Source organism: Microcebus murinus, chromosome 11 (genome assembly GCF_040939455.1).
Source record: "Microcebus murinus isolate Inina chromosome 11, M.murinus_Inina_mat1.0, whole genome shotgun sequence".
NCBI lineage: Eukaryota > Metazoa > Chordata > Mammalia > Primates > Cheirogaleidae > Microcebus > Microcebus murinus.
Genome location: NC_134114.1, coordinates 78,288,321 through 78,360,409, shown reverse-complemented (window position 1 = coordinate 78,360,409; position 72,089 = coordinate 78,288,321).

Genomic DNA, 72,089 nt, shown 5'->3' with positions numbered 1-72,089 from the left:
GTAGATTATTTTCTAATGACTCCTCTGCTCTCTTTCAGTCAAGAAGCAAGAAATTCAAATGAGCAGCACACAAAATTGGACAGGCTCTTGGGAACAAATTGGCCTATTTTGGAGTTACAGATCCTCTAACAGACAAAATAAACAAGAGACTAGCAAACATCCTCAGTTGTTTCCTTAGAATAACTAATGAAGGAATCTCCCTACCTTCCACTTCATACAAGAAGTAGACTAACCACTGACCCTGAAGACGGCAAAAAATAAAGATTTAAGTCAGATATAAAATTAGGTTTTCTCAATATTTTACCTTTGATGCTTCCATAATGGTGCCACAAGGATTATTGCTTGAACGTTATAGGTCATCATGACATTTCTAAATGCATCCAACCAATGTTTATTAAGTGCTTACTGTATACTATGATTTTAATTCTTCCTGGACTGTCTCAAGTCCAGATCCTGAACATTCACTCTTCCCTGCTGCATTTATTCCTTCTCTTGAATAATTTTTTTATCTGAAGTGGATTTTTTTTACCTGATTCTATGGTCATTCCCCAATTACATAAATTTAAGCTCCATTATCCAATGTCAAAGTGGGACCTATGCTTAATAGTCACCCTATTTTCATGATGGTATCAATTTCTTTTATCCTTGATGAGATATAAGTTCAAATTTCCTCAATCAACCTCACAGTTTTTGCTTTTTGTTAAGTTTTATAAATTGTTGGTTCTCAAATTTTTTGTTATAATTTGAGCAATATGCATACATTTTTTGTTACTTGTAGAGTAGAAATAATTACTAGAGCCTAATCCAAAACTATATTGAGCTTTTGTAACCTAAGCAACAGTCCCTCCCTTTGTCCCTGATTCTGTTTTGTCATCCATTGCTTTGCAGTTTCCAGTGATCAAAAAATACTCTTCCAGGATCTTGACTGCAACATAATGGAATAATCTCCTAAACTATTTAGCAAAGAACTCTGAAAAGTGTTTGCAAATAGAGAATTACTCTTTTGTAATGCTGAATCATCTGAAGGTAGAGACCATCCAAGCTAGACTGTGGTCTAAAGTTTATTATGTACTTAAGGTTTATTATGTACTTAAAGTTTAGACTAACAGTATGTTTCCCTAGCACTAACAGAAGCAAGTTGCTGGGTTTTGATTATTATACTATGGCTGTGTTACATTAAAAGAATGGATAGGATGGTTTAAAGGATGACAGAACACTACAATCTGCATTGAAATGAATTACATATTAATATTTACAATTAAAGTTCCATAAAAGCCATTTCATTTTGTCAATGTGGACCTCATGGCCATGGTAGCTAAGGTATTATATATTTGAATGTTTTAAATAGTTGGGAATTTAGAATACATACTCAGACCTCTGTACTCTGTGGGTTGTAAGCAGGTTCACTGTGCACTGCTTACTGACTTGCCTAAGTCCAGTAAGACAGAAGATCAAGGTACACAAGTTACATGAAGCAGGTTTATTATTTACAGATAGCAAGTGAAAACAGAAGCCTAGGATTCATTGCAAGTCAGTTTGCCAAGGTTTAGGAAAGATGCCCAGGATGGAAGGGGTCTTAACTAAGCATGCTTCACTTGCACTGCAGCTGAGGGACCCAGAAAGGCAGTCCACCCAGTTATATGTCTCAGTGGTTCTGTGACTTGCTAGGCTGCAGCACTGCAGGACATCTTATTTCTAGGGCATAGAGGAACAGAACCAGAGAAGTTCCAGCTAGTCTCTCTCCTATTCAGGATGTTACATTCCAGAATGTTCTATAGTTATTCCTGAAAACTACAAGCAGGAAAATGGGAAGAACTGGTCCATCCAAGGCCATTATTACTATGTTTTTCCAAGGTCACTGAGCCACTATAGTTTTATTACAGCACATTGTACCCTCAAACTTTCTCTTTAATTCATACCTGGGAACTGAAATTTCCACAGTGCATGCATTATGTCTTTAGAAAGACATATATTTACAATACTGTTGAAATATAAACATGTATTTCAGGTGGGAATTGAATTTATCTATAGTATCTTAAACACTAGAATATTATTAAGATGCTTTTTGTTACAGGTCAAATTGCAGAAATTTGCTCTTAAAATTTGAATAAAGAGTTGTGACATTCACACATATTGATAAAATAAAGAACTTGAGCTGGGAAAGTAGGAAGATTATGAGTTTGTGATTTTCCCAGGTTGCACCAGAGACACCTGTTCTGATCAGATTTTCTTGGTTTGGGAGCCTACCTCATGTATGCCCTATCTCTGTTATCCGAAGCCATGAAAAGTAGAGCTCTGATTTCTGACTTCTCCATGTTCTGTTGTCTCTCTTTTTGTTCTGTCTGTTGTTCCCTGTGTTTCCTTTGCATTCTCTCTCCCCCCACATACATAGACACACACACACACACAGGTGCAAAGTATAGATAAATTTCAATGGATAGAACAGTGTCTCAGGACTACTAAGAATGGGCACCTTTGCTATCTCAAGCCTGAATGGGGTTTGGGGAGGGCTACGGTCATTTGTACCCAGAGAGAGGACGCTGAGTCAGGGCCACCATTTAGATAAAAGCAGTCAATTGCAGCAACCCTTTACAGAATAAGTCAAGCAAATAATTACTTTGACCTTGTTTTTTCTATCTAGTTCTCATTTCTTGCCTATGCTCCTCACCCCCCAGAAGCCACCGTGCAACAGACCCCAGTGACAGTCCATTTAGTCACAGGACAGGTAGAGAATTTTGGAAGTAAATCAAGAGGGGCAAATGGAAGATACCTAGCACAGCACAAAGTTTTTCAAATGAATGAATGTTTCCAACAGTTATTTCACAGTATTAGACAATTTATTCAGCAAATTCAAAATAAGATCATAAGAGGTTTATCTTTTATTCTAGTTATCTGATGTACTTGTTCATAAAAGAAATATATATTATTGGTCAGTAATATTCAAAGTGCATATTCAGTGATGAACCTATAAAATTCACATAGTGGAGAAAAACAGTTCCATACAAAATATAGCTTTTTCATTGCTTCAAAGACATTGATAGTGGTCACCTACTTTTGTGAATTCATCAGGAGAAATTCTAAAAAGATATCTATTCCAAAAAAGTTAGGTGATTAAAATACTAGTAAAAAACTTAAATTAGCCTCTTGTTCATGAAGAGGACATTTTAATATGTGAAACATTTTAATAGTATGTTAAGATAAAAATTACTATGGTGTTAGAAATAAATGTTTAATATTAAATGCAAAATATTCATATTGTGTCCCCCATAAGGTCCTATGCTCTTAATAAATTTGTCGTAAGGCAAAGGTTAAAAGAAAAATACAACCAAATAAATGACGTTTAAACTGCATTACTTCTCTGGTATTATATATGATAAGGTCTAAGGTTTACTGTGTACTTAAAGTTTAGACTAACAGTACGTTTCCCTAGCACTAATAGAAGCAAGTTGCTGGGTTTTGATTATTATACTATGACTATATTACATTATTAACATTAGAAGCTGGATGAAGTTGTACTACAGGAGCTCTCTGTACAATTTTTGCAACTTTTCTCTAAATCTAAAATTATTTAATAATAGAAAGCTGAAAAAAATCTATCAAAACCAACTGTCTTTATGCTGAATTACTTTTGATGATATGTAAATTAAAAACACTTTGCAAAAATACAAACATGATTAAAATACATTCATATGTGGAAAGGGCAAACTGAAAAGCAGCAGTTAAGAACTATGAACAAAAATCTCACAAGATTATTTATTCTAGGAGTCTAGAAAAATGAGAACAAGAAATATTGAACTTATGACTTACAAATTTTAAAAATGTTGCTGCATATTTGAGGTTCTGAGGTTTGAGTTTTTAGTCTTTTGAGAAGAAAAATATGTTTGTGTCAGATTTGGAGATGGAATTTTTCTTGCATGAGACAAAAAAGCAGAATTATATTGAAAAACCTATTTTAGGAAACAATTTTAATCATAATTGCCCATGAAATATAATAAAGCAAAAACATCAACTTGGTTGACAGTAACCTAAATGACTGCCATCAAAAAAGTCATTTTTTGACAGCAGAGCGAAAATACAAATTGCATATTTATATCCACTATATTTATTTTTTAGAATAAAAGATCCTTCAGTTCATACCTTTCCTTAACCCAGAAAAATGAATCACTTAGAGAGCTATAGTAAAAAGACTATGGTGATTCCAATTCTTTTACTATTCATTTATTTTCTAAACTGAAGCATGTATTATAGTTTAACAATTAAGAGTCTCTGTGTTACCCTTTTAAGATTAAAATAATGAGGTTAAATTTCATTACAGGATTATCGAGTTCCTTGGAAAATACTTTATGTATGAACTACTTATAAACTGAAAAGAGCAACAGTAGTGTTAATTTTACTGCTTACACTTCTATAATGATTTATAAGAATAACAGTGATGACTTTTATTCTAAGTAACATGATTCAGAGTGGAAAAAAATGTATTGCTATTGGCACTTGACAAGTTTCAGGATCGGCATGGAGATGTGTAGCCAAGGAATTTCAGAGATGTTCACCTCAAAAATCCAGGTAACATTGACTTTAACTCATGACCTGAAGAAATTCAAAACTCTCTCTTTAAGGTTTGCAAATTCCCAAGGTCAAGTATTCAAGCTACTGGCTACTCCTGGGATCTGTATTCTTACAAGCTGACTATTTTTTCCTTCCTCAGTGTGGAAGCCAATTTACTCCTTTCATTGTTTGGTATGTGTGTGCACACACTCACATACACACATACACACAAAATTTCATCACACTAAGTATTCCGGAATAAAATAAAATGAATCTTTATGGGTCACACAGATGATTCATTTTGCACACAGCTGGTATCTTCCTCTCTTTTCCACTTCCTTATCTCCTTATTCTTCCCTTATTTTCTTTCTCTAAAGGTCCAATATTTTGTTGGTTAGAGTTTGATTCTTTGAAAACTTAGGGTCTCCATATTCAATATATAGTCATGTGTCTCTTAATGATAAGGAAATGTTCTAAGAAATGAATAGTTAGACATTTCACTGTTGTGCCCGTATCATAGAGTGTAGTTACACAAACCTACATGGTGTAGCCTACTACACACCTAGGCTATATGACATAATCTATTGCACCTAGGTTACAAACCTGCACAGCACGTTACTATACTGAATACTGTAGTCAATTGTAAGACAATGTTAAGTATTTGGGTATCTAAACATATTTAAACATAGAACATGCACAATAAAAATACAGTGTTATAAATGTAAGGGACCATCATCATATATGTGGTCCCACATTGGCCAAAATATCATTATGTGTCCCATGACTATAAGAATATGTATACATGTTGTATATGTGTAATTTATATATACAATTTATTACTCCTTAGATAAATTATAGTGCCAGTGCTTGAGATAAAATATCTTCTTGATATAATCACTTAAGTTCAGTGGCCACCTGATGAATATTTAGACTCATGGGAGAAGTCTGGACATCATCTTAAACATAATTCAGATAAGGATTCAGTTGAAAATATAGTATAGTTGTTGATATATTAATAATTGGATATATAAGAATATCTTTTCCAATTTCATCTTAGGTATCAATTTTCTGATTATCATAAAATAGTAAATGGGGAGAAATATTTAACAAAAAAGTTCTTTCTTAGGTGGGGGATGCTCTTTAGAGCTTATTTGACTTTAAAATGCCAGTTTCATCATTTAAGTTGCAGATGTCTGCAATCCATTATATTATAGCATTTTATATTCATATGTTTTATCCATATGCTCTGCATTGTACACAGTGGTTTTTCAGTGTGGATTTAGTCAGATAAACAAAAGCTATTTTAGTTATTTCAAAGAGGAAGGGTTTTTATTTAGGGAAATAAAGGCTTAAAACAGTTGGAAGGATTAGGAAAGTAGCTATCGGGAAACACACCGTTCAGTGTTCGAGAAATCAGGTAGTCCCAGAACCACAGGAACCAGTGTTTATATTGTCCACTGTCTGCAGCATCAAAGTGGGTGATCTGTCAAAGAACAGCCAGAATCTTCTGCTGATCACCTGCTAAAATGCAGGCATCTGGTCACCACTGATAAAAAAGTATTTCCTACTGAATCTCCCTAACCTATCACATCTCATTTAAAGAACTTGCATTGGTGAAATCTAACCTGGAAGTGAAGAAGAATTCTAGAAAATATGGTTTCCTGGCTTTTAGACCCTGCTATATAAAAAAAGATCATAGAAAGATAACAATGCCACCGAGCCACTAGCAGAAGATTAGGAAACAAAGTTACATAAATTTTATGCAGTAGAAAAAGACTACTAGGTCCCTATTAAGCAAACCATAAATATTATGGAAAAGAGTACATGGAAGCAGTAAAGAGTATTCTTAACATACAGTGATGAGTTTTGATGGAGCCCTGAAAAGTAGCCATTGGGCAATAGGGCTAAATATGTTTTTCTTCAGCAGTAGAGAGACATATGACTCAATAGTAAAAAGTCAAAAAGAAAGAAAAGGAGGGAGTCATTAAAAATACAATTGCTTTTAAGATAGGAATATAAACAAACATACATGGTTTAATGAACATCAAGCCTGTCATTGTCATTGTATAATATGAGATTGAAACTGCATGATGAATATATGATATATAGGTAACTCTACTGTAAGGTATTATAGACGAGTGTTTTTTAACAGCATACTTGCTTGTAGTAATGTTAAATTTCTAATTATTTTTAAGATCCTTGTTCTTCTTACCAAGAATATGACAAAATGTCTATATATGCTTTTTCTTGAATACTGACTATATTTCATTTTTGTCCCAAAAATGAATTATCAAAAATATTGAGTGTTTATGGGCCAAAATTTTATTTAACTTCAAATATATTCTTACTTAATTAATATTCACCAAAGATCATTTTCTTGACTTACAGATAACAAAATATATCCATTAAATACATATTGTTATACACTTTGTTTTAGGTAAATACTGCATGGTAGTAACAATAATAGCAGCAATAGATAATACTTACTGAATAGTTACTAAGGGCTAGGTAGTCTGTTAAATGTTTTATATGCATTACTTCATTTAATCTCCACAACAATGTTATTAAGACTGGTACTGTATGCATTCTCATATTACAATTTACAAAATTTTGCAAAGCTAATTTTCATGGAGCTGAGTTTCAAACCCAGGCAACCTGGATGCAGAACTCACACTTATTGATAGAAACTGTTCTCTCAAGTCATGTCTTAATGGTTTTACAACATATGATGCTTATAGAATAAAGACATTAATTAAATCCTAAGCCTCTATAGAAACATATAACTTAGGGACATGTCTTTTTCATTTACTCCCAAGGCAATGAAAAGACTATTTGAGCTGCAACTGTTCATGGACATGGTTATGTAGAATTTAGAATTTATCTGAGTCAGCTCCCAATATGATAACATACACTAATCTGCTCTAAAGAAGCACATTTCACAAACCATTCCAATGAGACAAACACTGCAGAGATATCAAGCTCTCCAAGAGATCCAAAAGGAGGATAGGAAATTCTTGGAATCATGGATGACTATGAGGTATGTTTGAGCCATTATGACCCAGGGTCCTGTGTGACTATACCCTTTTCCTAATGCAAGAGTCTATTTAAAATAAATAACAACTATAACTTTGATCATTACAAGTTATGCAATAAATATTAGGGAAAAAGAACCATTATTGAAGTGCTCAACAGATGAGTTGTAAAAAAAAGGCAAATAAACCACACATGTATTTTAAGAAGAGAAAAACAGTAGGTAAGACATCGGAGCTAGAGATAGATGCTGACTCTTAATGGCATATCATTCATTGATTGCTGGTTGCCATGGAGTAGGAAATATCAGACTCTGGAGAAAATACTGATGCTATGAAAAGATTTTGCTGTTATAAATTCAATTTCATAATCATGTTTTGCCTCTACTTTATTTTGGCCTCTATTTTATTTTGGCCATGTGGCCAATTAATGTTTTAAAAAAGAAAGTTATTGCCTTCTAATAGTAAAATAGATGCTTTAGCAGAGACATACTAAATATGTATTTTTAAAATGCTTATAAGTAAAAAAAGAACCATGTAATTCTCTGTTTCATTGTTTTTCATATATTTTATTATTCATACATTTTACAAGTTTAAAGAACTGCCTTTTTATAGTTTCTCTGGTTTTAAATTTCTACACATTAATGGAAATAATAAAAGAAAATATGATGATAAAAATGGTTCTTAAATAATGCCCAAGAGAGCTCCTATTCCGACTTTATCTATTCCTTGCAGGCACATCCTTAACATACCATAAGATGTGAACTCTATTTAGCTGACACTTCAGTGGTGTAAGTGTTTTTTACAACTAATCAGCACCTGAATAATCAAAGGTGTGTACCATCCGTCAGCTTTAATGAAGCATTAAAATACTTTAATGGAACTTAGGGTAATAAGAAAGTCTCTTATGCAGTTGATCTACTAACAAGAACATTTTCAGAATTAATAATAATAGAGTAAATTTTCCAACAAAGAATGGGCCCTTACTTTACCTCAGCAATCCCATTTATAAAATTAGAATTGTTTTATGTATTTCAAGCGGGTATTGGATCTAACTAATGATTAAATTGTCCTGAAGTATTAATAGCTTTTTGGTTGTAATTATATCTTTAGTTCTTTTAGTTTAAGGATCAGTCATAATAGAGAAAAGAAAAACTAAATAAAACAAGCGGTGATTTTCCAAAGATACAAAATTACACTTGAAAGCAACTGTGCCTCACAGAAAATATTTTACATTATAGATTAATATTTCTCTAATAATTCCTGTATGACTATTAGAACATGACAAAAAGTGACAATGTATTAACAGATAGGTTGCATATAATATTCAAACAAAATAAAGTTGGTATAATTGATATTTAACATTACTTTCATTACTGTTAGAAAATCATCCACTTCAACAATAGATATTAAGGCAGCTAATAAGCAGGAGCATTTTTAAATGATCTTACTCTTAGATCCTGTGTTGACAGTGTCTAAGCAATTAATTTGGTTACTTACACAAAAATCAAAATTTCCTAGCTTGATTTGTGGTAAATGAGATGACAAGGAAGTATGTGAAAAATTATTAGAACTATATTTTGCCTTCTACCCTTCCTTCTTTAGATACTTCACTTAGGATAATGCTGTCTATTTCCATGCAAATTGTTGCAAAATACATTAATTCTTCCTTTTCTTGGCTCAGTAGAATTCTATGGTATACATATATTAAATACCACATTTTATTAGTCCACTCATGAATTGATGGCTACTTGGGTTGATTCCAGATCTTTCCAATTGTGAATTGTTATGTAAGAAAATTTTGAGTGCAGGTGTCTTTTTGATAAAATGACTTAGTTTTCTTTGAGTAGATACCCAGTAGTGGGATTGCTGGATTGAATGATAGGTATACTTTTAGTTATTTGAGGAATCTCCATGCAGTTTTTCATAGAAGTTCTCCTAATATGCAGTCCCATCAACAGTGTATGTATAAGCATTCCTTTCTCCCTGCATCCATACCAGCATCAGTTGATTTTGGACTTTTTAATAAAAGCCATTTTAACTGGGGGTAAGGTGGTATCTCATTGTGGTTTTAATTTGCATTTTCCTGATAATTAGTGAAATTGAGCATTTTTCATACATTTATTGGCCATTTTTCTATCTTCTTTTGAAAAGCCTCTTTTGTTCATGTCTTTTACCCACTTTTTAATGGGGTTGTTTGATTTTTTTTCTTGCACCTTACCTGATGTCAAATTATATTACAAATCAATAGTAAAACAGACAGCATGGTACAGGTATAAATATTGTTTTATGCTTGACTTAAAAAATGGTAGGCAGAAAACATGTTGAGGTTGAAGTGTTTTCTAAAATAATAGATAATTTTTTTCTTATAGTCAATCATTAAGGGGATTATAAATATGTTTTTGTTAAAAAACATTAGTTTTTCTTTTTGTTCTAAAGCATTTTATTCTGGGATAGGGATATAGAAATAGTCCATGACAGGGTTTCACAGGGGAAGGTGGGGTCAAGCCTATGCAGGCTAATAAAACAAAGCCATTGATGAATTGTGAGGAAATAGATGATATGATTAGATTTTCATATATATGTATGTATGTATATATGTATATCTGCTGCTTGGGAAAGGCATTTCAGAAAGATAATAGTGCAAGAAGGCAGAGAGGTTAGGTGGCTATTTCAGAATTTCAGGAATGATACAATGTTATCTGACTTAACATGGTACAATGGAAATGGCAAGACCTGGAACGGTATGAGAATACATAGTCTGGGGTTAGAAGTAAGAACCTTTGCTAATGTGGATAATGGCACATCCAATAATCATGCAAGAAATTAAGAATTAAGTGTAGAAGGCATTTTGGATTCATCGACCCAAAGCTGAGATTTAATGCCACTGGAATGGGTGGAAGAGATTAGGAAAGGAGAATGATTTCAAAGCTTCCTAAGCCATCCCACAAACAGTGGTTGGGTTTATGTATGGAAAGCTGCTTAAAACAACCAATCACATGAGAAAGTATATTGTAAAGGAGTCAGTGAAGAGAAAATTTCAAAATCCAGTGGCCAGCTGGATCTGAGTCAAGCTTTGTTTCTTTCTCTTTTTCTTTCTTTCTCCATCTAACTAAACTGATAGATAGGAGGGGAGGCTCCAGTGGACTTGGGATATAAGATCTTTATGACCTTAACAAGAGCAATTTCATGGAAGTGCTGGAGAGGAAGCAGGTTAGGATGATGGAAGGTTTCAAGAACAAATGGGAAGTGAAGTGTGGATCCACAAAGTACAGACAACACCTTGAGCAGCTTTGCTATGCAAAGAGTGGCAGAGGATGTTCAGCAACAGTGCATTATAGTTTAAAATTATCAGTTAACAGGGCATATCATTATGCTGATCTGAATGAAAAGAGAGAAGGGCTTGAATAAGCAGAGAATAAGATATTAGAAGAATAGTGGAGTCAAAAATGTATTTCCTCTATACTTTGATGTGTAGAGAAAACAGTTCTCTAACTAATCTGATTTTTTTCTTAAATTTTTATCATCCTAAGTAACAGATACACTAAATTTTTCCAATTAAATTTTTTCCCTTCTTTTATATTTAAACAGCTTTTTTTTTTTTTTAATTTAAAACTTCCATCAATTCACCTTCAACTTCCTTTCAGAGTTGGTTTAGACTCCTTTGGGCAGCTTAGTATAGCAGATCTTGTACCCTTTATCTTTTTTCACTAATGTGATACCTGCATATGGGGAAAAGGGACAGGATTGTTTGTCTTTAAGAAAAGATGGGAGAGGGAACCATATCATTCCACACTGCATTGTGTTTTAGTCATCGTTGTTGATGGTGTCCACACAGGTGTGATTGGTCTCATTACCAGACCAAGTGTTCTGGATAATTTATCTGGTCTCAATATCTCTGCCCATGGCATTTGCTTTTTTTCTGTTAGCATACATTTTTACTAGCATGCTTGATATAATTGTTTTCCTTCTTGGGAGCATGTGACCATTCATTGTAACCTGAATAAGACACTGGAAGTCAGGAATATAGCATCAATCCCTTCTTTCTACCTGCCTTTTGCCATTGGTACTGTGTAATTTCTCTGATGCCACCTGGGAACTAGAGCCAAACCTATATGTCACTTTCTCCTAAGCTTGTGTCTCCCACACTAGTTTCAAGCAAGGAAGCCATTAGCTTAGTCATCAATTTCTCCATTATGTATCCAAGTATATCTAAAGTACTTTTCCCGCCTGTAGATATTGGACCCTGTTATCAGACTGCCTATTTTCTCTCCTGTCTTTTTTTCTTCATTCAGTCTCTCAAGAATAGCAATAACTGAACTGAAATGGTGTCCTTTATGTCATATGCACCTACTTCAAGGCTTCATACCTCATGATCTAGAACATATAAGGTTTTCTTCTTGTTTCCACCCCAGGAACCAGAAAAGTTAAATATTTGTTTCCTTAGCCACCTTCACTGCTAGTAGTATACATGCAACAGAATACTAATCAAAAGCATGGAAGTAGAAATTTGCTTGAGCCACATACTCATAAAAGAGAGAAAAGTGCATGGTGCTAACACTTTTCTTCCATCGGCCTGTTTTTATGCTTGGAATGTGGACAAGAATAGTGATCACAGTGAGGAAAAGAGAAAGAATCTTAGATATATAAATTCCACACAATTTTTGAATCTGTCTACGTGAAGAATTCATGCCAACAACTTTCTAAATACCCACAAACTATTTAGTATCTGAGAAAAAATAAACTTGCATTTGAATTATGAGTATTTGTTAACTATTTTAGTATTTATACCCAATATCAATGCTGACTGATATAATTCTGCTTTTCTATCTATTTAAAATGCTCTTTTTTCATTCTCTTCTATCCCTAAGTTCTCTCTCTCTCTCTCTCTCTCTCTCTTTTTTTTTTTTTTTTAGACAGAGTCTCATTCTATTGTCCAGGCTAGAGTGCCATGGCATCATCATAGCTCTCTGCAATGTCAAACTCCTGGGCTCAAGCAATCCTCCTGCCTCAGCCTCCTGAGTAGCTGGGACTATAGGTGCATACCACCACACTGGGCTAATTTATCTATTTTTTGTAGAGTCTCACTCTTGCTCTCTCACTTTTGTAGTCTCTCACAAATGAGTCTCTCACTTTTGTAGGGTCTCACTCTTGCTCAACCTGGTCTCAAACTCCTGACCTCAAGTGATCCTCCCTCCTCAACTTCCCAATAATGTTACTTCTTAGAGAGGAGTTGACATAATGTAAGTCCTCAGCTTCTATTTATCATAAAATCTATGATAGACCCTATATTTTATGATAAAGATTATTGTAATTTCCTAGTGAAAATTATCTCCTAGGGCTATTTCATGCAAAAGAACTACTGTAAAGTAGATTTTTAATAATTGGAAAATACCCTAAAATTTTTTAGTCTTCCAAATGTAAGTTTCTACTATTAATCATTTTTTCCTAAAGAAAAATTGTTATTAGCATTATTTTTCCTGGTTTTGTTGTAGTTGTTTTCAACCAGGTCCTAGAAGCTCCAGCTGTGGGTTGGTGGCAGTCACCAAAGCTGAGCAGGCCCAGATACAGGTGCTAGAATGCTAGTTAGGCACTTCTAGTGGTCAGTGACATGCTGCCCTTCATGAGTCTTACAGCTTGAGCATAGTAAACTTATTTCTTGGTGGTATTTTATAATAACATATGTGATGCATTTGGGTGATAATTCACATATAAATGCAAATTACAATTAGGTTAGTGACATTTCTGTTTTACTTGCGTTTGAATTTGTTTACTTCTGTAAAATTTTCTTCATCCAAATGAAATGAAGAAACTTTTGCCAATGACTGCAACAACCTTGAAACAATAGTTATCTACCACCAATAGCCATCACCACCCCCCTCACCTGTATACCCATAAATAGCAGCAATGCAGAGGGCCAAATCACCATCACACTGAATGTTTAGAGAGGTGGTCCTGCTAAGCAAGTCTTAATATGGTGGGATGTCAGATTTGGGAACACTTTTAACCTTAGGTAATTTCTTTCAATCTATATATTATTTCATTGTCATGATCAATGCTACTTTTAATGGATATATGTCTGTATCACTAGTATACTTACAGTGCTTCATGGAGTACAGACAAACTGGCTACCTAGCTACATTAAAATAACTTGGGATTTTATAAATAATATATTTCTTATATCATTTCCAGATAGTCTTATTCAACAGGTCTTGAGTGGGATTTTAGAATATATATAAAATATTATAATTATATATTATATGCAATATATTTTAATATTTCTAAGTTTCTCTCTCTGCCCTCCTCTCTCTTCCACCTCCCTCCCCTTTTCTCTTTATTCTGTAAGTGGGTTTGTAAACTGTTGTCTATATCCTCTTTAAGAAAAGTTTATACCTGGTTTGTGTACCTGGATGTGATTTTAATATACTTTCCAAAATTTGGATTCACTTGAAATATTAATCCATGTTGTCTCAAGTGAATTTCTCTATTGTTAACTTTAAAAAAATCTAGATATTTAAATACAAAGTAAGTTTGTGAAGATGTATCCTCCACTCATAGGAGGTCCAGATGATTATGAGGACTATGTCTGCAGCACATAGTACAGTGACAATTTCCAGGAATTATCAAGAATAAAAGTATATCCCAGTTTGACACACTATTATTTCAGGTGCATTATTAATTCAATAAACAAAATTTTTAAAATAAAAGATGTATTATAAGCAAAGCACTATAAACATCCTGTATTGGGGCTTCTTAAAATTCCTTCCTAACAAAGATGAGGGTTGTAATTCTCAGCTCAGCTGTTGTGTACTTGGGACTCACCATTCAAGATGTACCTGTAAGTTACTCTGAAGTGCAACTCCAACATCAGACGTCTGTAAACAACAAATCTAGGCTGCCTTTAAAGACTGTGGCCCAACTAGGATCCTCACATTAAATAAAAACTACTCAAAACACAAGAAAGGGCTCCTCTTAATGAAGACCACTTTTGAAGCTTTGAGATACCCATCACTTTGAAGTTTGACCACTCAGATCCATATTTATTCAATTGTTTACACTTATAATTTTTTAGGCATGCTGCTTAGTTCTGAAAAGAAAATAAAGCAAAACAGATAGATTATCTAATGGTATTATTTATATGTTTTTTGTGAAGGTAGACAATGATATCAAAGAAATAAGCATTTATTTATACTTTGAGATAACTAAAATAAATAATACAAAAATATCATATTAAACAGTAACAGAGAATTTAGGGTTGTCAAAAAAGATCACTTTTTTCAGGGTGATATATAAGCTTCTCTGAAAAGAAAGCCACATGACATTGTGAACAAAGTCATTTCCCTCTGTTTTAGAGTATCCATAGTTACAGAGAAAGCAGTACATAAAATGTTCTATCTCTAAGGCTGCCCAGTTACATTCTCTTAGATCAGAAGCTTCAAACCATGTTTCCATTCTGTAGGGTAACTCGTTAAAGTGTTCAGGGCATGCTTATACTTCACAGCTACCCACTGAACACAGAATAATAAGCAGACCCTACAATGCCAGTCTACCTTTATTATATTGGAAATTGATTCTTGTGATTAGCTGTTGGTTTTTGGTTTCTTTTTGTTTATTTGAAAAGTACTCCCTTCCACCCTTTATTTTGGTAATAAAGGATACTTTTGACCCAAGGGAAAAGTAGATGTAGTTTAAGTGGTATTGGTCTCTCTCCACAATGCTGTCATGTGGATAGGAGTGTTGGGCAGAGCTTAATATAATACCCAACCCCTTGGCTAGGCAACTGGTTCAGTGATGCCTCCATGATCCAACACAAGTCTATCATGAATTGCCACTGAGCTTTTTTTATTCACTAGAGTTCTAAGTACAGGTTCTTTCTAGTAGGTTCATAAGTTGGTGCTATAGGGAACTAGAGGCTGATGGAAGTATATTTCCTGCCACATGACATTATGCTGTCTATTCAACAAAGATGGGGATATCCTGCATTCCTAGTTACATGAATTAAAGAATTTGCTTTCGATATATTACTTAAGCTGAGTTGCTATGTTCCAATTACTTGCAATAAAAACAATTCTAAAACACTAATTTTCCCACAGCCAAATAGCATAAAATGACCCAGATGAAACTTTTATGCACTTTTATACATATAAACACACTTTCCACACTTTTATAAATGCATACATTTCCCAAATCCAAAATTTAACACTGGCACATTTGACACAGATATTCAGAATATATTATTATTTTTAAAATACTTTTAAGATTTAACTTCACTACCTCTCTGGCCACAGTTTAATAAGACTGTAGAGAGGGAGTGTGAAACACCAACTTCATGATGATGCTGGATTTGGGCACATGTTCATATAATGTATAAGACAAATCTTGGGTTCTAATCTTTGGTTAAAGGTTCATATAAATAAAATACACATAATTTCCTTTTAAATTTATTATTTGCATTTGTTTGTATATAAACTTCTATAAAACTTCTCTTAATACATCAAAAAAAAATTCAGTTGTACTTCTGGTTGTCCTTATTCACTGTTTGCTCCACCATCTAAATAATTCTTTACAATGTTGAATCATATTTGATCAATAATTTTCAACTTTCTTTTCAATTCTTTCTTTTTAATTTTCAACTATTTTCTATCTAGGAAAAACCAGTCACCTTCAATTTTACAGCTACTGTAAAATTTTCTTTTTGTTTAGTTATGGAAATGTGCTCAAGGATTTTTAAAAGTGTAAGGAGATTATACTATTTTCTTCATTATACAAGCATAGTTACCCTACAAAGAATGCCAATAGGTTAGTTAAGCACAACTTCCTCGTATAGGAGCCATATTGCTGTTATTATTAACCACGTTTTCTGAAATTCTTGCTAAGGCTTCCGTAATTATTAATATTGATGGTTTTGGGATTTATCCTTTCCTCTTTTCATCCTCTGGGCAACATCCATATTTAAAATAAGATGACCCAACTTCCATTGAAAGTTTGATTTTTTTTAGACAGAGGTAGAATTAATATGAGGTACTCCATATACTTTCATTCCATGTGTTATGGACTGAATGGTTGAATAACTTCAAAATTCATATACTGAAGCCCTAACAATCTATGCAACTTTATTTGGAGAGAGAGCCCTCATTGAAATAATTAAAGTTAAATGAGGTCATAAGTGTAGGGCCTTGATCCAATAGAATTGATGGACTTTTAGGAAGAGAAAGTGACCTCTGTCTTCGTACATGCACAGACAAGCTGAGGAAAGGCCATGTGAGTGCACAGTGAGTAAGCCAGAAAGAGAGTCTTCCCCAGAGACTAACCAGGCTGGCACTTCGATATCAGAAGTCTAAAGTCTAAAACAGTGAGAAAATAAATTTCTGTCATTTGAGCCACCCAGTCTATGGTATTTTGTTATGACAGCTCAAGAAGAGTAAAACACCATATTCATGCAACAAGAAAAGTATGCAGGAGTGAGCAAAGGCTTTAACAGCCTAATATTTATTCTGCAGGCTACCTTGTTAATTTTAATTGATTAGTATTTAATTGAGAAGTATTTATTAAGTACTGGAATCTTTCTGAGGAACTTAGGGATAAATCAGTAACTAAAACCAAGACCTCTGTCATTGCAGAATTTCTATTTCAGTGGGAGTTGGGGTGGCTGAAAGCAGGGCAAACACACAATAAATAATAAGGATAATATATAAGTGAATCAAATAATAAGTTAGAGGGTGAACACATGGTATGGAGAAATGGAGAGCGTAGTAAAAGCGTGTGTGCATATTGACAGTTTATCAAGGAAAGACATCAGTAGATGTCTGTGATCAAAGAAGTAATAGTGAGAAAGTCTTTATAAGGGAAGAGTATTTAACCCTGGTGTGGATTAAAATGCAAGATATCCATGAAATTTGATGGAAAATATGTTTTTCAGTCATGTCATGGAAGGTTAAATAATGGGCTCCCAAAGATAACATCCATATTCCCAGAACTTGTGGATGTGTTACCTTACATTGGCAGAGGCACTTTGCAGATATTATTAAGGATTTAGAGAAGGGGCTTATACTGGATTATCTGGTGAGCTCAATGTATTTACAGATGTCATACTCAGAGGGAGCCAGGAGGATCAGAATTAGAGAGAGAAGATGAAAAAACCAGCAGAGACAGGAGTTAGGGGCTTTAAACATGAGTAAGGAACCACTGTCCAAGGAACGCAGGTAGCCTCCTTTGAGAAAGTGAAAACCTATTGACATGTTGAATTTAGCATAGTAAAAATGATTTAGGATTTCTGACTTCCAGAACCATAAGATAATAAATTTGTGGTTTTTTAAGCCACTTAATTTGTGGCAGTTTTAATAGCAACAACAAGAAACTAATATATATGTCTAAGTGAAATACATTATCTCAACATAATAATAGTAGTAACAGTACATGTAACTTTCTCACAAAAGTAAATTACAGATATTTTCATATCATATATAGTTCTTTAAAGTATCTCAAACTAGTGTTTATGGTCAAGATTACATCAAATCAAAGACTCAATTCCCTTTAAAATAGCAACAAACAAAATAAAGTACCTAGGCATATATTTAACTAAGGAGGTGAAAGACCTCTACAGGGAGAACTATGAAACACTGAAGAAGGAAATAGCAGAGGATGTAAACAGGTGGGAGAATACACCATGCTCATGGGTCGGCAGAATCAACATTGTTAAAATGTCTATACTACCCAAAGTGACCTACAGAGTCAATGCAATCTCTATCAAAATACCATTATCATTTTTCACAGATTTAGAACAAATAATTTTACACTTTGTATGGAACCAGAGAAGACCCAATTTAGCAAAATCAATCTTAGGCAATAAAAAAAAAAAATAGGAGATATCAATCTACCAGACTTCAAACTATACTACAAGGCTATAGTCATTAAAACAACTTTTCACTGGCACAAGAACAGGGAAATTGACCTGTGGAACAGAACAGAGAACCCAGATATAAAACCAGCTTCATATAGCCAACTAATCTTCGACAAAGCAGGCAAAAACATACACTGGGGAAAAGAATCTTTATTCAATAAATGATGCTGGGAAAACTGGATAGCCACATGTAGAAGACTGAAACAGGACCCAGACCTTTCACCTCTCACAAAAATCAACTCACGCTGGGTAACAGACTTGAACATTAGGTGCGAAACTATTCTAGAGGAAAACGTTGGAAATACTCTTCTAGACATTGGCCTAAGCAAAGAATTTATGAAGAAGACCCCAAAGGCAATCACAGCAGCAACAAAAATAAATAAATGGAACCTTATCAAATTCAAAAGCATCTGCACAGCCAAGGAAACTGTAAAGAGAGCAAACAGACAACCTACAGAATGGGAGAAAATTTTTGCAAGCTACAGATCCAATAAAAGGCTGATAACTAGAATTTCTTTAGAACTCAGGAAAATCAGCAAGGAAAAATCAAACAACCCTATCAAAAAATGGGCAAAGGACATGAACAGAAATTTTTCAAAAGAAGACAGAATAATGGCCCACAAACATATGAAAAAATGCTCAACATATCTAATCATCAGGGAAATGCCAATCAAAACCACAATGAGATATCACTTAACTCCAGTGAGAATGGCCTTTATCAAAAAGTCCCCAAACAATAGATGTTGGCATAGATATGGGGAGATAGGAACACTCCTACACTGCTGGTAAAACTGCAAACTAGTTCAACCTCTGTGGTAAGCAATATGGAGATACCTTAAAGTGATACTAATAGATCAACCATTTGATCCTGCAATTCCACTACTGGGCATCTACACAAACGGTCAAATGACACTATACAAAAAAGACACCTGCACTCAAATGTTCATAGCAGCACAATTCACAATTGCAAAGCTGTGAAAACAACCAAAGTGCTCATCAATTCATGAGTGGATTAACAAAATGTGGTATATGTATTCCATGGAGTACTATTCAGCTTTAAGAAACAACGGTGATATAGCACCTCTTGTATTTTCCTGGATAGAGCTGGAACTTCATTCTACTAAGTGAAGTATCTCAATAATGGAAAAACAAGCACCACATGTACTCACCAGCAAATTGGTATTAACAGATCAACACCTAAGTGGACATATAGGAATAACATATATTGGATGTTGGGTGGATGGGAGGGGGAGGAGGGGATGGGTATATACAAACATAATGAGTGAGATGTGCAATGTTTGGGGGATGGTCATGCTTGAAGCTCTGACTCGAGGGGGAAGGGGGGGCATGGGCTATATATGTAACCTTAATGTTTGTACCCCCATAATATGCTGAAATTAAAAAAAACACAAAGTTACAAAATGGAGGCAAATATATTACTTATTAATAATAGAAGAAAATAATAGACACAAAGAGAATGATTTATAAAAAATATTCTTCATTGTGTAAATAAATGTGTAAAACAATTCCTTATTAATAAAAGCATGGACCAGGGATTATGGATGGCAGGTCTAGAGTTTAAACTCAAATTGTCATTTGATTATTATTATGAAAATAGCAAAATTTCTTTTTTCAAAAGATGCCTTTTATAATTATATCTAATTGTGTATTAATTTTCAGTTTTTTACTATCTAAAAACGAATTGACAGAATTTAATTATTTGAACTAGTAGAAAATATTGTATTAGGTAATGACCTAATGCATATATAAGGAAATGGCTTAATATATGCATTTTTAAAAACATATGGCCATCTTTGACTAATTCTAAAAGCTGGAACACATACTTAATTAAAGTATAAATAAAGTAATGGAGAAAAATGGGCAAAAGCAAGAAAGCAATGAAGGGTGCCATCCAAAATTTCACAATTTAGAAATCTGCACTAGAGTTAAGTAGTATATCATTGTGGTTTTGATTTGCATTCCCTGATGATTAGAGATGTTGAGCATTTTTTCTTGTATTTGTTGGCCATTAGTCTATCTCCTTTTGAAAAGTTTCTGTTCATGTCATTAGCCCACTTTTTGATAGGGTTGTTTGATTGTTTTTCTTGTTTATTTTCTTGAGTTCTACATACATTCTAGTTGTCAGCTCTTTATTGAATGTGTAGCATGTAAATATTTTCTCCCATTCTGTAGGTTGTCTGTTTGCTCTCATGATAGTTTTGTAACCTAAATATTTGTACCCCTGTAATATGCTGGAATAAAAAAAAAAAAGAAGACAGAAATCTGCACTGTTAACATTTTACAAATTTTTTCTTTCAGGTTTTTTTCTCTTTCCCTTCCTTTCCTTTCCTTTCTATTATTTATTTTGTTTTCTTTGCTTTTCTTCTTTTCCCTGTTTTCATTACTTTCTAATCTAGCTTTTTATTTAATAATTTACTGTGGACATTTGTCCATTATGTTAATACTCTCACAATATTAACCTAATGATACCTAAAATTTGAAAATTCACTAACATTTGATATTATATGTGAAATGTTTGCTGCAAACACTGTAATTTATGTTATTTTTAAAATTTGCATGTATCCTTGCCATTCTTTATATTTTCTTACTTTCTCTAGCACATTTCTCAGTCTTGGTGTTGTGACAAATTTATGACCATAGATCACCAGTGATGCAGAGAATAGGATAAAACATAGGATAGACCACATGTAATTCTTCTATAGTGTAGCCACCCAGGATAGTGTTGTACTGAGGGGCTGTAACATGAATATGAACACATTTAAACATTTCTTACAAGGTGTGTTGAGTTGCAAAAATGGTTAGTAAAGCCTTTATGGTGATATAGATACCTCTTTTTTGATATTTTTTGACATTCCCACCCCAATCGCTTTAGAGAATTGATGGCATTCTATTTTTTTTACTGTTTATCTTTACATTTATTAATTTTTCTCCAATTATTGGAAATTTATAATTTATTTTAATCTTCAGTTTAAGATTTTAACAAACTCTACCTATATTTGCCCCCTGCCAGCTTCTAAATACCATTTTTTAATAATATAATTTAAAGCAGATATTTTATATTACTATGTGTTCCCATAAGGGCTTTTTGTAGTTGCATTGCTTTGGGATGATATTTGCAATATGTTAAGCTCTGCATTTAAGTGCTCTTAATGCTGAACAACAATATTTTGTATAATATTTTTCTATATTTAAGATACATATTTGCATTTAAAAGGGGTACATACTCAAAACCACTTTTATCTATTTAAAAGGAATAGACACATAGATCAATAGAACAGAAGAGAGAACCCAGAAATAAATTCATATACATGCAGCCATTAATCCTGGACAAAGAAAACAAAAACATATACTGGGGAAAGGACACCCTATTCAATAAATATTACAGGGAAAATTACATAGCTATACAGAAGAATTAAGCTGGATCTCTATCTCTCATTATATATAAAATTTAGTTCAAGATGGATTAAAGATCCATCTTGAACTAAAACCTGTAAAACCTGTAACCATAAGAATTCTAGATGAAAACCTAGGAAAGAGAATTCTTCTGGACATTACCCTAGGCAACAAATTTATGACTAAAATTCCAAAAGCAAATGCAACAGCAATAAAAGTATTCAAATGAGACTTACTTAAACTAGATATCTCCTGGACAGTAAAATAATCAGTAGAGTACATAGACAACCTACAGAATAGGAATAAGTATCTTTGAACTATTCATTCAAAAAAAGACTAACATCTAGAATTCATAAGGAACTCAACTCATCAAGAAAAAAACAAATAACCCCATTAAAAAGTGGGCAAATGACATGAACAGGCATTTTTCAAAAGAAGATACATGAATGGCCAACAAACACATGAAAAAATGCTGATATCATTAATCAGAGAAATTATCAGAGGAATACAAATTAAAACCCCAATTTGTTACGATCTTATTCCAGTCAGAATGGCTGTTATAAAAAGTCAAAAAATAATAGATGTTGGCACAGATGCAGTGAAAAGGGAAATGCTTATACACTGTTGGTGGGAATTAGTAAAATTAGTAAATTAGTAAAACCTCTGTGGAAAACAGTATGCATATTTCTCAAACAACTAAAAGTAGATCTACCATTTGATCCAGCAATCTCGCTACTGGGCATCTACCCAAAGGAAAAGAAGTCATTATATCAAAAAATTCCTGCACTAGTATGTTTATTGTGGTAAAATGCACAATAGCAAAGATATGGTATCAACTTAAGTGTGTCTATCAGTCAATGACTAGATAAAGAAAATATGATATTTGTGTATTTGTATGTGTGTGTATGTATGTATATATCTCTATACATACACTATAGGATACTACTCAGCCATAAAAAAGAATGAAATAATGTCATTTGCAACAACTTGGATGGAACTGGAGGCCATTATCCTAAGTGAGGTAATTCAGAAAATAAAATACCACATATTCTCATCTATAAGTGGGACCTAATTTATGAGTATTCATGGTTGTACATACAGAGTGTGATGATAATAGACATTGGAGATTCAAAAGGGGAAAGTGGGACAGGGTTGAGGGATAAAAAATTACCTGCCAGGAACATGGCACACTATTTGGGTGATGGCTACAATAAAAGAACAGACTGCATAACTATACAATGTATCTGTGAAACAAAATTCAACAGTACCTCCTAAATCTACTGAAATAAAAAAATTAATGTTTGTAAGCCCAAAAAATGTGATTGTGGAGGGGTGCTTTCTGAGTCTTTCTGAGTTCATGCTTATTTGATAATATTTTTCTATAAATTTAGCTGGACAAAAAAAATTCCTATGTCACATAATGTTTTACACAGAACTTGGAAGGTTTGGATTTATTATCTTTAAAACAATAGTGTTGTAGAAGACAGTCTAAGGCTGGCTTAATTTTTGTAAATTTAGAGATATACCTTTCATTTTTCTATTGAGATTATTTTATGGAAATATTTATGCTTGAAATAAAGAACTTTTATATAGGTATAACTAATTGACTAGGTGTTGAACTCCTAATAAATTTGATTATTAAAAACCCAATTGTATGTTGCTCTTACTAAGCTTTGCTCTACTGTAGGATGTAGTTTATTTATTAATTCTGAACTAGAGCCATGAATTTATTGTGTGTGTATGTGTGCATATACACATGGGTATATTATAAATATTTATATGTGTTTATTTCTTGTCTCAGAGCACATTTCATGATCACAAAAAACAATTTTATTCTATAGCAACTGTGAATGTGTTGATAATCTTTGTTCATGAGGTTTCTAGATGTGAAAATATCTTAATGAACTTTATTTTCAAAATCACAATACAGAAAATTATTATATCACTGAAATAGAATCATTCGTGTTAATTCTCACTCTTCAACATAAGTCTAAGATTTATTTACTTGACATTTATTGAGCATTTAGCAAATTCTAAGCATTTTTCTCAGTCCAAGCAATATAGCAGTGAACAACATGGATATACAGCTTACATTCTAGTGGGGAGGATAGATGAAAAATATAGATGAAAAACAAGCCACACACAAACACACACACAGATGCTAAGGAAAAAATGTACAACAGGGAAGAGAGCTGAGGAGTGTTGGCATAGATGGGTATTGCAATTTTCAGGGAAGACTTTACCAAGGTGACTTTTGAGACTTAAAGGAGGTGCTCATATACATAAAATAATTAGCATTCTCTTCTAGGTATAATTCTGGGTATTACACATTAAATGTATGTGAGGAAAATATGTGTTTTGCTTCCAAAACACCATTCTTGTCTATAATCAACTTTTATAAATGTGTTAGTTTCCTACAATTGGTAAATACAGTTAGGGAACATATATTTCAATAGTATTGTGATTTCATTTAACAACATTGTCATTTGGATAATGATCACTTAATATACAGAACCATTCTTTAGACTATTCATGCCATCAGCCACTTAGGCATTTAAGTGCACTCTTGAAAACTGTAAACTATGATTCAGTGGATACTTTGCTACCAGGCTAAAACCACACTAGTCATAGTTATAGACTCTCTTGAACTTTCCTTCTCCAACTACCACTTACAAGAATGGAAAGGTTATAAAGTTCAACTTCAGTCAATGATGGAATGGACTTTTAACTTCTGTCTATTCTTCGAAATAATGGTTTTCAAACACTTAAGCACCTCAACTTCAGAATCACAACAATGTGCTAAAAGAAAAGGCCAATATTAATTCAAGAATAAAAGGGACTGCCATAGTATTTTAGAAGTGTTGCAAAAGTTGTCCAACACTTATTTTCTGTGTACTATTGTCTGATTTCTATCAAAATCTACAAATATTTTTATGTGGCTCTGTTTTTGATAAAAATAAAACAATTCCCTCTAAAGAGAGGGAAAGGAAATAAGAAAGTTAAAGAAGACAGAAAGCCCTCAGTTACAGTGTTCTGCTCCATATAGAAAGCAATATCTTTAATTACCAATCAGTGTTTTTGAATTAAATCTTATCAAGTGAAACAAAATTCTAACTGCATTTCATCGAAAATTAGTGCACTCTTAATGAGAAGTGCAATTTAATAATTACAATTTAGCCAATTGAGGAACTTAATTGCATAAAAGCTATCTAACTGAGAGACTAAGAACCTAAAATAGTATGCAGGCATACCTTGGATATATTGCGGGTTCAATTCCAGACCATCACAATATAGCGAATATCACAATAAAGTGAGTCACATAAATTATTTGTTTTCCTGTTGCATGTAAAAGTTATGTTACACTATCCTTTAGGCTATTAAGTGTACAATAACATTGTGTGTCAAAAATGTATATGCTTTGTTTGCTTAAAAAATGCATTATTGCTGAAAAGTGCTAATGATCATTTGAGCCTTTAGAGAGTCATAATCTTGTTTGTTAGTGTAGGATTTTATCTCTGTGTTGATGACTGCTGATTGATCAGGGTGGTGGTTGCTAAAGATTGGGGTGGTTGTGGCAACTGATCACAATAAGACAACAATAAAAGCTGCTGCAATGATAGACTTTTCATTTCATAAAAGATTTCTCTGCAACATACAATGCTGTTTGATAGCATTTGACCCATAGTAGAACTTCTTTCAAAATTGGAGACAATTTTCTCAAACCTTGGATCTTCTTTATCAACTAAGTTTATGTAATATTTTAATTCATACATTTTCATTTCAACAATGTTCACAGCATCTTCACCAGGGGTAGATTCTGTCTCAAAATCAGTCTCTTTGCTCATCCATAAGAAGCAACTCCTCATCTGTTGAAGTTATATCATGAGATTGCAGCAATTCAGTCATGTCTCCAGGCTTCTGTTCTAATTCTGGTTCTCTTGGTATTTCCACCACATCTGGAGTTGCTTCCCCTACTTATCTTAAACCCCTCAAAGTCATTCATGAGGTAGAAGTCAATTTCTTTCAATCTCTTGTTAATATTGATATTTTGACACCTTTCACGAATCACAAGTGTTCTTGATGACTAGAATGATGGATTCTAGCCATTACCTAGAATGGTAAATCCTTTCCAGAAGGTTTTAAATTTACTTTGCCCAAATCCATCAGAGGAATTACTATCTGTGGCATCTATAGCCATATGAAGTGTATTTCTTAAACAATAATGGTTAAAAGTCGAAATTCCTCCTTGATCCATGGGGTGCAGAATGGATTTCTATAAGCAGGTATGAAAACAACATTAATCTCCTTGTACATATTATCAAGGCTCTTGAATGCTCAGATTCATTGTCAATAAACTAATATTTTGAAAGGAATCTTTTTTTCTGAGCAGTAGGTATGAATGGTGAGCTTAAAATATTACACAGTAAATCATAGTATAAACAGATGTGCTGTCATCTGGGTTTTGTTATTCCATTTATAGAGTACAGACTAGATTTTGCATACTTCTTGAAGATCCTAGGATTGTTGTAATGGTGAATGATCATTGGCTTCAACTTAAAAGTCAATGGCGGCATTAGCGTCTAACAAGAGGTAGCCTGTCTTTTGAAGCTTTGAAGACAGGCAACGACTTCTCCTCTACAGCTATGAAAGTCCTAGATGGCATCTTCTAATATAAAACTGTCTCCACTGAAAACCTGTTGTTTAGCATAGCCACTTTCATCAAAGATCTTAGCTATAGATCTGGATAACTCACTGCAGCTTTACCTTGCACTTTTATGTTATGGAGATAACTTCTTTCCTTAAACCTCATTAATCAACCTCTGCTAGCTTCCAACTTCTCTTCTGCAGCTTCCTCGCCTTTCCCAGCCTTCATGGAATTGAAAAGAGTTGAGACCCTGATGCTGTTGTGGTCTATTTGATCTGTTATCCAAATCACATGAACGTAGTCTCTATCAGCAATAGGGCTGGTTTGCTTTCTTATCATTCATGTGTTCACTGGAATAGCACTTTGAAGTTCCTTCAAGAACTTTTCCTTTGCATTCACAATTTGGCTGACTGTTTGGCACAAGAGGCCTGGCTTTTGCTTATCTTGGCTTTCAGCATGCCTTCATTATTAGCCTTAATCATTTCTAGTTTTTGATTTACAGTAAGAGATGTGCAACTCCTCCTTTCACTTGAAAACATAGAGCCCAATGAAAGGCTATTAATTGGCCTAATTTCAATTTTGTTATTTGTCAGGGAATAGGGAGGCCTACATAAGAAAGAGAGAGAAATGGGAATGGCTAGTAGGTGAAGTGTTCAGAACGCATACATTTATAGATTAAATTTACTATCTTATATGGGCATAATTTGTGGTGCACCAAAACATTTACAATAGTAACATCAAAGATCACTGATCACAGATCACTATAACAGATATAATAATAATAAAAAGTTTGAAACATACTAAGAATTACAAAATGTGACACAGAGACACAAAGTGAGCACATGCTGTTGGAAAAATGACCTCAATATACTTCCTTGTCACAGAGTTGGCAGAAACCTTTAATTTGGAAACATGCTATATCTGTGAAGTATGATAAAATGAAGCTAAATAAAACAAGTTATGCCTATATAGTATAATACTGAGGTTCTTATGTGCTGAAGTTCATGGTTCAATTTTTAATAGATTAGGTCCAATGCTAAATGAAATATAATATGTGTATATATTCTTTTATAGTGGTGCAATATAATGATCTTTTGCTGACCATAGAATTAGCAGACATTCTTTATTTTCTCTATTTTTGTATATTAATTGTTAATCTTGTACATTACCAAGATTTTTATAGATAGCAAAATATCATTAGATTCTCTATGATACAGTGAAGGGTTTATTTCCTTTGCATATTAACCTTCTATTAGTCTAGTACTTGAAATATTATCAGTATAATTTTTTGATTAATAAACTTAATCCTTCAGAAGTGAAAATAGGTTCTATAGCACCTGGTAGGACAGAACATATAAAGCAGAGTTATATGTTTTGTGATCTTTACCTAGTTGTTTGGGATTCAGCAAAATAATCAGCTTAGATCAGATGCCCAACAAATACCTGCTTATTAGTTGATTGTACATGTTCTGAGAGCCTCTAAGAAATGGTAAAGTAGTTTAAACTATTGTAGTTAGTAGTAAATTAGTAAAAAGTTAGTAAAAAGTAAAACATTACTAAAAAGTTGAGATATAATTTTCTGATAATGTTCTGATTGTATCTTTCACAGTAGTGTTTCATGATATTAAAATTATTCTACATAGATATAGACATAAAATATAGATAAATACATGCATCACATTTTTCTAGTGTTAAAACACTTGTTGGCTGTAAGTGCAGGTTGATATCCCTTTTCTGAAATGCTTGGGGCCAGAAGTATGTTGAATTTTAGATTTTTAAGATTTTGGAAAGTTTGCATATACATAATGAGATACCTTGGGATGGCACCCAAGTCTAAAGACAAAATTCTTTTATATTTTATATACACTTTATACACGTAGCCTGAAGGTAATTTTATACAATATTTTTAGTAATTTTATGAAGGAAACCAAGTTTTGACTGCGTTTTGACTATGACCCATCAAATAAGGTCAAATGTAGAATTTTACATTTGTGTCATTATGATAGCATTCAGAAAACTTTGGACTTTGAAGCATTTCAGATTTTGGATTCTGAGATCAGTGATGTTCAAATTGTATTTGCAAAGTCAAAATAAGTACAAATATAAATCTGTGAAGTTTCAGTTTCTAGCTCCTTGAGAATACTATAGTTGGATTTATCAATAACTCAATTCTAGGATCTCCCTCCTTTCCCTTTGCTTTCTTTACTTCAATGTGTCTTACACTCAAAAAGCATAATGGTAGGTGTTATATAAAAAACACACTTTGTCAGGTATTTGAAGAGCAAGCAAATAGAGTGTCTGTTTTTGGTGTTCAGAAACTAGACAACATAAAGTATCATCTTGTTTATTTGGCAAATCAGAAAACTAAGTTCAATGCAACAATAGGTACAAAAGGTAACTATTTCAAACATTTTTAGTAGAACTATTTCAATAAGACATTTTAAACATCTTAAAGAAAATACCCTGAATATAATTTAACTTTAAAGATTTACTCACGTGACTCAACATGGTTTCTGTGAATATTGCTTGTGTGGCTGTATTTTCATAGGTTGATACCCCTTATATTGTAAAAATATATGCTTTTGTCCTGAAGCACTCATTGTAAAGTTGTGCTCAGTAGTCCTAAAGTTCTCAAAGAAGCCCCACCCAACTAACCTCTTAAGAAAATGTTAAAATAAATAGTTACTTTTAATCAAATTGTCACAAAACCTACATGTCATTTTTCATAACAGTGCTTCTCTAATGGTAATATACATATAAATAAGCTGGAGATCTTGTTAAAATAGTGTTCATCATTCTGATTCAGGCGGTTTGAGTTATGTTATGAGTTTCCACATATTAAGCAAACTCTGGGTATAGTTCATGCTACTGGTACAAGGACCACACTTTATGTAGCAAGATTTTAGCAAGACGTGTATTCCTACTGCAACAATCCAAACGTGATTCTTGGAGAATTATATGTAATGTTGCTCTTATGAAAAAGAAAGAAATCTACATATGGACTCTGCTTCAAATAAGGTAAAAAGTTATTATTTGTTGCAAATATGACCCATTATTTCTGCTCCAGATAAAGCCATAAGGAGAGTAGGCCTTCTAGTATTCTGGTTGCAGGGAAAACCCTGTGTCTGTCTGTTCCAACTCCACCCTTAAAGTAAATGCTCCAGGTCTGATCAGGATTTTGTAAAATATTATCTCACCAGCCGCTATCTCAGTGTGAACACTGTCTAAATGTTAGTTAATATGATTAGGGCAAAAATACATAGGGAATATAAAACACTTTGACTCTTGCTGTCATAAAACTTCTGCTTTGATTAATTGGGACCTGCAGTCTCCCTTGATATTAGCAAGGTCTGAAAAATACCTGTTCAATAAATACCCCAGAATGTCATCCTCTGACATCTTGTCTCAGCTTGAAGCAGTATTTCTCTCTTATTGTCTCTTCTCATTTTACAGCTGCTATGTCTTGCAACTGTTGATTTTGCCAGTTTCTTGCAAAATTACCCTATTCTAATTTGTTGTTTTTGTTGTGGCTTAAGAAACCAAATGAACAGTCTCATTAGATTCATGTCTAAAATTAAAAAAAAAACAAAAAACAATTAGACTATGAAAAAGGAGGAAATTTAGGGTATGTATGAATGCTGTATAAGGGCTTTTAATGATTAAATTTCATATTTCCTTTTTATTTCAGCAAAGACTTAATTTCTTATCCCCAAGTTTTTGTCTAAATTCTGCATATTTGATAGTGGGTAAGTGATATCTAGAAAAACATGTCTTACTAGATTTAAAGCAATAATAATTAGCAAAATTTCACAAGAAATCCAAGTTAATTAAAATAACAGGAGTGTATTTTATTCCTGGATCTAATACTTCAGAGATGGAGAAACCTCACAGTCTCCCTTCTTCACTCAACATGTAAACCTTTGCAAGTAATGCCATCTTATTAAAATCCTGAAAAAGAGCTCCAAGGTTTTCAGATAAAATGCAATGTTGGGATTCCAAAGCTCATCTGTATTTTAATTTTTTGCTCGTGGATCAAACAGCGTTGCACTAAATTGTGGTTAGTCTATTCACAGAGATCTATATTTACAGTCATGTCAATATAAATGAAGCCAAAACATAACGAAAAATAAAAATAAATCCATCAATTTGTTTTAGTGTTGGCTAAGATCCAGAAACCTTATTTCCATTGTTATTATAACATTCTTATTCTAGGCAAATTAATTCAACGTCCTCTCATACTCATGTTCACCATTCACCCACAATGTACAAATCCGAAGTATAATTTAGCTCAGTATAAGGTGAATGGTGGATATGTAATCTAAACTAAAATGTTCTTGCAATTGGTGATTTGTGCATGCTCTCCTGTACTACCCAGAATCATCTCCCTATGTCACTAATAAAATGAACTCTCATTGGACTGGCAGTCCCGATGCTTGTGGGAAAGATTTGGAGAGTCTTGACAAGCTGATCATCAAGGCCTTAGCATCTTTACCTTAGTCCAGATGTTACCAGGATTAATTCTTGGCTCTAATTATTCTGACATTACTTGTACAGTTCAGGCTATGTTTTTCTTATCTTCTTTTCTCTTTGTTCTATGTTCTTTTCAGGTTTTGATTCTTTCTTTTTTTTTTCTTTTAACGTATTATGGGGGTACAAGTGTTAAGGTTACATATATTGCCCATGCCCTCCTCCCTCAAGTCAGAACTTCAAGTGTGTCCATCCCCCAAACGTTGCATATCTTACTCATTGTGTTTGCATATACCCCTCCCCCCTCCCATCCACCGACACCCGATAAATGTTATTCCTGTATGTCCACTGAGGTGTTGATGCGTTAATACCAATTTGCTGGTGAGTGCATGTGGTGCTTATTTTTCCATTCTTGAGAGACTTCACTTAGTAGAATGGGTTCCAGCTCTATCCAGGAATATACAAGAGGTGCTGCTATATCACCATTGTTTCTTAAAGCTGAGTAGTACTCCATAATATACATATACCACATTTTATTAATCCACTCATGAATTGATGGGCACTTGGGTTGTTTCCACAGCTTTGCAATTGTGAATTGTGCTGCTATGAACATTCGAGTGTAAGTGTCTTTTTTGTAGAGTGTCATTTGATCATTTGGGTAGATGATTCTTTCTTACCTTTCTATCTACCTGCTCTCCTATTATGTGTCATACATTACTCTAGGCATTAGGGATACAGTGATACTTGTGCCTTTTAGATGTTCTTAAAACATAAAAAATAATATTTCTAAGGTCATTTGAGAACATCCTCAGAAATTTCTTTATGACTAAATTAATTTGTAATTTTTCCCTGCAAATTATATTTTTATGATTCTACTCATTTTCTTAAATTTTATTTTTATTTCAATTAGAGTCTCTCTTAACCTTTCTCTCTCTCTATGCCTACCATGGGATCGCTACTTTAGTTTGTCTTCCTTTCTTTGTGTGTAATATAGATTATAGTAGCACCCACTTTATAGATTTGTGATGAGCATTAAGTGGGAAAAAAACATATGAAGTGCTTTGATTATTTCCTGGCACATAATAAGATCTCAATACATCAAGCCAAATAATTATCAGTACTAACATCATTATAATTAGTACACCTAAAATTTGTCTGCACTTACAAATCCTAGGAGCATTGGCCATTAGAGAGAGCAAATATGAGAAATCATTGAACCAGGTGAAGCACTACATTAAATAAATGCCAATGAAGAAGTTATTCCCCTTTTAACTCCCTTTTGAGTATTTGGATTATGTTTAGGAAATAGATAATTTAATTTAAGTTGTCTTTGACATTGCTCTAACAGGAGATAATATCCCTTTTCCCCAAAGAGAGATCAAAGAACAGAATGAGTCTTGTCCATGTAGGACTATGCAGCTCCACTTTAATTACAATTATATGGTTGCCTTCTATTAATAAAAAGTAATACTGGCTTTCCATTTATGGTAGAATACTATAGTTTCCACTTAAAAGACATATGTAATCAAAAATGGAATTAATTTAAGTATTAAATTAATAAAATAACAAATAATTATGGAAGTCTCAACAATTACAAGGGTGACACAGAAATAAGTAAAGTTTGGGATATACCACTGTAATTCAACACCTTTATTTTACATAGGAGAAGTCTAAGTCCTTCAAACAAGTGGCTTAGCCAAGATTAGGATCCAGGCCCAAATATATTAAAAACTGACTAATGTGCATCAACATCATATCAGATTTATTATAGGGAATAATGCTGTGTGGGTTTTCATTGTAACCCTATTTGACAATTTAGGTTTTTTTAGAGCAGGAATATCTATCATTATATAGAATGCATGTGCCTCATGTTTATAAAAGGGCTCAATGACATTTGACCTGTCCTCAGGAAGAAGGGAGAAATGCATAAAATAAAAATTAAAAAAAAAGAATGAATTTAAGAATTCTTAAAATTAGATTACACTTAAACAAAGATGGGGTGCAGAAATGAGGTATTCACAAACATACTGGACTATAAAACTGATTGTTATGGATCGGACTATTATATTTGAACTTGTTCTATGAAGCACACATACTATATATTGTGGTATATGTATACCATGGAGTACTATTCAGCTCTAAGAAACAATGGTGATATAGCACATCTTATATTTTCCTGGTTAGAGCTGGAACCCATACTACTAAGTGAAGTAGCCCAAGAATGGAAACACAAGCACCACATATACTCACCAGCAAACTGGTATTAAATGAACAGCATCTAAGTGGTCACATAGGTACTACAGTAATAGGATATTGGGCAGGTGGGAGGGGAGAGGGGGCGGGTATATACATACACAATGAGTGACATGTGCACCGTCTGGGGGATGGTCATGCTGGAGACTCAGACTTGTGGGGGGAGGGGGGAAAGGGCATTTATTGAAACCTTAAAATCTGTACCCCCATCATATACCGAAATAAAAAAAAATAAAATAAAATAAATAGATTTTTAAAAGGTGTTTTGTTAGAAGCTGGGGCAATCTTTGAATCTGGGTTTGATTCCAAAGCCATGATTCTCGCCTATACTTGCCTTTGCTGACTTAACATTTATGTTCATGCTTTGCATTTTGTCTTTATCCTATAAATAAAATTTCATAAATCTCTGAGGCTCCTTGACTATAATCTTTTATTTTTTTGGCTTTAACTCAAGACTAAAACCACTTTTATGTGTTTTAAAATAATATCTTATTCTTTGTAATTGGAAAAAAAACTATAAATGCATTTGTCCTTTTATGATTGATTATCATAGTTTTAAAGTTAGTTATTCATACCATGTTGCTTTTTTTCTGTCCTTGAATTGTTTTGAGTTTGTAATTTAAATAGTATTAGAAAGGAGACAGTCCTTTGCTCAGCATATTCAGGGGAGAAAGATCAGGATGATGAGAGGATATTAAAGCAGCTTTTATGCTGAATGGTAAGTGAAATTAAGTTTGTCTGGAGTAAAACAAAAATGAGGAGATGATGAAAGCAAGGGAGCGTGACCATTGTCTTTAAAAATACCATATTTTATAGTGCTTTAACACTCACAAAGTCTTCACACACATGAACTCAATTAATACTCAACAACCCCAACAGTTATAGAGGGCAGAAATTGTTATCCCAGTATTATAATTGAAGCAAATAAGGGTCATAGGAGTTCTGATCCTTAGGCAATATTACACAATTAGCAAATGGTAACTCCTGCTCTTGAACTGATATTTTCTGATTTCTGATATCATGCATGTGTGTGTGTGCAATACCACAGATGTAAGAAAACAAATGTTTAAGGCCGGGAGCAGTGACTCACGCCTGTAATCCTAGCACTCTGGGAGGACGAGGCGGGCGGATTGCTCGAGGTCAGGAGTTCGAAACCAGCCTGAGCAAGAGCGAGACCCTGTCTCTACTATAAATAGAAAGAAATTAATTGGCCAACTAATATATATATAGAAAAAATTAGCCAGGCATGGTGGTGCATGCCTGTAACCCCAGTTACTCAGGAGGCTGAGGCAGAAGGATAGAAGGATCGCTTGAGCCCAGGAGTTTGAGGTTGCTGTGAGCTAGGCTGACGCCATGGCACTCACTCTAGCCTGGGCAACAAAGCGAGACTCTGTCTCAAAAAAAAAAAAAAAAATGAAAGAAAGAAAACAAATATTTAAATGTTGACTATATGAACCGAGGAATAAAATAAAGTCTAAAGGATGGGAGCTATAAGGAAGAGTTATGGGTAAAAATAAGGAGGATCTTTCTAATAATAAGCGATACCTAAAGATAAAATGAACTTTTCTAGAAGAAAAAAAGATTTTTGTCATCTAGTTGTTTCATTATAAGTTTGATAACTCCTTGAATAGGATATCTTAAAAGGAGAATAAAGCAATGAATGTATGCAATACTAGGTGACTGGAACCATCTGTTCAACCATAGAATTTAATAATCATTTGGGATTTAATCATATTTCTGGGTTTTTATTATGAAATATTAAAAATATATGCAAAAGGATGAAAAAATACAACAAATAAGCATTTTCTCAACATTCAAGTTAATAATTTACCATTTTATTCAGATTATTTTAAAAGAAACGAAGCATTACAGATGCTATTGAACAGCCTCTTTATAATTTCTCTTGATCCCATTCTCCTCCATCCCTTCTTCCCTCCCCAGAATATTAGCATAATCTATGGAACCACTTCAGACTTTCTACATGTATTTGTGTGTCTGTGTGTGTATGTATAAATTTAGCAATATGGATTGTCAAAAACTCTGGAGGGCCTGAAATATCACCCTACTAACAAATTTCATTATGACCGATTAGCCTACCACATTTCATGGATATTGGCAGAATAGTTCCACCTTGATCAAAGACAATAGACTATATTATTTTTGGTAATAACATTAAATGGAACAATAGAATCTTCATGTGTGACTTTATCAAACTCCAGTTCTTACAGGGTAACCCAAAGAGGGACACATGACACTTGTACAGCTAGTGGATAACATTATAAGAGAGAAACCATAAGTGTAGAGATCCCAAAGTTTTTATAGTGGACAGTAAACATGGCTTCCCTTTGCTCCAGAGGGAAATTTTGCCTCTATTTCTGAAGGAGGTTTCTTATTTAAAAATTCTTGAAAAGATAGTTCAGTATATTTTGGAATGATTTATAAAGCAGCATTTTTGGATATATTTTATATTGTGTCATAAGAAGAAAATATGCTTTAAGATCAGAAAAATAGATGTGGGCATCACCTTGGAACTTTCCTTTTAATTTATGTTTAATTTTACATTGATTCAAATTATTTTATGTTCCTTAGTTCTGAATTTTGTAATTTTGTATACATACAAAGGAAATATATTTCTGCAAGAATTATTTATTATCACCACTAGTATAGTGACTTAGATATGTAGTAATTCATCTCTGATATATTTTTAAATTTTCTAACAAAATAGGTTATTACCCCTAAAAGGAAGCATTGCAATAATTGTAATAAGTTGGAAATTTATTATTACGCCATTTCTTTCCATATATTCTAATTGTTATTTAGTATGCCAAAAGGTATGATTATGATTACCCATATTTTTTCCTAAGTTGGCATTGGTCTATGCAATGTGAGCCAGAAAAAGAAAGAAGAATATTTGTAAACCAGATTTAAAATGTTATTGAAGAAATAAAATGAAACATGATATGTATATTTTCTTCCTTATTGCCTGGGAAATTTGTTCCCCTAAGTGATTAATGAGTTTACAAATAAGGAAACACAATCAGTTTGGGAACTTAGTTTGATATAATCAAAACTGGACAAGTGTCACAGTACCTTCTGGTATGGGAATACCTGAGATGCGAAACTGGAAATCATGAATACAGCCACCTCTGAGAAAAGCCCTGTCTGTTCTTTTCATCTTATTTAGGAAAGCAAAGAAAAATATCAGTTCCAGGAAAAGAATGTTCAAGTGCAACTTGAAACAGCCAGAAAAGAAATAACTAGAGATCTTCACATTACCAGATTGACGGGGAACATTCTGAGATAAATTCAAAATTTTATTTCACCTGTATTGAATAATATATGTTCTTTTACAATTATCTGAAGAAAGTCTGGTTTCTGCAAGATTTTAATCCTAACAAGAAGTATTGCAAAAATTCATGTACATCACAATAACACAATGAGTTAATATAGATATGTTTCACAAATGTATTTGTGCTAGTCTGTTTGTGCTGCTGTAGCAGAATATCTGAAACTGGACAATTTAGAAAAAGAAACAAAAAATTCATTTCTCACAGTTCTGTAGGCTGAAAGTTCAAGGTCAAGCAAGACACCTGCATTTGGTAAGGGCTCTCTTGCTGTGTACTTTCACGGCCGAAGGCAGAAAGGCATGCAAGCTAGTTAGTCAAACGCTGCATGAAGCCTCTTTTATAAGGACCCTAATCCCACTGAAAAATGAGTAGCCCTCATCACCTATCCGTCTCTCACAGGCCCCATCTCTCAACACCACCACATTGGCAACACCTGAATTATGGAGGGGACTCATTTGAACCACAGCAAGACTTATACACACCTCAAGAAAGATGTTCAGTGAAAATTATCATGTGTATCATTAGAATGTCTTCATCTATAGAATTAATATTTTGGCTCTGAGAATATATTAATACATAGTCTGTCAATTTTAAATTGTAATAATAATTGTTTAAAGTAATACATTAAATACTAGGGGTCACATGGTGCTAGGCATTAGTTGTCTCCTTTATTTTTATTAGACTTCTAATAATCATGTATACTATTTAGCCTTATTTACAGGTATTTTTCAAACGTGGACACTTTGTCCATTACCTCTAACATCTTATGGTCTTAAGGCACAATCACGTTTGCTTAGACTAGCTTATAAGGCTACAGTCTAGACCAAATGGCATTTTGAACTTATGTCCTTACATCAAATGTAAAGAAAGGGACTAGATTATTTATACAGTTCTTCCATTTCTAGATACTCTGCTGGGGAGAAACAAATGACTGTTGAGCAGAAGAGTATAGTGGGAAGCCCAGGAGTTGACTCTGCCGTTTATCATTGTGACCTTACATATGTCTCTTAGCCTCAGTTTTCTCACTTGCAAACAAAGAATAAGAACATTTTGGGGAAGGTTAAATGTGATTTTGATTATGCAGTATTTAATATTCTTTCGGGTGTGTGCAGTAAAACAATATAAAGTGGTAGTTAGTTTAATTAGTGTCATTATTAGATAATTGATAATCATATGTAAATTAAAAAGTAATCAAGAGCTAGCTTTAGTAAGATATTTGGACATAATCCTTAGAGAAATGTATAGGTACTGACAGGATTTAAGAGAATGAGTGACATGTTTATATTTGCATTTTAGGAATGTCACTGAGGTAACAATAAGAGGACTGAATGAAGCAGCTATGTTGGAAATTTTTGCCCCATTAACTGTTTTGAAAAGTACCCCTGATTCCATGATATGGCTTATATTGGTCCTGTTCTTGATTAAGGATTGACTTGTTTAATTTAAACCAATCATCATATTCCATCTTCCTGGATAGTATAACTTCATAAGTAGGCACAGAGCCCAATTCAGGGAAGTCAAATAAAGGAGACTGTATTCTGAAACTTTTTGTTTAAGAAATGTTTTATTTTGTTATTCTTTTTCTTACTGGATTTTGCCACAGAAGTTTGTAGCTTCAGGAACTTCTAACAACCATCTTGTGGAAACAAAACGGGAAAAAATGGCAAGAATGGAGTAACCACATCCACAATGATGAAAGCCTGGACCAATGGAGTGGCTGAATGTTTTGTCATGAATATTACAGAAGACAATGATGTGGACTTAGTAGCGTTTGGTTCATATGGTTCATATGTGGACTTAGTAGTGTTTGGTTCATAGTAGTGTTTGGTTCACCATCCACCATATGAGGATGGTGATGAAAAGTAAAGTATACATGATGCCTGCATTTCTAGATTTCTGTGGCTATTTGGGTGGTAGTGCCTGCCACTTGCTAAAGTAGGGAATGCTGATGAAGCATTGAATAGGCAGTAGATAGGTAGATAGATAGATAGATAAATTCATTGTCAAATCCTCTATCAGTCAGGGTTTAGTTTAGAAAGTAGAAAACAGAAACCACTCCAGGAAAAGAAATTTAATTTATAGTTAGATGCTTATAAGTCATGAAAAGACTACACATGCCTAAAATCATGGTGGATCATTGCTCTGTTCATTGCAAGGTTCATTTCCTTGCAGTTTTGATCTAGAGATCAGAAAGCTACCACAGCTTCTACCCCTATTGTCCACACTACAATCTCTCACATCCACACAGCCTGTCACCAAGTACTGGAATACTGGTGTCTGCTGCTTACACTCTATTATCTGTCTTCTGGCTCATCAGAAACCACAACAGAAGGAAAACAATCTTCACCTCATCCATATCTTTCAAATATCAAGCCAGGCCATTTCATTAGCACAACTAAAATGAAATATACAGCTGTATTTGCAAAACGTTTTACCTTTCTGATCTCTGTGTTATAGGCAGAAACACAGACAAGCTTTAGAGAGATGCCATATGACAGCAGATCCTCCTTATTCAAAGTGCTCACGAGTCTCGCAGATACACATAACTAATAGCAACTGGATATGTCACAGCTCTGAATCACAGTTTTGGGGGTATATAGAATTTGTACAACAGAATTCTGACTTTTACCTTCTGGGTTGTTAAAAATAAAAATAGTCTCTTCACGCTAAGAATTTTAGGCTGAATTTCAAAGAAAAGGGGATCTACCTAGATACAAAGCCATGTATTTGCTTCCCATAGAAGTCTGAATTGTCACTATGTGGGAGCTGGAAGGCTTAATCCAAGCTCCATGTTGTGAGGTCCAAAATGGTCTTTGGGCAATCATGAAATTGCAACAAAGCATATCGCATGCACTCATATGTTCTTTTTCTTCTGAGAAGAGAACAAGTAGCCTTAATGAGATTATTTAACACAGCAAACAGTAAGAACTATTATTTCAAATTTCTGCCAATTCAATGTAAGAAATATTGCTAATAAGCTAACTCCTAACAGATTTAGCTCTTAAAAGGCCTTAACTATAAATAGGAAACACAGTCTACTTCACAAGAAATTGTAAAACACACTTTTGTCAATAAGAAAGGCAAAGGCGAGGCACAAAACTCCTGCCTTAGTATAATTTCTATAAACAGGAAATTGGATTAGCCTCACAAGATTGAGTCTGAGAAGGTATGAGAAGGGATTCATAGAACTTATTGCAGAAACCGTGAGTGGCAAGGGGATATTATAAGTCATTGAAACTTCAGCTCTTTATGCTACTTCTATAAAAGTTAATTCTGTTTGACTGTTTCCTAATTAGGTTCCAAATGCCAACCCTGTCAGTGAAAATAGAGTCCTGATTACATCATGTTTCCCACCAAGCACTAGGATTGATACCCTCAGAATTGTAACCTAACACGGAGTACTTGTGTTCCCTCTGGCACTAGGTCTGTGAGTTAACATAATGCAACCTACTTGGTAAAGTTTCTTTATCTTGGCATCAAAAATTGAACTATGACTATAGTTCAATTGAACTACAGTCTACTACTATGAACTATAATCAACATGTATATACTCACACCTTCATCCATTAAAGAAAAAAAAGGAAAGAAAGAACATTTTAGGGTTCCAAATATTTGGTAACAAAAACATATAGGTTGTACGCTATGGGAAGCTGTATAAATATGCTGTCAAGTTCACTTTTTAAAAGGAGTGGAAAAGAGTGAGAAAGACAAAGGGAATAAAATGAGCTAAGACAGAGAGGTGAGAGAAAGCGGTGCAAAAGAAAGGAGAAAAAGAAAAAAGAGACAAAATTCAGTAAAAGGACACACCTTATTTATAATAATGATTATATCACATTAGCAGGAATACTTCCCAAAAGAAAACATATTTCGTGTTCCTTATGAAATCAGTTACCCTGTCTCTTCCCCAAAATGCTGCTGGGAAGCAGTAATCCTGAGATTTAATCACTGCAAAATGTAATATAGTGTGGGAAATTGTGACATGTCATAAAAGAATATGGAAATAAAAAAGGGGAAGTAATGTTAAGTGCTAAACAGTGATGGAGCCCACAGATGGGGCACTCTAAGAACCACTTCTCCTGAATTAGAAAATGTGGAAAAACCAACATACTGTCTTGATTTCTTTGCCACATTTCAGAAGAGAGTATCATACTGGTGAGCACAAATCTTCTGTTGTTTTGATAAACATATTTTTTTAGTGAAGGGTCACTGTGAAAGCTTCCATGCCTTGTTGAGATGCATTGTAGAATTATTTAACTCTGTTAACATAATCGACAACTGGAAAAAAGAAAACGTTTGATTTTAAAGTGTTTTCAAAGTGTCTTTTCCACCAGAGATAGTAACAGTGACCAAGTAAGATATGCATTCCTATATGTTTAGCAATATTTTTATGTGAATTAATCAATTAGTTTTCTGTTGTAGAGAATTTCATATAAGCTTGAGTTGAAAAAGCTAAAATTGCCGGAATGTCATGAGCCCAGGAGGAGCTGATTATGAAAAGAGAGGGCCTTGCTTGTATGCTAAGCATACTAAAGTGCTAAATTCAGTGTACATAATACAGCCATTAACTTACTACAAACATTTAATTTTCAAGAGAATGAATCTTTCCCATTAGAACTTTAATGAAACAAGTTTAAAAAATAATTATATCCTTTTTACTGATAATAACATATATAATGCCACAATGCTTAAAATTAATGGGAAAATATCATGGCTTTTGAATAGTAAAGGAGAACAATCAATGTCTGCCTGTAAACTCACTATCCATTGATCTATTTGAAATGACTCTTTTTTTTTTTTTCAAACAGTATGGTTTATATACCTCACCTAACAAAAGTGCATACCTGATGTAAACATCTACAGGTTAATGGAACTATCACAGGAGTTCTTTCAGCTAGTTTGAATTGAAATTCGTCATGTATAATGTATTATTTTTGCTTACTTTAGGGTAATGGGTATACTTGTCAGGAATCAGAATGACTAATGATTTATAGTATGAAGATTTTCCAAACACAGAGTGATTGTACAGAAGTAGGACTGAGAGGTAAACAACTGAGGTGGAAATAAGTAAGCCTCCAGCTGAAAATATACATTATGCAATGCCAATTCCATGAGCTGACTCTAAACAGACACCACTATCAGGTTTCCAGTGCTTTCTGGCTTAAGGTTCATTTTCTGGCAAGAAATGAAATTCATTCTGAATTGTCCCCAGAAATTAATCTTCTGTTATGTGTTAAATCATATGTATGAACTGGGCTCCGGAAGCTGATGCAATAGTTTGTACCTTGAAGTAAGAAAATTTAGCAATGTGCATGCTTTTTATAGTCAGTTTAACAGAGAGCAGGCTTTGGGCTCCACATAAGATAAACATTAATAGCCTGTCCTGGACATTATGCATTCTTTTCTTCTCTTTCATTCTCTGTCCACAGTCATCATTTTCTTCATCTTACTGTTCCAGTACCCAATATCTACGCTACCGGTTGGTTCTCCAGGCGAGCCGTCTTCACAATCATTTGTGTGGTGATCTAATCCTCTTGTTTAGAAGGCTCACAAGACTGGATCAATAGTCCATTTCTTTCTGTTATGGGCATACAGCCTTACTGTCACTTTGTTCTATATGGGGGAAGTTCTATAAGTTGTTATCATTTTTCCTTTTCAAGGTAACAACCCTAAGTTTAGTAGAGATTCTTTGTATTTCTCTTTTTATAGTTCTCGTTCTGGTTTTCTTTTGGGGCTCAGGAGTATTGAGGAAACTATCACTCTAGGTCATTCTAGCTGCTGATCTTAAGATTTATTTTACTTCAATTTCCACAGCATACTCTCCGCATGTTCAGACTCTACGTCCTGCACAAATTTTCACTCTGTCAGTGTCTCATCTCTCATATTTCCATTAAATCTCTCTGTAACTCCTTACACTTGTGCAGTATATCCCGTCACTGCCTATGTGCAAGGGCAAATGTAATCAGTGCTTTATCACCAAAGGAGGTGATTTCGGGTAAGGGTTTATGATCCAGAGAACCTACTAGAGAGGAATAATTTTCCCTTCAAAATTCTCTTTTTCCCATTATACATAACTATTGGATAAATTCCTGATTTCATGAAGTTTTATTTCCATTTTTCATCAAATGACTGTCAAATGGAAAGAATTATAATATTATGAGATGGAAGGAGACAATGGTTTATAGATCATGTCACATTAACATTCTTGGAGAGCAGCAACTGAGTCTACTTACTACTTCCAATAGCTAAAGAACATAAAAGATTTGTAACATTTTCTCCTTATACAGGCTAGGTAGGTATAGGTCAACGAAACGTATCTCCCTTTATTTCTGGAAAGAAGGAATACAGTTAAAGAAAACAATGAATAGCTTCACATTTTAAAACTATAGTCAACAATGATCTATAATTTTTAAAACAGTTATTATCTAAAAGTATCTGATTCCTTTGTAACTGGACATAAAATAATTGTGCCAAAACAATTGAGTTCATTCTAAATGTGTTAACCTATTTAGCATCTTTATAAGTATGAGGCACATGGGCTGATGTTTTCTTGCTTTCCTTACCTCTCAAGCTGAGAGATCATAAATAAAGCTTTAATAAATCCCTAAACAGTCTCTTTACCTACTAAAACATGACTACCACGCCTGTGAAAGACAAACAACCAAAGAGAAAACTCATGAATAGTGCTTTTTTTAAAACTTCCTCATCCATTAAATTCTCCCCTAAGCTTGACCTACTGCTTTTAAAAGCTTATGATTTTCCACTACCTACGAAAATCAGCAAAGGCAGTGGCAAAGAATATATATATAAAGTACATAATTTGATATATGCATATGTACATACAGAAAGAGAAAGAATGAGCTATTGAAAATATTATGAAGTAGTTATACATGAATAATATATAGAAATAATCAATGAAAAAATCATATATATTAAAGTACTGTATTGAGATTTTTTCCTTATGTCAGGCACTCTATTAACTCTTTTAATTATTCTCTTCTCCTCCTCTTCAAAATAACCAAACCTACGAGTAGGTATTAGTATCCCCATTTCATAAATGAGGAAAATTAAGCTTTGAGTGTTTAAACACCTTGTTCAAAAGCACTCCCTGGAATTAGTGTCAGGGCTAGAATTTTAACTCATAATTGCCTGACTCCAAGGCATTTATTTCTTTGCATTATACACTCCTGTCTCTAATTTTACTTGGAAAGTTACCTGCTTGAGATGTGTTTAAAAGCATTTACTAATGGTTTACAAGACCTATTGGAAACATCATCAATTATAGTCTAATTTTAAAATAATATTTATACTTTACATTTTTAAAGTAAGCCATGAGGGTTGTTGAATTTTTTTAAAAAATAAAAATGAGGGAATTTTGCCTGTACTTGGTAATTAAAAACCAACACAGTAAATCTACTCTAGTTATTTCCTCCTCACCTTACACCTGATTTTGCTGGATTTCTTCGAATCCCATGTTCAAAAGAGATTTGCTGTGCAGAGCCCATGTCAAAATGTTGGCGGTTTCGCTGTTCACTTTACCAAACTGGATATAAATTATCTTCTATGCTTATTGCCTGGCCCTCTGTAAGCAAATAGCAAAATTATTCCCAAAGAATAAATGGTTTGTGATTTTTTATTTTTCTAGAAATGATTCCTGAGAAGCCAGAACCCATAGGGTATATTGACCCCAGTACTGTCCCTGTCTTAGCCACTATCTGCAGTGGTTTAATATCCAAACATGTCACATCCCTTAAGGTTCATTGCCTGCTATCTCAGGTTTTCTTGCATTATTGGCAGTTAGAATCTTCTAATTACATATGACAGGAATGATGTTGAGAAGAGTGGGGATAAAATTAAATAGCATTGGGTATTCAAGAAATTTGCTTTCTTTGTGTATTTTCATTTGGGTGTAAGTGAAAAGAAGAATGAGAGAAATTTTTTTAAACAAATTGTTGGAGCTGCTACTCTTGGGCAGCTTTTCTGCACTGTAGTCTCTTTCCTAGATGGCTGAGTAGATCTCAATAAATGTAAGTTACTCTTATACTGATACGCAATAATGTGCGATAATTTGTCAGACTTGCTTTAATTAGAAATAATTCTTTTCCCAAGTTGACAAAGCATTGATTATTATGTTTATGTTTCAGGACATTTATGACCACATCTTTCCTGAAGGAAGGTGAGGAAGCCTTAGAAGGCATAACTAACTTCTAATAGAATTGGGAGAATTTCCAAGGTATTTTTTAATTTTTATAATCCCCTTCCTAATACATTATTTTTCTTTTGAACCAATGGAAATAATCTATATTTTAGCTAAATTTAGCTATACACGAAACATGGTATCATCTAAGTTTATAAATATTTAAATAAATTTATTAATTACATGCTCAAGGGCTTTTGTAAGGATTGTAATTTATAAACGTAATTAATGAAGAAGTTACTAAGACTCTACTGAATTTAAAAAATGCACTATAGGGCATTTACTAAAACCATTCAGAGTGGAGCTATAAATAATTTAAACTGCTACACTTGTCAGAGTAAATGAGCAAAATCTATTTTGATGTAATGGTCTTGTTTACTCACTAATTTGATGGAGCTACTATTTTTCGATAGATTTTCCATCAAGAAAAATGAAAGCATATGTAATGTAAAACACATATATTATGAGTTATATTTATACAACATAATGAAAGTATGCCGCAAGAATCTGCATTTCTTCTATAGTTAAGTCACACAACATTGATCTAATCCATGGTCAACATGGGTGGGTAAGGGGTTATTCCAATTTGTATTATGATAAACATAGATGTTTTTCAGTCTAGTCTAAAAAACATACTTATTTTTTGGTCCTAACTCATTTTTATTCTCCTTGGAATATGCATTCCCAAAATTTTGTAAAAAGTGAAAATGTGTTCATTAATCATTTTCACTCAATAAAATGATTACATTTTCCAAATAGTTTCTAACATAGCACGTGGTATTCTATCTTATCATCTTCTTTCAGGGTAAAATCTCATTCTTTAGGGAAACTTGGTGGTAAAGACATCTTATGAAGATTATAACCAGGATAAAAATTGTCAATTGCCTGTTTACAACTTACTAGAATTAAAATGCTAAAATACCTTCTTGACAATGTCCATTCTTTTATTCCTCGTGTGTATAAAAGCTACTTTCAGTTTCACTGGGAAACCAAGAAAAGAGATTATGGTCTTGTCACAAACGCTAGACAGCAAAGGTGAACTACATATTTTCAACTTCTTCTAGTCAAAGAGAGATATGTTTTCTTTATAAAGCTTCTTTTTCTATTCAATCAAGTATTTTGCTTGCTTGGCATTGCAATTTTTAAAACTCTATATGAGTTACCTCACTTACTAACATCTGAGGGTATAAAACACCCTTGAAATCTGCTTCCAATTTTCAAAAGGCTGAGACCATTATAGATACATAGCATGCTAGCACACACATGCACACATGGGCAGGCACACTCATGACTTAAAAATATATTTATAATTATTTAAATGGCAAAATTTATCAATAGAAAAGCTAAAAAAATTAACTCTTGGGAGAAGAAGGAAGTGAAGGGGGTAAAATAATAATAACAATAATAATAATATATTAATAACATCCTCAACTTGACAGAGGTGAATTTATTTGATACATTCTATAAGCTTATACCTTACAACAGTGTCTGAGGCATAGTACATGCAGATGCCACTGCATGAAATCCAGAAAATATTAAAGAGTTGTCTTTTTGACCTAGGTATGAGGTTCACACTGACCATAGGGAGACTATGTTTTTGTAGTCTCTGCAGTTTGCATAAACTCTTTTAATTATTGAGCCATCTGCAAAATTTGGTTAAAAGATGAATATCATATTAAAATATAAGTATCAAGAAATATACTTGTAAATCTGTTGATAGATTATCTCAATCTGATCACTGGCCAAAAAAAGGAGCATATTTTTAAAATAAATGAAAATTTTAAATAGTCATCTCAGATTTAATTACAACTACACACAAGTATATGTATAATTTCTGAACAATTTATTTGTTGTATTAATTGTTGCTTCATGACTGAGTAAACCTCATGGTTCTCTGGCTCAAAAAGTAGCATCAAGGAATAGTGATGTTCCCTTGTTTTCAGTAATAATAAGCATCCTGAGTGTAAAGTCAATATAATAAGCAAAATTATATACATTACTGAAAGGAGATGAAGAAGAAGTGATATGGCATTAAAGACCTATTTCTATCCAATATTTTATACAAACTCTAAAAATATTGACATAACTTTTTTAGATATAAGATTGATTTTATTTTAGAGTATATACTACAATTACTGTGCACCAATACCATGTAAGTAATTAAAAAGTATATGCAATTCTGCCATCCTGTCCATAATTAAGATCAGCTGAGAAATTCTGGACTACATATGTCCAGAATTTTAGTATGTACTAGAAACTACCCTAATGTTATCATCATTGAGAATAAGTAACAGAAAAAAAAAAAACGGAAAGTTTTTTTAACATTGATCATATATATACATGTGTGTGTATATAATGACCTTAAATCATGTGCATGCTGGCCAAATAATTGAAAATGTATACATTATTTCATATTGCATATACAAATATTAAAACCTAATTGCATTGCACAGTTTAATTATATAATGTTAATTTGTAAAGTTTTGCTCATGTTAATTTTTTTCAAATCATTTGATAAGGGGACACAATATAAATGTATATTACTTAATTCTTTTAATTGCTCCTTATATTACCTCTTTCATCTATTCTTTTTCCCCAATCTTCTTTTCACTAGTTTCTCTTTTATTCCTAATACTGTGCGTATGTTTGTGTGTATGGGGGGGAATACACACACACACACAGTGTCACCATTAAAGCAAATATGGAATTTGGAAATTAATTGAAAACATCTGATAATTGTGTTAATCTTCTAATACTAAAGAAACCTAATTTATGACATATGTACATACAGTTGCACATGTAAAAAGTACAAAATAAATTGACTGTGACATAGTAGAAAGAGTCAGTGTATTTTTCTTAGGCAAGTAATTTTCATATATAAACTTGGCTGAAACTAAATTAACCATGAAGAACATTTGTTACATTTGCTAATTGTAAATGGTGCTGACTAGCACAGCAACATCACAATTCAGACATATTTATAAGCGAATCCTTTTGATAAACTTGGATGTGATTGATGTATATTTATATCTATGGTATAAATGGAAAATTATTATAGTTCAAATTATGACTACATATGTCCAGAATTTTAGTATGTACTAGAAACTACCCTAATGTTATCATCATTGAGAATAAGTAACAGAAAAAAAAAACGGAAAGTTTTTTTAACATTGATCATATATATATATATACATGTGTGTGTATATATAGATATACACACACATATACATTCATATGAATATTAACTTTTCAACATAAAAATAGCAACACTATTGACTTATGTTAACTTAGTTCAGGGTTTTTCCTCTTATGAAATACATGAAATCATAAAAACTTATTTGCAGAATTTGAAATATCAATCAAGAGATGGGACCAGGGGTGGGGAACCATTTCATGTTGGAAGACCACATTAGATTAGCTGTAGTCAAATAAGGCCACATTCATGAAATTTCAATGAGATATACTTAAAAATGTATGTTATTTTGTAAAAAATCTAACTGCTATCTACTTAATAATTTCAAAAACTGAAAGCCATTTGTTTATTTTAAAGTTAACTAACCTTTTAATAACTTTGTTGCGTTTGCTTTTTGTTGGAAACCATTTGAATGTTTGGTTGCAGCATGCAGGTCCTGTTTCATTTGATCCTCTAGATGGATATCAGTCATTTGTGGCCTTAAGATGTTTTGATTTGGGTTAGATAAGAGAATGTAGATTCATAGCAATAAGTGGTTGAAAAGCAGGAAAACATGTTGCCAAAGGTATGAGTGTTCTGCATTTTTCCATATTTTAATTGGATCTTTCTTAGCATCAAACAAAGACTTTAAAATGTCATCTACTGAGAGCTCAATCAATTCCATTTTGTAGTTCTTTAGGTGCCTTGGTGATATCATTTAGGTAAGGCTGAAATGCTAATTTGAGTGCTATGTCATGATTCTCAAAGTCAGTGAACCATTCATTGTATTCTCGAATTAATAGGTTTATAACAGCTGCATATTCTTCAAATGATTAGTATATATCATCCTGCTCATCAATGACCTTGCTAACTGGGGAAAATGTGTATCAGAAATTTCCTTTTGCAGAAGTGTTTTGACAAAAGATAGCTTTTTTCAAAATGCTTGGATTTTTTTTTTTTTTGCCGCATACCATATATAGATTTAGTTTGACCTTGCAAATAAATATTTGAATAATTTTGATTTGATGTTATCACAAAGAAATGCTGCATTCCTATGGAAACCTTTCAATAATTCACGTTGCTGATTCTGTTCTTCATAAAATTTAACTATCTGTTCTTTCAGAGATAAAATATTGGCTAAGACCTGTCCCTGGGATAGCCAACATATTTCAGAATGATATGCCAAATCCACATTGAATACCTTATTGTTCAACTGTAACATATTACGAAACTGATGATGCTGTGTTGCATTTGCATGAATATAGTTAACAATACTTATAACTTTTTGCAAAGTGTTACTTAAAATATTAGTAGTACCATTAGCACAGAGATATTTGAAAAGAAATGCGAGCATCTGGATCTGTTAATACTTTCTTATCCATGTAATAAATCCTTCATGTTTTCCTGCCATGGAAGGTGAACCATCTGTACATACACTCACTAAGTTTTCCAATTTCAACCCAACTTCATGACGTTTATCTTGAAAGATGTTGAAGATATCTATTCCCTGTGTTCTGTTCACAAGAGCGCCCAAAGTGAAAAACTCTTCGTAGCAAACAAAATCTTCTGTTATGACCTGAATGAAGTATTAAAAGTGCACCGAGGCAGAAGTATCAGTTGATTCATCCAAAACAATTTAATAATACATGTTTTCCTTCTGAAGTATAGCATGAAGTTGTTCTGTTAAGTGAAAGCTAATTCATGCTGTCATAGTTTTTCTTGAAAGAGACAGCTGTTTGTACTTTGAAATGTTATCAGAGTTTAAGCATCCTACAGCTTCAACAATGCATTCTTTCACAATCTCTATATCACTGAATGGCTTTTTTCTCAAGCATATAGGTTACTATATAAGCTGTTTCAGTGGCATTATTTCCAGGTCTATTGCTGTTTGAAAGAATTACCTTCACTTTTGCTTTTCAACTTTTAACTTCTGCAATACAACCTTTTGTGTCTCTTCCTCTAATTTAAAATATTTATGGGCCTTATGAGTGTTATAATGCTGTTGAGCATAGAATTTCTTTAATGTTGATATTGCAGTATAACAAAGCAAGCAAATCATCCTATCTTAAGCAGAAACAAGATAATATTTCAAGTCCCAATTCTCATTAAAATATCTGTTTTCTTCCTTCAGCATTCTCTCCATTTTCTTTGGCATTATGGGCTGTTAAGCAGACAGAATTTAAAAATACTGTTGATCTGTGCAACTATTCACAAATCTCACTTCAAACAGAAAATCAGTGCACCGTTGTCAAAAGCTGATAACAGACTGGCATACTTGATTCCCATAAACTCTCACCAACCAATCTCATGCAGTAGTGGTGCCAGTCAGGTGGGGGAAGTTAGAACTAAATCATGAGCATAGCAGCCATCAATTTAGCCCTTATGGCTTATTAATGTTCTAATTATACAATTCAATCTAAGAGGATTATTTCACTGAAACTTATTTTATTCTTTGGTACTTTAAATATGTTCATTTTAAAAAATAAAATAAAAATATAAAAGAAGAAAAAGAATGTATTAATAAAACTAAAAGGATTTATTCTGTAAAATTTGATTCAGTCAAAATACCACACACCCTAGAAGGATACATGTGGCCTTAAGGCTGCAGATTCCCCAGCCCTGGATGAGATCTTTGTAAATAAATGTAATTTAATTATTAGGAATTACACACTAAACTTAAATAGGAATATTTAAAAATAATAAGGGTAGTCAAAAATACTATTTGTTCTCTATGTATTTGCCAGTTGAGAATTACAGATTTTTAATGACTCATTTTTTGGTTTGTTAAATTGTTTTAGATGATAATCTGAATGTATTTAGCTGGTCATCTGTAAAAGCCTACTAATGTAGTCATTAGAGTATTTAATAAATTTTTCAGGTACTCCACCTTCAGAGACTACCTTCCTCACCTTCTGGTGTTTGAGTGGGGCCATGTGACTAGCTCTGGACTGGACCAACAGTCATGATGAGGAGTTGTATATGCCACTTGTAGACCCACAATTTAATTACAATACTTCCTCCAGAGTGCTTTCTTCTCCTCTGACATGATTATAGGTAATGTTTGAAACATAAAGGTACTCCATCAGTTTGGATTCCTGAGTAAATACAATCATCAGAGACTCATGATGGATATATAAGTTGAGTAAGAATTAAATATTGCCATTCTAAGTCAATGAAATTCCGAGCTTGGTTATTGCTCCAGCATAATATACGTTATCCTGGCTGAAAAACTTCATAAATCTCTTCAGACTACACATTGTGAAACCATTTAAAAATGTCCACAAAGGTGCAAATGAGGCAATGAATAGCACTATATTTATTGAAGGTAAAGTTGGATTTGAGAAAGTTGATTAAACAAAACTAGAACCAAAGCTTCTAATTTTTTTTTCTCTTGTATTATTGTACTTACTAAGACCACTAGGTCAATATTGAATAAAACTGGTAAGAGAAAATATCTTTATCTTGCTCTCAATCTTAGCAGGAAAATATTCACCCAAATTAGAATGCTAGTTCTACATTTTTAATATATTCTTTTAGAAGGCTGAGAAAGTTAGCATCTATGCCTAATTAGCTGTGTATTTTCATCATGGAATATTGTTAAATTTTATCACATGAATATTCTGCATTTGAGAATAATATCATATAATTTTTCATTTTTAGGTTATGTTGGATAATATATATATTTTTGTAATATTTAAGTTACTTTTCATTCTAGGATGAACAAAAGTTGTGTTAGGATATCTTCTTAATTTTATATACTACTTGATTAAATTTGGTAAAATTTTATTAAGAATTAGTATATCTTTGTCGATTCGGGAAATTGGTCTGCTCCTTTTTGTTGTTGTTTTCCTGCTAATGTCTTTATTTAGTTTGATTTTGGTATTGGCCCCATATATTGAATAGGAAACAGTTTTGTTCTCTTATATTTCCCAGAGGAGTTTAGTAGAAATTGCATTATTTTTTTATTAAATATTAGGTTAATTCACCAGTGAAAACATGTAGGCCTGATGTTTTCATTTTCAGAAGGTTTTACCTAAAAATTCAATTTCTTTAATACATATAAGATAATTTAATACGAGAAGTTTTTCTTTTTTTTAAGTGAGGTTTGGTAGTTTCTGTCTTTCAATAAATTGGTCTCAATTTCTTCACGATAACCTCTTGCAATACTTTGATGTCTCTATAATCTCTAGTAATATCATGCTTTCATTCTTGATACTGGTTGGCCTCCCACAGTTTCATAAATACTAACAGAAGAATAGGAATTCCTATTACCTGGAACAAATAGAACCTAGAAAGGTCATGGAGAAAGGGTCTTGTGCATGATAACAAAAACTATCAAAAAGATTTTGCTAAACTGCAACCTTGCGCAAAGTCCATCATAACCTTACACAAAAATCACTTCTGTTAGTACATCTGCCCAGCAACTGCCTGTCAAATCTTGGACTGGTATCATCCTTGTTATTCATCCTTGTAGACAAGGATAATTATCTCAAAGCAATTATATGATTTTTCTCATTTTTCCTTTAAAACCCTTTATCTTTCTTTACCTTCCACACATAATTTAATATGACATGCATATTACCATTGCAATGTCCTATTCCTGAATAAATGTATTTTTTTTCTTTTTAGAGCCTCTCTCTGTTTATTATTTAGATTAACATATATCCTATCAGAAGTCACATTTGCAGGAAGATCAGTTTTGAGAGGAATTGGCAATTCTTAGAATCCTTGTATAATACTCTCTTGTGCCTTTCAACTCTACACTTCCACTCCTTACCTTTTCTGCCTTGGTGAGTCTTCTCAGGCCAGGCTTTCATTTTGCTGTTGTTGTTGTTGAAGTTCTTGATCTTATTCAAGACATGATTTAGGTAAGGTTGCCTTAATAAAGGACCTTACATCATACTTGGAATAATAAAAAAAAGTGTAATAAAACTAGAAATCAACTCTAAGAAAAATACTCAAGTCTACACAAAGTCATAGAAATTAAATAACCTGCTACTGAATGATTATTGGATCAAGAATGAAACTAAGATGAAAATGTAAAGATTCCTTGACTGAATGATAAAGGGGGCACAGCTATCAAAAATCTATGAGATTCAGAAAAGGCAGTCCTAAGGGGCTAATTATCAGAATCTACAAAGAACACAGGCACATCAGCAAGAGGAAAACAAAGGAACTCCGTTCAAAAGTGGGTAAAAGACATGAAAAGAAGCTTTTCAAAATAAGGTAGACAAATGTTCAATTACCGTATGAAAAAATGCTCAATGTCACTAATCATCAGTGAAATGCAAATCAAAACCACAATGAAATATCACTTAACCCCAGTTAGAATGGCTTTTGTTAAAAAGTCCAAAAACAATAGATATGGCATGGATGCAGAGAGAAATGAACACTTGTACACTTTTCGTAGGACTGCAAATTTGGACGATCTCTATGGAAAACAGTATGGAGATTCCTCAAAGAACTAAAACTAGACCTACCATTTGATCCAGCAATCCCACTAGTGGATATTTACCCAAACGCAAATAAGTCATTTTATCAAAAAGACACCTATACTCGAATGTTTACTGTAGGACAATTCACAATTCCAAAGATGCGGAATCAACCCAAGTGTCTATCAGTTTACGAGTAGATTAGCAAATTGTGGTATATATATACTATGAAGTACTACTCAGCCATGAAAAGAAATTTATTAATGCTTTTTAGCAATTGGATGGAAATGGAGACCATTATCCTAAGTGACATATCTCAAGAATGGGAAAACAGACACCACATGTACTCACTATTACATTGGAACTAACCGATGAGTACATATGTGCATAGAGGGAAGTATAAGTCAGTGGAAATCAGTCGGGGGAGTGAGGAGGAGGTGATGGGCATAAACCTACCTAATGTGTACAATCAACACTATTTGGGTGATGGGCACACTTATAACCATGACTCAAGCATTACAAATCAATCCTTGTAACCAAAAACATTTGTACACCCATAATACTTAGAAATAAAAAAAAAATCAACAGGCTAAATAATTTTTTTCACAATCCTAATGAAGAAACTTATGGGTTCATAAAACTGCTAATCAAGATCAAACAGAACAAACATTTATTACATGAAATAGAATAACTGATAAAGATAATGTTTTGTTACTTTATATAAAACATGGTTGTTTTTTTTTAATTAAATGCTTTGCTTTCCAGATTTAAGAAAATTTTCTCTTTTAAGCTATCTATAGTTTACAGCAATTTGGTGAACTATACCTTTGTGAATGAAAGTGAACACATTTTTGTTTTCTACTTGATTCCTCCAAAATCCAAAAACTATTCATGATAATTCTTATGGCATAAGAACTTATTTGAATAAGTTCAACAAAAATGTGTTGTTTCTTTAAAATAAGATATGATTAAAACCTCTGGTTATATTACCAAGGCTTTGACTGGAAATATTGTAATTGAGAATGCGCACAGAATGCTTGGTTTCAAGGTTTCCTAGCTTTACAGTGAGTGAAAATTGTCATTTCCTGGTAGTCCCAGAAACATTGACTGTAAGTAAAATCTAAAGTCTGCCTTGGTTTGGCTTCCTAGCCTCAAGATGTTTTTAAGTCTGAGATTCCTAGGTGATCAATACAGAGAAAAAAACATTATGTTACTAAAGAAAAGCTATAATACGCTTGTTAGACTATAGCTCTGTGGATTATTTTTGAGTTCTAGTTAAGAACTTATAGACTAAATTAGATCTGGAATTTTTTTTAGATTCCTCCAATCCAACTTTATTCTACAGAATTTCAAAAATTGGAAACTTCCCCATTCTTGAAGCTTTGTAAGCTGAAAGCTAGATGAATTTTAAAGAACAAGTGTACTGCTTGATATATGAGACCCACAAAAAGTTCACAAAAGCACTTGTTGCTATAACCAGAGACATTTAAACTGGAAACCAGGATGAGAAGTTGAGGTTTTTACACTATAAACAGTTATTGCCAAGATGTCAAAACTAGACTCCATCTCATAATGATATTCTTACACTTCATAATGTCTACTTTTTTCACTTGACAGTGTAATAGTCAACTGATTTATTCAATTAGTTGCTTTTACGCCTAGGTTCATGGCTCAAAACCATTATGCCAACTAGGATTGTCATGTTACTATTAACTTTTTACTTCACATTTTCCTTTTTAAACGTTGTGTCTCTTAACTTATTAAATCCTTGCAGAAATACAACTCCTAACATGATAATGCCAGCCCCGTACTTTGGGATGATAGCAAAAGACTACAAAACAGACAATACTGAACTTAATAACAGATTTTAGGCAGACTTAGCCTGAGACCACTCCTTTCAAACATCCTTTGTTGTTCAAATATGACTAAAAGGGTTTTGACATTGACTGCTCGTCACCAATTACTCCCTCCAACATGAGACCAGACCAGCAACCTGAGAAAGGTCAGTTTCAGTACCAAGGAACATCAAAAACTCACTACAGGATGATTGATCAGTGATGCTTTTGGGGAAATATCTTGACCAAAAGGCAGACATGTGAAAGTTGTCAGAGTATAAAAGGAGTCACTCGTGTTAAAAAACACCCCAAAACATAGAGCCGGGGACGGCCATGAAGTTAGGGTTCACATACATATATTCCTGATAACAAAAACTATCACAAAAAACTGCAACCTTGCACAGTGGTCATCACAATCTTACACAAAAAGTCCTTCTGCAGGAACTTCTGTCCAGCAACTGCCTGTCCAGCCTTGGAATGACAGCACAGGTATTATTGATCCTTGTAGTCAAGGATAATTATCCCAAAACAATTATGTAATCCTCCTCATGTACCTTTAAAAATTTTTACCCTTTTCATCTCCCTGAATATGCACATAGTTTACCATGACATGTGCATCCCCTTTGCAATGCCCTATTCTTAAATAAATATCATTTTCTTTTAGAGAGACTCTCTCTGTTTGATATCTAGGTTGAACATTTCCCAAGTTCAATGAGGGAAATGCAGAGTGGCCAAAGTGGATGCTATGCATGTAGTGATTTGGGTCATAGCTAAAGGACCCCGATCTCCCTAGAGGGAGATATTATCTTTTTTATCTCAGACAGAAAACAAATCTGCCCCTCACCCTGGGAGGAGACACCATCTCTACCTTCTAAGATTGTTTGCTATGTAAACATCCTGATAACACCATCCAGAGCAAAACCTGTTAATGCATTTTCTCAAAAGATATATATAAATGTAAGAGATACATGGAAGAGTGTTTCCTAACTGATTTTTTCCTTTTTTTTTTCAAGATCAATTTGCTTTGAATTTATCACATATATTATTCCCAAAGTATTGAGCACTGTATATTCTCTATTTTTGGTTGTTCTTATTTTTAGTATTTCTTTCTTTCTGCTTGCTTTAGGTTGAATTATCTCTTCTTTTCATAGTTCCTTAAAGTAGAAACTTAGATTATGGATTTGAAGCCTTTTTTCTTTTGTAATATATGTATATGATTGTATAAAGTTGTTATAAGTACTGCTTTAGTTGTAGCCCACAAATTTTAATGTGTTGTATATTATTATTATTCTCTTAAAATACTTCATAGTTTTTTTTTATTGACCCATGGGTTACATAGAATTTTGTTGTTCTTGTTCTCAATGTGATGAATGAATTTAGTATATTTTTATTGCAATATGGTTTTATTTCTAAAATAAATATATAACTGTTTTATATCTTTTATGTTTCATCTCTTCCTGATCATGTTTTATTCTTCATTCTTAAGTATATAGTACATATTTATAATGGCTGTTTAACTCCTTGTTACCATTTCATTTTCTCTGTCTTTTCTGGATCTTTTTTATTGATTAATTTTTCTCTTATTTATGGGTTATATTTTATGTTTTTTGTAATGCCTGCATATTTTCAACCAAATACTGAGTATTATAAATTTTGCACATTGTGTGTTGGGTTTTATTGTATTCTTTTAAAAGGTGCTTGCTTTTATTCTATCACACAGTTAACTCACACATAATCAAGTTGATTATTTTGAGATTAACTTTTAAACTTACTAAAGTGAAACAAAAGGAGACTTTAGTCTGAATCTGCTACTGCTCAGTCTAGAACCTCTTGAGGAATCTTCCTGCTGTACCATATATTGTGATGTTTTTCCATTCCCGGCAATAGAAATGTAAACTATTTCTAGCCCTTGATATTTCTGAGAATTCTTGGTCTGCTGCTCTCTAGTGACCTTAATAGTCTTTTGGAGTTTTAACTTCATACACATATAGGTCAATATTTCAAAGATTTAAGGAGATTCGTCTTCAGATTTCCAGAGATTTCTTTGTGAAACTCCTTCCTTCTAGCACTATGCCTTGCAGATTCTAGATTCCTCAGCCTTTTTGAGTTGCAACACCTCTCTCCTCAACTCAACAAGCCCACTAGGCAATGTTTGTGGTCCCCATCCCTGTATTGAAACCTGGAAACAGTCTGCAGACAGTAAACTGGAGTGATTATAGGACTTACACCAATTATTTTCCTTCTCTCAGAGTTCAATCCTGAGCTACCTGTTTTTCAATGACAGAAATGTTTTTTTTTTTCTAACATATTTCTTCTGTATTCTTTTTGGTGTACTGAGAAAATAATTTTAGTTCCTGTTACACCATCAAGAAGAAATTCTAGAAGCAGAATTTTCCTTTACTTTTGAATTTAAGTTCATTGGGTACATATAATTTTACTGATATGGCTAAGAAAGTCAATGCAACAGAAGTATAACTTGGATTGGATTTGGGGTTAGGGAGAGAAAGAGAGAAAGAGAGAGAGAGGGAGGGAGAGAGAGAGAGAGATGATAGCCAAGAGCTGAGACATTGATGATAAATGATTTTAGCAGTGTCTGCCTTCTCAAAAGTAAACATGTAAATATCAAATTCTATTAGTCATTTTTATGATTAAGTCTGCAGGTGGTTGTGTTGAATTAGAAGGTAAAGAAAAGGGCAGGAATTTTTTTTACAGTGTACTTACTGAAGAGGGTGGATATTCATAGCACTTTCCAAGAGCCTGAAATGATTAGTGTAAAGTATTTCTTTTTTCTTTACTTGAGTCAGAAATATAACTAGATAAAGAGAAATTATAGCAATGGTAAATTCAAGGTTTGCTGCTATTGTTGTTAATTATTATATATTAAAAACATATAGTTACTTAAATATATCCACAAAGATACTGAAAGAAGCCATTTTACAAAAAATCTACTGAAAGCAAAATTAAAAATCCATAATTTTCATAATGAGAAATGTGTTTGGAATAATATGACATTTAATTCAGTATTAAACTTAAGGTCAGGTAGCACACCAATGTTCAACAACAATTAGAGTAATGTCAAGATGACCTTCAGATGTCTACAGAGAGTTCATTAATAATATCTACCAATATATTATATACAGAAAAACATAATAATGGAGCCTCAAAATTAGAATTCTTATGGAAAATATCACATTCTAATAAATGTGATTATGTATTTTTATTCTGGTTCTGCAAATCAAATTTAACTCAAATAAATGAAAAGATAAGAAAGCCCAGTATTCTAGCACCCTCTTGCCTTATCAGATGAGTCTGCTTAGAAAGAAACCAGCCAGTTTTTGAAATGTATATGTGCCTCTACCCCCTGCCATAGTCTCAGCTAACAGATCAGGCAACCCTCTGCAGCTATATCAAGCCTCAAATATAACCTAGTTTCCTGAAATCCACACATGTAAGAAAGCAAATTCAAATCATTTGTTGTAATTGTTGTTGCTGCTACTTTTGTTATGAAACTTCATGGCAGCCAAACGCACCATGTCACAAAACCTTATCTCCATTCATCTTACTTTTCTTATTAAACTCTGTCTTTATTCAGTTGTTCCCCTATTGCCTTACATGTAGTGGCCAGGAAAAGGCACCTCTCATGTTACCAACTTAAGAAGCTTATGTGACTAAATGCCCTAGATGTCATACTTTGAAATATATCAATGTGTTTGTGTTAGGCCATGATTTCAGTGACAATTATTGAGAAATTATTGAGCATGGCATGAATATTTGAGTGACCTATCTTCAGAGGTGGGAACTCGTCTGATGGGTGACTTTGGTTTAAGGAATTCCCTTAAGTCTTGGCAAAATTTAGAACTGTACTATACTCCAAATTTTCTTTCTGTGTTTTCTTCTGTCCTTCACAAAGGTCAAGCCTGCATCATGAAAAACCTGGAAATATGAGGCACACAATTAGCACATTTGTATGAATTCTTCTGAGGATATTGGCTCTGCTATCCTCATTAAAACTTCTGAGGTTATTGAGGTGGCTTATCATTCCCCAGTAAGAGGTAGCACTTCTTCCAAGATAGAAGATGCTACAGATACAGTCTTCATGCAAGGCAACAGGTCTCTTCCCTCTCAGAAACTATCCTCATCACTTCTCCTAGCTACTTAGGCTAGGTAATATCTCAACATGATCTGGAGAAGTCTAGGTCCCAGTAAGAGAGCAAAGAGTCTATACATTGAAAGAGTTGCAATAATTAGCTGGCATTTACTAGTAGGAGCCAGAGAAGTACTCCGGGAATGTATTTTGGGAATTTTTCATCAAGGGAACTAATGTTTAAGATTGGATAAACAAGAATTTATTGATTTGGAAAGGTACTTTCTCAGGACATGCAGTATTTTCTCAGTGGGGCAGTCATTGTTAGTGTGGTCCTTAGATACCAAAGTTATAATATGGTATTTAATTAACAATATGGAATTTTCTGAGTTGTTTTTGACAAATAGTAAAGATAGGAATAGAAAGGCTGAAGAAAGTGGGAATAAAAACATGCACATACTATGTAAGGCTGGTGGTCCCACCCAGAGCTTACTCCTATCGGAGAAGCCAAAGCACACAGTTTTCACTAAGATCATTAAGAATACACAGGTAAGAGAAGCACCAGATTTACTAATAATTTCAGTGTGGCTCCCCTTTACAGGCCAGTGTTGATGATAGGAGAGGTGGTCACAGAGACGGCTCTTTAATATACACATGGATGATCTGATCTTGGAGTAACAGATCCTCAATAGTCGAAAGTGAGTAGTTTTCAATCAACATAATGACCTGTGAAATTGAAGGGGCAGTGAAGTGGAATTTTACCTAGAGGGACTTGTGAAGATGGTTAATAACCTATGGTGCCCCTAGAGGCAGCCAACAAAGGTATCTGTTAACATCTGTAGACATATAATGATAACATTAAAAAACCAAGAGGTTGAGGTAGTTACTATAATTAAAAGTCACAATTTCTTGCTTAATCTCCACACCTGAAGAAATTATCTTGTTCTAAGAGGCAAAGAGTCCAAGACTGTGGCAAGAATCTACCATTACGCCTCACTTAGTTCTTCTTTAAATGAGTGCGTATGCATTGGAGAAAGGGGAGTGGACTCAGACATTTTATGAACTATTGGACCCAGGGTCTGACTTGAAGTTAATACATGGAGACCTAAAACATCATCTTCATACCCTTGTTAGAGTGGCTTGCAAAGTCCATGTGTCCAGTCAAGACATCATATTTCACCTAAATTAAATATAGAGTGGATAATGATCAGTCAAACTAACAAATATACACCTGGCAAAAGCCTTTCCCCAAATGTACTGATCCTTATGGATGCATTATGCATCTTAGTCACTGGCACAACTATCTGTCAATTGTCCAAACCAGGAACCCAAATGTTATTCTTAGCTCCCCACCCTCTACTCTCTACCCTCAATCAGTCATTCAAATCTGTTGATTCTACTGGTTTTATGTGTCTTGACTTATTAAACATGTATCATTTCCTGATTGACCTCCTTCCAATCTCAGGTTTTCAGAATATAGTCCAAAGACATGATGTATAAATTTATCTAAAATACAAATTTATACACTTCTTTTTCCCTGCCAAAAACCTTTCAGTGGCTTGAACAACACTCAGGAAGAATTGCAAACTCCTTACTGTTCCAAATAATGCTATTCATAGACCATCCCCTACCTAACTTTCAAGCTTCATCTCTCAACACCTCACCCCCTACCTAAAAACACCAACTGAAAACTAATGCTCCAGCCATGTTAGAGTGTTTACAATTCTTCACCTTCCTCCTGGAAGCCTTCCATAATGCTGACAGCTAGATTAAGTATACTCATATATATTCTCATAACATCCAGGCTTTGTCTTCCCTCAGCAATCATTAAGCTAAAATGTTAGTATATTTAATTTTCTCTCATGTTAAACTATTTTATTTATCTAGTATCTAGTATTTTCCATGGTATACATATGTTAGATATTTGGCATATGATTTTTAAATGAAAACAGCATGTGAAAACATTCTCAAAATCCTTGAAAATAAGATAAAGCTAACTTCAGAAGATTTATTATCTCATATTACCCTGGAATGAAAAATGTATCACATTCAAATGAGTCAGAATTCATAATTTAAATTTCTTCTAATTGTCAATATGGAATTAATTGAAATGATCACAGTTAAAGCAGTAAAAATCTCCCTCTGATCTTTAGTCCAGAAAATGGAAATAGATATTAACAATATCTATGTGAAGTTGAGAGTGGTACTGTTCTTTACCAAATATATTTTCATTTGTTTGTTATGAGTCAGGTTGTTAGGCACACCCATAATTCACATTAAAAATCAGCACAGTATCTTAGGTTAAGATATCTTTATCAACCCACATAAAATCCATAAGATTTGGGAGGAGGAATAATTCTATTTCACAAATATGCTCAGCAACTTAATTAATAGAAGTGTAGCCATTCTATATTCAGAAGCATGAATCCAATGAACACTCTTAATTTGGACATTTAGAAAACTTCTTCCATTGGGATAATATCTTTATTCTGGTTGTTGTTCATGCAGTTCTATCCAGTTTTACGGCTGGGTACAGCTTCTTAGTAAGGATGGAGACATTTCGATTCATGGGTGTGGAGGAAGGAGAAGAAAAAAAGACCATTAGCTTGGCCAGTTTTTGAGAAGAATTGTTTTAAAAATGGTATCTTTCACTATAGCATTTTCTTAGAATATCTCCAAAGTGTTTTTATGCTCTCTCTATCCCTTTCCCTTTGCTTGCTTTTCCACTCTTCTCCTCCCTGACCCCATCTCCCCACCCTCTTCTCTTTTCTCCTGTAAACGGTAGAATCCAAGTGCTACATGTGTATTCCTTGTTTCCTCAAAGAGCCCAGGAAGAAAACAAAGAAATTAATCCTTTCCTGATCTTATGTCATACAAATTTCCACAAATAGAATATTGAAAACACAGATTAAATAATGAAAAGACCTAAGTAGGAATTAAATAACATTCTAACATTTATAATTACCTTCTATACTTCATTCATCTATGATAAGAAAGTATCCTGAACACTAAGGGATTTTTTTCATAATCTATTGATATCAATCCATTGATACCACAGAGGAAAATATCTGAGGATTTTTTAAGTACAAAGAATCTATTTTAGAGCAATTAAATTATTAAATAAATTATTTTGTCTTTTTTTAGTTTTATTTAAGAGAGCATTAATTAGAAAATAAGCGAAAAGTATTTCCTTTTATTTGTATAATACTTAGTTGTATCCTATAACTGGTTTTTTTTTATTGCATGGATAGCTTTTATTTTTTTTTATTTTTTATTTTTTTTTTTTTTGAGACAGAGTCTCCCTTGTTGACCAGGCTAGAGTGAGTGCCGTGGCGTCAGCCTAGCTCGCAGCAACCTCAACTCCTGGGCTCAAGCAATCCTTCTGCCTCAGCCTCCCGAGTAGCTGGGACTACAGGCATGTGCCACCATGCCCGGCTAATTTTATATATATATTAGTTGGCCAATTAATTTCTTTCTCTTTATAGTAGAGACGGGGTCTTGCTCAGGCTGGTTTCGAACTCCTGACCTCGAGCAATCCGCCCGCCTCAGCCTCCCAGAGTGCTAGGATTACAGGCGTGAGCCACCGCACCCGGCTAGCTTTTATTAATATAATGCTTTAGTCAGAGCTATAAGTGTGCCCATCACTCAAATAGTGTTCATAGTACCAGTTTGGTATGTTTTTACGTCTCCACTACTCTCCCCTCCCTGCTTCTTAATTTCCAATGATTTTTACCTCTTTCTGGGCAGATATGTGCCCATCAATTAGTTCCAAATTATTAGAAAGTACATGTAGTGCTTTTATTCCCCCATTCTTGAGATACTTCACTTAGGACAATGGTCTCCAGTTCCATCCAAATTGCTAAAAGACATTAATTCATTTCTTTTCATGCCTGAGTGGGAGTATATGGTACATATATACACCACAATTTGATAATCTACTCATGAATTGCTGGGCACTTAGGTTGATTCCACATCTTTTCAACTGTGAATTATGCTACAATAAACATTCGAGTACAGATTTCTTTTTGATAAAATGATTCATTTTCATTTGAGATTACTGGATTAAGTGGTAGGTCTACTTTTAGTTCTTTTGGAAATCTCCATACTATTTTCCATAGAGAATGTATTAATTTGCAGTCCCACCAACATTATATAAGCATTTTTTCTGTTTGCATCCATGCCACCAACTATTGTTGTTTGACTTTTTAATAATGGCCATTATAACAAGGGTAATGGGAAATCTCACTGTGGTTTTAATTTGCATTTCCCTGATGATTAGTGATGGTGATTATTTTTAAATATATTTGTTGGCCATTTGTCTATCTTCTTTTGTAAAACATCTGTTCATGTTTTTTGCCTACTTTTTAATGGGTCATTTGCTTTATTCTTGCTGATTTGTTTCAATTCTTTGTATTAATAAATTCTAGATATTAATTGGCCCTTTATTCAATTTATAGTTTATGAATATTTTCTTCCATTCTGTAGGTTGTCTATTTGCTCTGTTGAATATTTCTTTTGCTGTGCAGAAGCTTTTTAATTTAATCAAGTCCCATTTATTTATTTTTGTTGCCATAATTGCCTTTGGGATCTTAGTCTTAAATTCCTTGCCTAGGCCTATGTCTAGAAGAGTTTTCCTAGGTTTTCTTCTAGAATTTTTATAGTTTTGTGCCTTACATTTAACTCTTTAATTCATCTTGAATTAATTTCTGTATATAGCAAGAGATAGGAGTCCTTTTTCATTCTTCTGCATGTGGCTATTCAACTTTTCCAGCACCACTTATTTAATAGGGACTCCTGTCCCCAGTTTAAGTTTTTGTCTATTTGTCAAACATCAGTTGTTTGTAGTGATATGGTTTTATTTTAGCGTTCTCTATTCTGTCCCATTGGCCTATGTCTCGACTTTCAAAACAGTTTCATGCTGTTTTGGTTACTGTAGCCTTGTAGTGTAATTTGAAGTCAGGTAATGTGATGCCTCCAGGTTTGTTCTTTTTGCTTAAGATTGCTTTAGATATTCAGGCTCTTTTTTGGTTTCAAATTAATGTTAGGGTTATTTTTTCTAGGTCTGTGAAATAAGATGTTGGCATTTTGATGGGAATTGCATTTGATTCATAAACCATTTTGGGAAGTGTGGACATTTTAATGATGTTGGTTCTACCAATCCATGCACAGGGGATGTTTTTCCAGTTGTTTGAGTCATATGCAATTTTTTCATCAGTGTTTTGCATTTTATCACAGCACAACTCACAATTGCAAAGATATGGAATCAAGCTAAGTGCCCATCATTTCATGAGTGGTAAAGAAAAATGTGGTAACTATATACCATGATGTACTACTCAGACGTAAAAAGGAATGAAATAATGTTTTCCATAGCAACTTGGATGGAACTGGAGACCATTATCCTAAGTGAAGTATCTCAGGAATGGAAAAGCAAGCACCACATGTTCTGTCTAATAATTGGGAACTGAATGATGAGTACACATGGCACAAAGAGACATAAAGGACATTGAAAACTGAGAAGGGGGAAAAATGGGAGGGAGTTGAGAGATAAAAACGTATCTGTTGGATACAGTGAACACTATCCTGGTGTTCAGCATTATACCGAACACTGAAAGCCCTGATTTCAGCATTATACAGTGTATCCATGTAACAGAAACATTTGTACCCCTTAATATTTTGAAATAAAAAAAAACACTTAAAAAAGGAAAATGTTATTTTTTTCTACAAGCAATGAATACTCTTCTCATTTTTTAGTTCTTAATACACTTGAGCCAACCTCAGTATTCCAAAGGTAGATTGTCTATACTTAAATTCCAGGTCTGCTACATGCTTTTTGATGTTTGGCTAATTACTCAATCTGCTTGTGTCTCAGTTGAATCAACTATTTTAAAAAATGCAGATAAAAGTACCTATCAAAAAGGTTACTCATAAGCATTATATAAGTTAAAATATGTATAACATATATAACATTGTCATCACATAGTAAATGTATATATTAGCTCTTAATTATATTTTTATTACTGCCCTCTTTCCTTTTGAAACATTTTATTCTTTGTATTCCTTGAAACATGGTCTTAGTTTTCTTTTGTTCTCCTTTACTACACTTTCTAGTCTCCTTTAGTTTGTCAACCTTATCTATTTAATCTTTAAATACTGGAATTCCCCAAGAATTGGTCCTAGGATTTTTCTGTTCTCATTCTAAATGAGTGGTTCTAAGCTAAGGCTGCACGGGAGAATCATCCATGAAGTTCTTAGAAGTCACAGTCCCCAGCTGGTGTCCCAGGCTAATATCCACATGGTACCTTAGACTAAGTGAAAAATAATCTATGGAGATAGGCATCAGGTACTAATATTTTTTTCTTTTCTTCTTCTTCTCTCTCTCCCTCTTTCTCTCAACACATTTTGTGGTTATTCCAATGCATTAAGTGAAAAATCAGAAAACTATATATAGCCCACAGGCCAAATCAGGCCCGTAGCCTATCACTGTAAATAAAGTTTTGTTGGAAACATAGCTACACATATTTGCTTACTATGGTCTCTGGCTATTTTCACACTACAAAAGTAGTATTTGGTAGCTGCAACAGAAACTGTATGGCCCACAAAATTTAAAATATTTGCTATATATCACTTTGTAGGGAAAAAACAACAACAACAACAAACCCAACAGTTTTCCAATCCCTGCTTTAAGTTCTTGCTTAGGCAATCACATCCATTTGAGTGACTTTAAATTTCATTCATATGCCAAAATTGTGTCTTCATCATATATCTTTCTTCTCCAAATAACTACAAAATAAGTAGTTATTTAATATTGATATGTAGGATTCTGAAGGATCTTGTATTTTTAGATAGCAAACTGTTTTCTTACTCTTTTTCACTCCACAAATCTATTTTTTCTTTTGTATGACATAGCCTGATAAAGTATACTTTCAACCACTCAGCTATTCAAATCAAGCATTGATCTTGAAATACCTCCAAAATGCTTCTTGACTCCTTCCTTCCTCTCTACCTCCATTACCACAAAATGCAAGTTTCATCCACCATCATCTTTTATCTGGAGAGCTTCTAAATTGACCCACTGACAATTGTTTGTCCCTATCTAATCCATTCTTCACAATATGCCCAAAATAGTAACCTTTCACAATGAAAATTTAATCTCTGCTTAGATTTTTAAAATAATTTTAGATTACACATATGAAAAAGTCCATAATTCTGAAGTTGAACCTCAACGCCCTGTATGAAGTATCCACTGCCTACTTCTACAACTTCAATTTGAGTCACTCTGCTCTCCCCTATTGACATACAGGCTTTCTATCAGATCTGTCTTATCTTTACTTATTTTGGTCCCTGGACATGGAATATTCTTATCATAATTATCTGGCTCACTAAATGACATTGATCATCCAGTTTTCAGCTTAAATGCCACATCCTCAAAAAATGTTTTCCTGATCTTCCTTGATCTAAATTATGTTATCCTCTTTTATTCTCATAATCACCTTTAATTTAAATTCATACTTTATTGAAGATTGTAATTTTATGTCCATCAATATAATTATATCTTTAATGCACGTCTTTTTCCCTGAATGGTAAGATTCATGAGGACAGGAGCCATGTCTACTTGGTTCATTGCTGTATCTATAGAACTTTGTACAACTTCCATCACAGAACACATTAAGTATTTAATGAATATTTGATCAACAAACTTATCTGCTTGAGGATATACTGCAAATACATTTTGGATATGAACTTTATTTCCCATATCCTTAAGGTAGCAAGGCATGTTGTATTATTCTAAATTTTATTTCCAAGTGAGATTGGAAACATGTCCTTTAAAGGAGAGGGCATTTTCAGAAACACACAGGTATATAAGATATGAATAAAACACAAATAAGCAGTATTGCTGTCCTCTAGAGAGCCTTTGAAAAAAAGAAGGAGACAATCTCTAGTTAATGAGAGGAGTTAAAGTTTGGAGTTTCTATCCACTCTAGGCAGAGTTGGTACATTCTTGCAGTGGATATGAGGAGACAAAAAGCTCTCATTATTTTAATATCCAAAATATTCTGATGGAAACCACTGCTTCCTCCTTTGAGGGCGGGAGGCGGTAGTAACCTGCACTGTAATAGAATTAACCAGGGGTTTGAGCAGGCATTGCTTCTGTTGTTTCATCGAGTTATATTCTTGCATTTCAAATGTAGTATTTCTGTTTAAATTCAGACCGTTTAATTATAAGCCACTGGAGTCAGTCTGCTTTATATATAAAGAGCATAGGTTTCATCTTCTTTTCAGAATTGGTGATTGACAAAACAGTGTCTCGTACAAAGGACACTCACTGGAGATGTGTCAGTTCCAATAAGGTTTATTGTCCCAGGAACTCCAACAAAACCATCTATGTAGATATTTCCATTTAGTAATATAATCCTTACATGGTCTGTGTGTTGTATAAAATGTTTGCAATTTTTTAAAAGGACCGCTTTTTCTTTTCCCCAAATTATGTTATATAGTGTAAAAAAAGGCTTCTCAAGCACTTTTAGTTCAAGTATTTAATAGTTTTACTCAGTGTATCAATTATTCTGTTTTATTATTGCTGTGGCTGCAGGCCATGGAGAACTCCACTTCAAATGACTTTAAAAATAAATAAATATATTAATTCCTGAAACCGATCAGGTATAATCCAAGACTCAGGAAAAAGTTGGCACCAAGTACCTTTTTCTCTACCTTCCATGTTATCATCTTTATCCTAAAAATGGCTTCTTTCAAGATAATAGGATAATTACTGGAAGATACTAGAGCTATATTCTGTCTTATGTATAACTAGCAGGAGAAAACTCTCCTTTGTCAAATGATCAAACGTTTGGGGGCTTTGTTCCTTTGTATCCAACTAAGGTCCCGTGCTTTCCCTAAACCAATTACTATTATATAATCAGGAAATGGAAGATAAGGCAGCTAATCTTGAAAAATGACCCAAAGTCATCTTGCTTCACAAGGTTTGACATTTTCCTCTTTGGACACTGGGGACCCTGAGCCAACATGTAAGAAGTCTGTTGACCCTGCTGGAGACACTGCAGAAGTAATCACATGGAGAGGCATATACAGAGAGAGGGAGAGAGAGAGAGAGAGAGAGAGAGAGAGAGAGAGAGAGAGAGAGAGAGAGAGAGAGAGAGAGAGACCCAGCTGTGCCAGAATCCCAGCTGAGTTTATTCAACACACAGAATCATACGAGATAACTAACTGGTTATTGTTTTAGGTCACTACATTTTGGGTGGTATGTCATGCACGATTAACTAACAAACACAGTTGTGTTTATACTAATTAAATTAGGTAAATCAGTGCCCAACCCTGGAGTTGAATGTGATTGTAATTCATCTGAAAACATAGAGAGGTCGTAAGAGTGGTAAGTGGAATGTATGCTGGAAAGAAAGGAAGTACTGTTCATCACACTTACTAAACATAACAGGAAATTGATTAGAGTTAGACATTTTCAGTTTTTTTACTCAGTAACTGTGAGATTGAATTTGAGTTACTTGGTTTTCTTAAGCCTCAGATTCCTCATATGTAGTATTATTAATATAATGATACTGACTTTGTCAGATTTTTTTAAATTAGAAATGAATGTGATGATCTATAGAATGTATTTAGCTTAGTCCTTGGCACATAGCAAAAGGTCAGTGAATGTAACATCTACTATGATTGATAATCTTCCCTCTCTGCTAGACACCCTGAAATGCTGGGCTCTTGCCAACGTTGGTAGCTGTTCAGGATGCTACACATATTAAAATATCTGGTAATTGTCATGCATTATAGGTAATTTTGTAATAACAAAAGTCCCAGTATGTTCTGTGTTCTGCTTGCTGCTATCTTTTCTAATCCAGGATATGTTTGAGGGCTTGGTATTGCCAGTGCTGCTGCTGCTACTTGAAAGAGAGATTTAGGTAAGTGTGTCAATTGAGAGCACAGATGGAGAATGATTCTTTCTTTTAACTGTGTGTGCATTGGTGGGAAGGCAGGGAAATAATTTGAATGTAGCATTGGACATAAGGAACAAGAAGAGTTCCAGAAAAGCAAAACACTTAAAAAGCTTGGAGAAGAGACTTGGACTGAATGTCTCTTTATGCAAGCATTACTAGCAATAAATAGAAGGAATAGACACTTTTATAAATGCATGATATCACTAAAAGCAACATAAAACTCAAACCGCATCTGCATACCAAAATGTACTGGAAAATATTTAGTCAACTTGATCAATATATACAACAAAAGCAAAATAATAAGAACCCAAGGTAACTTTCTCTAATTCAGCAATTTTAAGTTAAGCTCTTTGGGAGGGTAATAGAGTAGACTCACCATGATTCTATTGTTTTCTCCCAAGAATAATAAATTATATTTTTTTCTTTTCTAAATTGCTCTTTCAAATTTAGTTTATGCCTGTTTTATGTAGAGAAAGACTGCTCCAACTCTAGAGGGGCACAGGAAGCCAAGGAAGTACCTGTATAGGTGCCTTTCCTGATAGTTCACCACGGTCCCCTGACACTAAAGAAATCTAAGGCACTACTCTAAGGAGGGAAGAGTGTCCTTTAGGGTTTTCTACTTGGTTATTTATCTGTGCTATCTTAAACCTTCAACCTGGGACTGTGTCAACTAGAGATAAAAAAGGAGAGAAGAACATAAAACCATAACACCGATGTTGCTCTAAAATACCCAAAGTTCAGAAAGATGACCTTCTAAAGATTGAGGGTATCCCTACTTCTTATTGGTCAATTTGGAGGAAAAGGACAAAGTTGGCTGCTGTATGTTCAATAAAACACAAACATTTACTTGTGTCTATCTGGTCTGGGAAGAAGCATTAAGTACACACCAATAGCATAATTCTTATTAGCTGCTCATATATTCATAGGACACTCAGAGTCCCACGTGTAAAGCATTTCTTTACTTTTCCTATCAAGTGCATATGGAAATTACCTTGGCTATGCACCGATTAATTTTCCTCTCTTTCTGGTCTGTCAAGCTCCTGTATGTTCTAGGAAACCCACTTTCTTTTTCTATCCTCACTGTCCTCTCACAGGACTTCCAATGAAGGCAATGTTGTATCTTTAAGATACTGTGACCTGCTAAATTAGACTTAAAGGACTCCAGAATCTTCAAACACCTACAAGAAAATGTTTGGACTTTCCCACCTAATCTTGTAAATTCTCGGAGTATAACTTTGATTAATTAGTTTAACAGAAACTCTCTGTTTGACTGTCTTATGAAAGACCCTCTCTCCATGTATAGTAAGTGAACAGAAAGGGAGAAAAAATGGATGGCAGGGAAAGAAAATCTTGTCTTGCATATATATATACACACATATATATTCTCTTCTCTTTGTGACCCTCAAAGTTAATTATTTCTCTCTAAATGCATTTGCAAAACCAATTTATCTGAGAAACCTTGATAAAAGACCTTACAAATGATATGTTCTAGTGACTGACTCTAAACTTTCTACCCCTACTCACAGTATTGATAATTTTGATGGATAAAGATGTGCTAGATAGAGGTCAAATTTAGGTGATTTCAAACCTATAAAAAGAAGCCTAATTTCATTTTTGAGTAGATGAAATGGCCTGAGTGGCCTTAAAAGTCATTACAGTTTTATATGAGGCTTGGCAAATTCCCAGTCCTCTGATAGGAACTCATACATAGGCATAGAGTACAAAGGCCCTGGGCAGGTCGAGATGATCTCAGTATTTATGTTTGGCACCAACAGTCCATGAAAAATAAATGACTTATCTTAGAAGGTCCTTCATATTTTTAAGAAGTCATTTCACTTCAGCTATATTTCAGATTAAGAGTTATTAAGATCTTTAGTACACTTAAGATGCTTGCATTCAAGTTAATTTCCAGTCATTAATTCAGTATGTCTGCCTCTTTTGTCTAAAATTACTCTTTAGGTGGGTACAGATGTTTATCACACTAGGAAATTAAAAACATTTTTTCCTAAAAATGATTCTCTGAGCATAGCCACTCTATCTTCTTCCCTGGATCACAGTTGATAATTCTGCTAGCTTTTGCAAACATTCTCACATCTACCAAGCATCTAGAGATACAAAAACCAATGCTTTTGTTGTTTTTGCTTGTTTATTTTCTTTTCATATGGTCAATTCGAATTGTAAAGATATGCCTCTCCAGAGACTGCCTATTCTGCTTTCCTTTAGTTGTTTGTCTTCTACACAGACACACTATAATTACCTTTTCATACTAAATTATTTTTGTTAACTTTCATTTTCTACAAACATAAATTGCTACTCTCTCGCTGCCACCACAGAGCCACATAAAACCTACAAAAATGAGATGGTTTGTTCCTTATTTTAGGCCTCCCCCAATTATTCACACCACTGAAATATCCATTCATCTGTGATTGATATTTAGTGAGGAACTACTAAAATTGAAATACTTGCTAATGATTTAGAGTACAGAGAGGAAATCACACACACACACACACACACACACACACACACACACAAGATGAATGGATATCTCACTCTCCTAAAATAAGCTTGAAATCTAGTAGGATGCATGAAATAAAGATACAAGGAATGATGTGAGGAATTTCTTTAAAAAGAATCTCAAAAATCTGCTAGAGACCCAAAGTGTGGTCTTCAAACCAACAGCATTGGTATCCCTTTGTGGCTTGTTAGAAATGAAGAACCTCAGGGCCCACAGAAGACATATGGTTTAAAATTTGCATCTTAAAAATGTTCATAGTTAAATCCTATACACGTTAGAATTTGAGAAGTTTCTGAGT